This window comes from Microtus oregoni, unplaced genomic scaffold (genome assembly GCF_018167655.1).
Source record: "Microtus oregoni isolate MIOR12 unplaced genomic scaffold, Mior012 000067F_001, whole genome shotgun sequence".
Lineage (NCBI taxonomy): Eukaryota > Metazoa > Chordata > Mammalia > Rodentia > Cricetidae > Microtus > Microtus oregoni.
In genome coordinates, this window is record NW_024543954.1 from 1,235,317 (window position 1) to 1,302,977 (window position 67,661).

Here is a 67,661-nt window from a genome sequence, read left to right on the forward strand (position 1 = left end):
TCTCTCTGGATAGTAACCTTGTATGGGAAAGCAGTCAGTGGTTAGCTGCCAATCCTCCTAGACACACCCAAATGTACGTCTTGAACTCGTCATAGTGAAAGAAATGGTGTGCTACACTTTCGTTTTCTTTTGGAACCTTGAGCAAAGGAGTTCTGATGCCTCAACTGGGGCATGGCCCCAAGGCCCTCTAAATGGAAGTAGTGGTCAAAGACAGTTTACAATCTCCTTGGGAACATAAGTTATCTTCCCCGAGAGTTTAGAGTGAGTGGGGGGAGAGCCCAATTAGCGATGACGACCGCAGTCACCTACGGAGGCTTTTAGTTGGCCCCTTGAGAGCAACCAAGCACCTATCATGGTGCTCTTTGTGGGCTCTTCGGTGTAGGTAGAAGCGTTGTGGGTGGGTCTCCGGCTCCAACCTCCCTGCTGACAAAGGAACACAGAGTCCCAAGCATGGCGCTTTGCGCCGTTTCCTGTAGCCTTGAGGAAAACCAGAACCAGTGATGATCTGCAGCCCCATAAACTAGAGAAAGAACATCTGCATGACAGCCCAGTTTCACTGAAAAAAAAAAAAACAAACCTCCTTTTTTCAAGTCTTAGTATGTTGTTAGAATGTTACAGCAAAGTCTGCGAACGACTCCCCGCCCAAAATGGCCAAACGGAAGCTGGTTTCTCTTGCCTATGTGTCGAAACCCCATTCGCTAACGCGCAGCTCCCAATTCCGGTGTCCAGTCACCAACGCGTTCTGCGTAAGTTTAGGGCTGGCCTCGTACACAAGCGCAAAGCGTCATTGCATCTATGATCCTGGCGTCTGATAGAGTGTCGACACCACCCAATGGCTGGGACTCTATGGTTACTCGCTGGAAGATAGGCCGCCTATATAAGGCATGTGCAGGCGTGGGAGCCTCTCTTTTCCTCCGGCGCGGTGAGTGAGTTGTCTGGTTAGTGTGTTCTCGGTTCTTTCCGCGTTCGTTTTTGGGACTCTTAGATTTATTTTTGGGTCTCTCTTCTTATTTTGGCCATTTCATTACAGCTACCGACGGTCCTATTGTCATCATGGGTCGCCGCCCCGCCCGGTGGTGAGTGCTAAATCTATATATTATTTTTCTACTGTAAATACGGGGAAATGGTTACATTTCTTCCCAAAGACATTTCTTTGGGGTGGACCCTCCGCCACTCAGCGACCCTGAACTAAAAACTGACCCCAGGGGTTCTTTTAATAGTTTACTGGGAGCTTTGTCTTTTCAAGCTTGTGCGAGGGTTGACTCAAGACTAGTTTAAAAACGCTTGTGTAGAACTATAAGCATGTGCGTATGCATCCAATCTTCTGTCTCTCGAGTAAACCTTATACAGATTCCCATGCCCTTTTGGTGACTTCTGTATCCATCTTTGTTATTTCTCGGCCTTGTGCATTGTGGTTTTAACCGGACACCAAGGCCCGGCCAAGAGGTTGTAGGCGCCACCTAGCCGCGTGCCTGCAGAGGGCGCCATATTCTCTTCACGTGGTTGAGGCGGGTTTTATGTCACATGCTCAGAAGACTTAAGAAATTGTGCTTTCTCACCCCATTCTGATTAGGGGGGGATACTGGTGCTTAGTTTCTGTCTTATGTGGCAGGTTGTTTAATATTACCTTAGAGTCGGTTTCTGGTAATGGAGACTGAATTCACAGTTGGTCTTGTCCCATTCTCCCTATTAAGCCTTGCCGTATTTAGTTGCTACATCTAATCACACTTGACTTAATCCTGCAGTTACCGGTATTGTAAGAACAAGCCGTACCCAAAGTCTCGCTTCTGCCGAGGTGTCCCTGGTAAGTACTTACAAACTTGGAAGTTGGATCTGTGGTGCTGTCTTATTTCTTACTCCGTGGGCACTTAATACCACGTGTTTTCAGATGCTAAAATCCGCATCTTTGACTTGGGACGGAAGAAGGCAAAAGTTGACGAATTCCCACTTTGTGGCCACATGGTGTCAGATGAATATGAACAACTCTCTTCCGAAGGTGAGATCCCTTTTCTTGATCGACTTTTCCTGTGTAGACATTAATCTGAGATTTTCTGCGTGGTTTATTCTACTAACGACTTCCATCCCCAGTCCTGCCTCTACACTATCCTATTTTTAAGTGCTGTATTTGTCCCCACTCAGCTCTGGAGGCTGCCCGTATTTGTGCCAACAAATACATGGTAAAGAGTTGTGGCAAGGATGGCTTTCATATTCGAGTGAGGCTTCACCCCTTTCATGTCATCCGAATCAACAAGATGTTGTCCTGTGCTGGGGCTGACAGGTAAGGTTTGCACCCTTTCTCATGATCCGGCCTTAATGTTGGCTTTGTTTCAGCAGTCAAGGTAGATGGGCTGGAAAGATGGCTTGGTTCTGGCTAGGGGCACTTGATTCATGTAGAAGACTCGTGTTCCAAATGACTATTTGGGGAATTTTTTTTTGCAACTAATTAAGCCGACCAGGTCCCTTTCCCCTTGGGGCCCTGGTGTGCAATGGTTGCAAACAGCAGCCTCCTTGGTAGTGTACGCAGCCTGTTACCTGTATGGGTTGCCCTAAGGGACCTTGGAGACAATTTTCTGGCACTTATTCAAGTTTGATCTCAATGCTGTCTCCAATGTAGGCTCCAGACAGGCATGCGTGGTGCCTTTGGGAAGCCCCAGGGCACAGTGGCCAGGGTTCACATTGGCCAGGTCATCATGTCCATCCGCACTAAGCTGCAGAATAAGGAACATGTGATTGAGGCTCTTCGTAGAGCCAAGTTTAAATTCCCTGGCCGCCAGAAGGTGGGTGATATTCACTTCTGCTTTTTATTTTATCAGTTCAGAGACTGATCCTTGTCACTGAGTAATTTTTTGTTTTCTATCTCCTAGATCCACATCTCAAAGAAATGGGGCTTTACTAAGTTTAATGCAGATGAATTTGAAGGCATGGTTGCTGAGAAGCGACTCATTCCTGATGGCTGTGGGGTCAAATATATTCCTAATCGTGGTCCCCTGGACAAGTGGCAAGCCCTACATTCCTGAGGGCTTTCATGGTGCTCTCCTGTACCCTACCAAATCACGTTCAGTAATAAATCTCACATCCAGTCTGCTTGTGTATTTGTATTGATTCTTAAGTCCATGGGGTTTGGTTAAACAGGGCAAGGTAGTGGACTGAACATACAGAGTTAAGATTGGTGACTTTATTTGTATATTTTGCTTGATATCCCTGACAGCCATGTAATAAGTATATGAATACAGAGTAAGTGAACCATACAATGGATATGTGGCCCAGAGACAAGGCTGGCCCATGTAGTTTAGCCATTTGAGAAACAGGATTAGTTATGTCTAAAAATTTTTGAAACAAGCCTAGAGTTAATAGTGCTATGAACAGTTCTTTATCTACTAGAGATTTTTTTTTGATATTTATTTATTATGTATACAATATTCAGTTTGTGTATATGCCTGCAGGCCAGAAGAGGGCACCAGACCTCATTACAGATGGTTGTGAGCCACCATGTGGTTGCTGAGAATTGAACTCAGGACCTTTGGAAGAGCAGTCAGTGCTCTTAACCGCTGAGCCATCTCTCCAGCCCCCTCTACCAGAGATTTTTGTATGAGTTCACGTCTGAGTTTTCTTTTTAGTGTGAGCTCTTTTTCGGTTTTTCGAGACGGTTTCTCTGTGGCTTTGGAGCCTGTCCTAGAACTAGCTCTTGTAGACCAGGCTGGCCTCAAACTCAGAGATCCACCTGCCTCCTGAGTGCTGGGATTAAAGGCAGCACCACGGCCCGGCTCATGAGCTCATCTTCTATAAGGTTTCTAGGATACTTAGTCTTCCTATCTGGCTCTTGATGTCAGTTGCATAAATCTTTTAGGCATAGTCTGAGTTCTTAGCCCATTCCTAGTCCTGGAACCTCCTTTGTGCACCTGACTACCTGAGTTAGAGTTGCATATAGTGACGAGTCCTATTTCAAAAAGGAATCAACCCCAGGGCATAGGATATACTAGGTAAAAACACTGCCAGCCCTTTTTTCCTCTTGAAATAGCAAGCAGCAGAAAGCCTACATAAAAACAGAAGGAAAAGCTGTATTTGAGGCCGTGCTTTAGCTCAGTCAGTGTCCTAGTCAAGTCAGTGGTCATCTGAAAGGAAGTGTCAAGCCACCTAGCCCAGCTGAGATGGCAAAAGTGACAGCAGCAGCAGAATAGCCCAACATGAAGGGTTGGATGCCCTGAGCTGCCTGGCTCAGCTCCACCTCCACAGGATAATGGTCACTGATTCTGAGAGCCTGGGGAGGGATAGCAAAATGGAGGTGTCAGTGCTTGACATTGAGGGGCTTTCCTGTCAACTTCCCTCCACAATTGTGCCCTTAGCCATTGTGCAACTTTTCTACCTCATCCTCAGTCAGCTGAAAGCTCCTGGGGAAGTTGAAGGGGGCTGCAGCCCTCAGCAGTGTCTGACATCCCTTCCCATGCATCACAATTCGGTCATAGGTACAGTTGGTGCTGGCTCTCACTGTAGTGTCCTCCCCATCAGAAATCACCCAGTGGAAGCCTGCTTTAGTCCGCAGTAGCAGGCTGTTGAGACGCTTTTTAGTCAGTGATGCACAGTCAGCATTGAAGTCTCCAAGCAGGATCACATCCTAAAGATAAAAACAAGCAGTTGGGTTTTGCCACAAGAAAGTCCCACCATCCCCTCTTCTGTGCAAGCTATCACCCCTACCTCATTTTGCCAGCGTTGGGAGACATCCAGAAACACATCATATAGGGCATTCAGCTCCTTCTCAACATCCTTGGGAGTAGTGTGGAGTGGAACCAGAACCACATTTGGAAGGACTGCAAAGCCCAGGAAACTAAGGCTGCCACAGCTGCCAGCCTTTCTCACACACATCCACTTCTGTTTCCCCTTAGGAACAAACCCACAGGAGAGCCAGCCACACCCACTCCTGTTTCCATGTACCAGGTCCACCTTTCTTTCCCTCTTACTTTTGCTAGGAAGAGTAAACTGGGCCACAAATGGTTCTCTGGCGAAAACATCATCTGTGTCATTGTACTGGTAAGAACTCAGGACCTGTGTCTTGTCAGACCTGGGAAAACCAAGGGGCAGGAAGTAGTGGCCCCACATCTTACGCAAAACAGCAAAGCTTGTCAAAGAGGAACACTCCTGGTTCCTTGTTCTGCCAGTTTCATGTGGGCACAACCTTTTTTTCTAGAACTTCTGGTTTTCGTTTTTCTTTTTTAAAAATATTTTTTTAAGGCAGGATCTATTATGTAGTCCCAGCTGTCCTGGAACTCTAGATTAGGCTAACCTTGAACTCACAGAGATCCCTCCGTCTCTGCCTCTGAGTGCTGGAATTAAAGGTGTGTGCCACCACTTCTAGCTTAGAGTTTTTCTTTTTATCACCGGGGATAAATGTGTACCCTGCCACCGAGTTATGCCTCCGGCTCCCTGGAACTGTTTTTTTTTTTTTTTTTTTTTTTTTGGGTTTTTCGAGACAGGGTTTCTCTGTGGCTTTGGAGCCTGTCCTGGAACTAGCTCTGTAGACCAGGCTGGTCTCGAACTCACAGAGATCCACCTGCCTCTGCCTCCCGAGTGCTGGGATTAAAGGCATGCGCCACCATCGCCCGGCTCCCTGGAACTGTTTTTAAGATTTATTTAATGTGTATGAGTGTTTTGCTTGCATGTATGTTTGTGCACCATGGGTCTGCAGAGGCCAGAAGAAGGTGTCCCATCCCCTGGAACTGAAGTTAATGATGGTTGTGTGCTGTTGTGTGAGTGTTGGGAATAAAACAATAGTCTTCTGAAGAGCAGCAAGTGCTCTTAAACCACTGAACCATCTCTCCAGCTCTACCTAGAACTTTCATGAGATTTTTTTTTGAGATCCATTTTCATTATTGCCCATTTAGTCTTGAAATCATGGACTCAAGCAAATAGGCTAGCTGGGTCTTCAGAACATCAGGACCAGATAGAATTGTCTTTATGAAGATAGAATTAAAACCCTGTACTCACCGGTAGATATACACATACTTCTCCTTGTATGTGCTACGCCCCAGTAGGGAGCTGTTTAGGAAGCTGTAACTCCTGGAACCCACAAATCTGCCAGAATAAGAACTCAGAGTTAGGGGCCCTTGAGGCTCTGGGTGGAACCCCGATTAGATTGGCAGGACCCTTCTTTTTTAATTTATTTTATTAGGTACAGGGTTCTGCCTGCATACATGTATACCTGCATGACAGACTAGGGCACCAGATTTCATTGTAGATGGTTGTGAGACACCATGTGGTTGCTGGGAACTGAACTCAGGACCTCTGGAAGAGCAGCCAGTGCTCTTAACCTCTGAGCTATGTCTCCAGTCAGACAAGACCCTTCTTTACCTATTAAGTTCTTGAAGCAGAAGGGAGACAGTTTTCTGGGAAGAATCCACCACCTCCTGAAGAACTGTGATATCACATCGGGCCAGGATCTGCAGGGAATGAGGGATACCAACCCAATTAAGAGGGGTTGACATATATAAAGACCAGAGTAGCAGAAGACAGAAGGACTAGGAGGAACCCAGAAAAACAAAGAGCATCATTCCATTATACCTTCCTCTTTAGAGGAAGAGATTGGTAATTAAATGATAGTTGAAAGGTACTTTTCACATGTGTACTCACATTTCCTGATGCCCCTTCCTTTTTAGTGCATGTCCCTGGTCAGGCAGAGCTAAGGGCCTTAGGGACACAGATTTCTGCAACAATGAACTTAACTTACCTGAACTAAGGTATCCATCACTGACTTCTTGGCCACCTTGGGCTGTGCCAGTCTCTGGGCATTGAAGGCACAGATACGAAAGGATTCAGCCCCACCAGCCAGAAGGATGAGCAGGAGAGACAAAACAAGGCCATGCATGGCCATATGTGGCATCAGGAGTCTTCCAAAGGAATCCAGGTTGTCCAGAGTGCATTGGCACTGTAGCTGATCTCAGCTAATTGGTACTCTTCCTGCTACTGGCCCTGAATGTTTCTTGCATCTCTTCCTGGGAAATGTTTCAACTTCTGTACACTAGGCTTGAACACCTGATAAGATATATGTGGTATTGCATAAAATTTTCTAGGCATGGTAGAGAAGCACTCTGTCATTTAGCATTTCTCCAGTCCTGAGACCCCGTCTTTCAAAAAACAAAAACAAGGCTAGGTGTGGTGGCATACTCCTATAATTCCAGCATCTGGGAAATGAAGGTAAGAAGATCACAAGTTTGAGGCCAGCTTGAGTTATATAATGATACCCTGCTTTAAAACACAAGCACAAGCCATGGGTAGTGGTGAAATGCCTTTAATTCCAGCACTCAGGAAGCAGAGGTAGGCATATCTCTGTGAGTTTGAGGCTAGCCTGGTCTATAGAGTGAGTTCCAGGATAGTCAGAGCTACACAGAGAAACCCTGTCTGAAAAAAAAAAAAAAGCAAACCATAAGCACAGCCATCATAAGCAAGGCCCACCTTCTGGATCTGAAGAAATTTATGGACAAGAAATTATCATTGGCCGGGGGAAGGGGAGTGGCATACCACATTTAATCCCAGCACTTGGAAGACAGACAGGCAGATCTCTGTGAGTTCGAAGCCATCCTGGTCTACAGAGCTAGTTCCAGGACAGCTAGGACTGTTACACAGAGAAACCCTGTCTCGAAAAACCAAATAAATAAAATGCAAAAGGGGGGGGGGCTGGAGAGATGGCTCAGCAGTTAAGAACACTGGCTGGCCAGGCACTGGTGGTACACACCTTTATTCCCAGCACTCGGGAGGCAGAGGCAGGTAGATCTCTGTGAGTTCGAGGCCAGCCTGGTTGACAAGAGCTAGTTCCAAGATAGGCTCCAAAGCTACAGAGAAACCCTGTCTCAAAACACCACACACAAAAAAGTACACTGGCTTCTCTTCTAGAGGTTCCAGGTTCGATTCTCAGCACCCACATGGCAGCTCACAACTGTCTGTAACTCCAGTTCCAGGGGATCTGACACCCTCACACCAATGCACATAAAATAAAGTTAAATAAATTAAAAAAAACAAAAAAGAATTATTGAAGCTAAATAGTGGCAGATATGTACAAGGAGTCAAGCCTTTTAAAGACTCAGTCCAGCAGCCTAAGACACAAGCACAGTGTACTGTTACCAGCCTAGATATGCAGAGTTTCTTCATCTTCTCTAGTTGAAATTGTGTACTTAGTAAGTATAACTTCTTTGCCAAAACTAAGGCCAGGAATTCAGAGGGTCAGCCACAACAACAAAGTTTATCTGTCTCTATGTTTGTCTTTAATCCTTTTTTTTGTTTGTTTGTTTTCAGACAGGGTTTCTATGTGTAACAGCCCTAGCGGTCCTGGAACTTGCTCAGTAGACCAGGCTGGCCTTGAACTCACAGAGATCCACCTGCCTCTCCCTCCTAAAAGCCTGCGCCACTACTACCTGGCCCCATCTTCCTTATTAAGGGTAGTTAACATTTCAGTCTATGCTCAGACACACTTTGTCCATCAGCATTGGGGTACATCCACTACTTGAATTATTTTATTTGTTTACTTTGTTTTTTTTTTTTTTGAGACAGGGTCTCTTTGTGTAGCCTTGCCTGTCCTGGAACTCACTTTGTAGACCAGACCTGCCTCTATCTACCTCCCAAGTGCTGGGATTAAAGTTGTGCACCATCTCTGACTGGCTCTTATTTAATTTTTTTTTTAATATTTATTTATTTAGTATACAATGTTCTGTCTGTATGCCTACAGACCAGAAGAGGGCGCCAGATCTCATTACAGATGGTTGTGAGCCACCATGTGGTTGCCGGGAATTGAACTCAGGACCTTTGGAAGAACAGGCAATGCTCTTAACCACTGAGCCATCTCTCCAGCCCATCTTATTTAATTTTTTTATATGTGGTACCGGGGATTGAAGATGGAGCCTTACCCAGGCTAAGGAAGTGCTCTACCATTGAGCTATATCTCTAACCTTGTAGTGTTTTGTTTCTTTTGTTTCTTTGCTTGTTTTGTTTTGTTTTTTTCGGGACAGGGTTTCTCTGTAGCTTTTTTTTTTTTTTTGGAGCCTGTCCTGGAGCTAGCTCTTGTAGACCAGGCTGGCCTCGAACTTACAGAGATCCACCTGCCTCTGCTTCCAGAGTGCTGGGATTAAAGATTAAAGGCATGCAACACCACCACCTGGGAGGTTTTTTTTTTTTTTGTGGCAAGCTGACTTCAAACTTCTGATTCTCCTGCCTCTACCTCCCCCACACTGGAATTACAGGTGTATACCACCAAGCTTGGCTTGGGCAGTGCTGGGGATAGAATCCAGGGCCTCATATGTTGGCTATGTAGGGAAAGCTATACTATGTTAAGTCTCATAACTAGCCAAACACTGTATTATATGATTATTATATGATCCTCCAGCTCAGCCCCCCCCCCTTTTTGTTTTTCAAGACAAGGTTTCTCGGCCGGGCCGTGGTGGCGCACGCCTTTAATCCCAGCACTCGGGAGGCAGAGGCAGGCGGATCTCTGTGAGTTCGAGACCAGCCTGGTCTACAAGAGCTAGTTCCAGGACAGGCTCCAAAACCACAGAGAAACCCTGTCTCGAAAAACAAAAAAAACAAAACAAACAAACAAACAAACAAAAAAAAGACAAGGTTTCTCTGTGTATCCCTAGGTATCCTGGAACTCACTCTGTAGACCAGGCTGGCTTTGAACTCACAGAGATCCACCTGCAGCTGCCTCCCAAGTGCTGGGATTAAAGGTATGCACCACCACCACCCAGGTCCAGCTCAGCCATTTTGAGTAAAGCAAGTACCTCAATTTCCTAACATAGAACTGCTGATTCATATGATAGTTTTATTTTTAATTTTGAAGGAACACCAAACTGCTCTCTATTGCTGTTGTGACATTTTATATACCCACTAACAGTGCATAAGGGTTTGATCTCATTCTTTTAACCTACTTCCTCAAAATGTCGAGAAGCAGCTGGGCAGTGGTGGTGCATGCCTTTAACACCAGCACTCAGGAGATAGAGGCAGGCAGATTTCTGAGTTCTAGGCCAACCCGGTCTACAGAATGAGTTCTAGGCAGCCAGGGGTACACAGAGAAACCCTGTCTCAAAATATAAACAAGCAAACAAACTGCTGCTGTGTACCATTTTTCACATAGGCCCACTTCCTAGCTAGGGCAGAGATAGTCTCAGATTCAAGAATGTCCAGTTTATCCTAGCCATATTAGAAAATCAAACATGAACCTCTTCAGGCATTTTTGCTTCTTCTTAACCTTTTTTCTTTTTAAAAAATACTTATTTGTATGTGTTTGTGTATGTATGCATGTATACATGTGTCTATGTGGAGTCTGGTTTTTTACTTATACCACGTGAGTTCCAGGGATCAAACTCAGGCTATCAACTTTAACAGCAAATGTTCTTTTTTTTTTTTTTGAGACAGGGTCTCTCTGTAGCTTTGGAGCCTGTCCTGGAACTAGCTCTCTAGACCATGCTGGCATCAAACTCAGAGAGATCCACCTGTCTCTGCCTCCTGAGTGCTGGGATTAAAGGCGTGCGCCACCACTGCTCAGCAACAGTAAATGTTCTTATCTGCTGAGCCATTATACTAGTCATCTCCCTTTTTCTATTTGTGACATGGTATGTGCTTTCCCTTTCCTCTTTTCTTTTTTTTTTTCCATTCTCTTGGTTCATATACAGGTCTCAATTTATAACCAAGGCTGACCTGTAATTCACTATGTTACAGTCCCAGGCTGGCTTCAACCTTACTGGGTGCTACTGATGCCCCTTTTTGAGCATGTATCTGGTTTATCTTTGTCTCAGGTTCACCTCTGCCTTACCATATCTTTTGGGCTCAATCCTTTACTGTACTGTCCATATCACATTCTGAAGCATGAGGCCCTCTGCTTCTGTCTGCTTGCTTTTCTCAGTCACCCTGTCACTTTCTCCTCTCTGTTAGTTTCATTCTGTCTGTCTTGTTCTCTCTTCCCGGTTCTGCCCATCTCAGTGTTTCTGTTAGTGTTTTCCTGCCTGGCCTTGATATTTGTTTCTCTCTGGCCATCTGCTCTGTCACTCATGCTTATTTTTGTCTCTTTGCACTGGTGCCTATTCTGGAATACATGTGAGTATTGGTGCAGCTTTGTACTGACCAAGCTACATCTGAAGACTGAGACCGCTAGGACTCTGGGAAAGAATCTCAAAGAATGACTGTACCTGGCCCCAGCCCAATGCCCATCCTAGTCTTCCAAGACCATCCTTAGTTCTGGATCAAAGTTCCCTTCCCCTCTTAAGCCCCTCCCCACGTCGTAGAGCAACCTCCTCCCTTTCCCTAGCCCTCAGGATTTTCATACCTCGGCAGACCAGCTTGGTCCCACGCCTGCCTCAGCCTTGAACCGATTTAACCGACAGAATCGCGGCGCCAGCCAGGTTACGGACTTGGGGTGGGGAGAAGAGGAAGCCTGCTTTCAGACCCACCCAAGAGCCGGCCCCCACACCCAACTCTCTAGTCCCAACAAGCAGGGCTGGTCTCCGCCTCTCCATCCAGGAGGCGGTGCCTGGGAGCTGGTCCTGACTGTCCTCCCCGCCCAAGATGGGTGGTGCCTGTTCTGAGCAGACAGCAGCCACTCGCGCTGTCCATTGTTGAGTAGTTACCTGAACCTAGGGACCAAGGTGAAGAGGTTTGCTCGCTCATTCTCTGGCCCCTTCCCCAAAGCGGGGAGTGAAGCAGTCTTCTTTCTCTCTAGGTACTTAGGCCTTCCTAAATTATATTTGTCAGAAAACCCAAAGCAATGGACCTTCTGCACAGGACAGACAGCGCGACTGGCTACTGAGTCCTTTCAGGTCCCCGTTGGATGACTATGGAGTCATAAAAAACGTCCCAAGGGAGGTCGGGCGGTGGTGGTGCATGCTTTTAATCTCAGAATTCTGGAGGAAGATGGATCTCTGTGAGTTCGAGGCTAGCCTGGTGTGAGTTCCAGGACAGGCTCCAAAGAAAGAGAAAACTGTCTCGAAAAACCAAAAACAAAAACACTGCTCATGGGCATGTTACTTTTGCTACCACATGAACGCTAGGCAAGTACTCTATCATGGAGATAACCACTCCCAACCTTCCACCCGCCAGCTCACTATCAATAAAACTGAATTTTAAAACAATACCAGGATGTGGTAGGTAGCATTTGCTTTTAGAATTTGGGGTTAGCCTGGTCTATATATTAAGTTCCAGACTAGCTAGGGATCACAGTAAATCCCTCTCTCTCTCTCTAAAAAAAAAATCCTCTTGTGATGCCCACAGAATTTGAGAGACAGAGGCAGGAGGATTGCTGTGACTTGAAAGCGAGCTCGAAATTAGTGTGGGCTGGGGCTGGAGAGATAGCTCAGAGGTTAAGAGCATTGCCTGCTCTTCCAAAGGTCCTGAGTTCAATTCCCAGCAACCACATGGTGGCTCACAACCATCTGTAATGGGGTCTGATGCCCTCTTCTGGCCTTCAGGCATACACATAGACAGAATATTGTATACATAATAAATAAATAAATAAATATTTAAAAAAAAAAGAAATTAGTGTGGGCTGCATGAGACTATACTGCTTTAAATGGAGGGGGCAGATAAAAGGGCATCTCTGAGGCTTCCTGGACGCCAACCTGGTGGAAAACGTGACCCCAGGCTCAATAACAGACCTGGTTTCGAAAGTAGTAAGGCACAGAATGATGGTCACAGACGCTCAATGCCCTTTTCTCGCCTCTGCAGATAATCCGATTCACACGGGGTGGGGGAGGGGGAGATAATAAGTAAAAGAGTTCCACCAGTTTAGGCCTTGAGTGGCTTCAGATAATGGTGCTGCGCAGCTCTTGTCAGTCACCTACAGACACTAGAATTAAGGCACCAAAGAGACGCTTAGCTTCTGGCGGTATCAAAATCCAGACTCTGACGGGGAAGAGGGCGGGGCGAGGATAGCATAGACCTGCCCCCGGCAGCCGTCAAGCGACCTAGGCCTGTTTTGCGACCACAAGCGTTCCCGGCTCGTTTTCCGGCAGGTCCGTGGAGTCTGAGGCCGCCAAGGCAAGCTCTGGTAGTATGTGTGGCTCCCCACAGCAATTCTGTCTCCTGGCCTGAGCAGCAGCACCTTTCTGTCCGGAGAGCGGTACTAGGGAGGCTCTGAGCTGCCTCACGAAGTTTAGTTTAGCCCTCTGCTAGTTTGTCGGAGGAGCTCCAGGCTGTGAAGTCAGGACCGGAGGAGATGCCCCTCCACGTGAAGTGGCCGTTCCCCGCGGTGCCCCGGCTCACCTGGACCATAGCCAGTAGCGTCGTCATGGGCCTGGTGGGCACCTACAGCTGCTTCTGGACCAGTGAGTGGGCAAAGGCCAAGGGAGAGTCACAGGCTCCTAACCTGGTCAGAGTTGGAATTTGGTTTGGGTACTGGGGATGTGGTAGGTTCTCTTTTAGCACAGTAAGAATTCTCGGGCAGGTAGAGATGAGCAAGAGCTTGAGACTGACTTCTCTTCCCAGAGTACATGAACCAACTCACCGTGCACAACAAAGAAGTGCTGTATGAGCTCATTGAGAACCGAGACCCTGCCACCCCCCTCATCACGGTCTCCAACCACCAATCCTGCATGGATGACCCTCATCTCTGGGGTACTGTACCAGTGTGCTTGGGTTCAAGTAGGCAAAACAGGAACAGGCAGAATAGATTCGCTTCTCACCAGGCTCTTTGGGAAACCATGGAATTGTTTGTGGGATATACTGCCAGTTGCTGGAAGTTTTGTGTTCCCCTTAGGATTGCTCCAGGGAATGTTATTTGGACAGGATATCAGAAATTTAAAAGGAATATGGAAGTAGTCATGTCACATAAAGGGCTTTCCTTTTTCTTAGGGATCCTGAAACTCCGCCACATCTGGAACCTGAAGTTGATGCGTTGGTGAGGAGCAATAGACCCCTTGAAGTGGCCCATCCATTTCTGCCCAGATTTGCCTGCCTTCTCTGCTCAGGAGGTGGCATCCAGCAGTCCAGAAAGGGCATGGGTGGGGCCCCACAGGCCCTTCTCTTGAGCTTCATTCTGCATGACAGTGATGGCAGGCATTGTACTGGGTGGGGAGAGTTGGGGACAAAGACTAGAAGTTTTGAAGGTAGGGATGACTGGGTCTATTGCTGCTCTAGGACCCCAGCAGCTGCAGACATCTGTTTCACCAAGGAGCTGCACTCCCATTTCTTCAGCTTGGGCAAATGTGTGCCTGTATGTCGAGGTGAGCTGCTCCTCTGGTAGGCATGTCCAGGCCTCCTTTGGGGGTAAGGAAGCTGGTGGTCAGTGTCTCTGTCTTAGAAGGACTCAGGGGAGCCATGGCATGACAGTATAGGTGACAGAGGGTAGGGAGAAGAATGACCTTTTAGATTCTCTGCTGCTGCCTGAGGATTGTCCAGAATTCTAGCATGAGAATTCAAGGAGCCAGGGGTGGGGGTGGGGTGGCACACACCTTTAATCCCAGCACTCAGGAGACAAAGGTAGGCAGATCTCTGTGAGCTCAAGGTCAGCCTGGTCTACAAGAGCTAGTTCCAGGACCAGCTCCATAGCTACAAAGAAACCCTGTCTCGAAAAACCAAGAAAGAGAATTTAAGGAAGCTTTATTTGCTGTCCCTTCTGTATCTATTACTCCTCTCAGGGAGAATAGTGTGGTGCTATCACTTTATGATGATGGTAGTGGGGTAATGTATAAAAGCCAGAGGGTTTGTTTCTGGGAAAACAAACAAATTGGTGGGGTGAGGAGCCTTGGATTGAATGATCACTCAGTACCTTTCACAACCCCCTAGAAGTTGGGGCCATCTTTTATGTTATTTTATTACTTAAAAAAATACCAATCCAAATTCCCACTCCCTCCCCTCCTCCTACTCCCTCCATACACACTCCCAACCCACCTTCTCCAACCCTAAGAGAGGGAAATGCACCCCGCCCTGTGGAAAGTCCAAGGTCCTCCCTACTACATCTAGGCTGAGCAAAGTTTACATCCAAAGAGAATAGGATCCCAAGAAGCCAGTACATGCAGTAGAGACAAATCCCAATGTCATTATCAGTGCCCTCTCAGTCTGCCAGTTGGGGCCATCTTGATCCCAATTTTTCAGATAGAGCTCAGAAGTCATGACCTTGGACAAATTTAGGATTCAAATCCACATTTCCTTTTTCTCTGGGGAAGCAGATTTGTTTTCAATGAAAGAATGAAAGAAAAAGTCTAAAAATGGGCAAATAAGCCTGTGGTAGAGGCACACACCTTAATCCCAGCACTTGGGAGGCAGAGGCAATTGGATCTCTGAGTTTGAGGCCAACCTGGTCTACAAAGCAAGTTCCAGTACAACAAAGGCTACAGAGAGAGTTTGTCTCGAAAAACAAAAAAATACCAAAATGTCTAAAGAGATTTTCTATTTCCTTCTTTTTTTAAAAGATTTATTTATTATGTATACAACATTCTGCCTGCATGTATGCCTGCACACCAGAAGAGAGCACCAGATTTCGTCATAGATGGTTGTGAGCCACCATGTGGTTGCTGGGAATTGAACTCAGGACCTCTGGAAGAACAGCCAGTGCTCTTAACCTTTGAGCCATCTCTCCAGCCCTATTTCCTTCTTTCTAAGTGTTCCAACAGAGACTACATTATCTTGCTGAATGACAGTGGCATTTTCTCCCAGGTCCTGCTCTGATAATGTCAGTATTCTGATAATTTACACCTGTCCCTGACTCTAAGCTCCTCTTCTGCAATCTCAGAAGTCTTGTATGTATGTGTCTTGTTTTCATTATTTTTCTTTTGTTTTCAGTTTGGGGGACAGAACACAGAGACTTGTGCATTCTAGGCATATACTGTACCTCTGAGTTATATTCCCAGTTCTCTTCATTCTTTTTGATCTTTACCTAGATTTCATTTCAGTTAAAAACAGGATCTGAGATGGGCATGATGGCATGTGTCTGTAATCCCACCCCATCACTCTGTAAGCAGGATCAGGGACATGAAGATTGCTGTGACTTTGAGGTCAGCCTGGTCTACACAGCAAGTTCCAGACTAACCAGGACTACAGGACTACGTGGTGACTTCTTATCTAAAAAAAAAAGCTAGGCGTGGTGGTGCACACCTTTAATCCCAGCACTCAGAGGTCAGAGGCAGGTGAATCTCTTGAGTTTGAGGCCATCCTGGTCTACAGAGCTAGTTCCAAAACAGCCAGGGCTGAGAAACCCTGTCTTAAACAAAAAAAACTAGGTATGGTGGCCTATACCTGTATTCCCTGTGTTTGGGAGGTGGAAGTAGGTGATTTACCATGAATTTGAGGCCAGCTTGGACTGAAGACAGAGACCCTGTCTCAAAAAAAGCCCATGTGCACACACAAGTGTGTGTGTGTGTGTGTGTACAACTGTGTGCCCACACATACAGAAAAATTGAGGGCTAGAGATGTGGCTCATTGGTACAATTTGTGCCTTTCTGGCTCAGAGCCCTTTGTTCTATTCCTAGAATTGTAAAATATATAAAAACAAAAGCTAGAAAATGAAACATTAATTTCAAGGACAGCAAAGATCTAATTACATGTGACTGAAACAGTTTGCGATACAGTTTCTGTGTTAAACCATTTTTCTCTAAGACTTTGTAGGTTGACCTTTAAGCACTGAAGATGTGATTTTACATAAGTAGAAATAGCATTTGCAAAAGCTCGAAAGTATAAGCCTGTTCCAAAGGCATATTACCCTTTTTACTTGCCCGTTGCAAGCTCAGAGGGTATATACCAGTGGGTTTTGCTAGAGGAACAAACACCTTTAGTTACTACCCTTGCTCTGTGTACCGCCATCCCAAATAGGAAACCTGTGTTTCTTTCTGTTCCCTGAAATCATTCCCACTTCTGGCCCCTGAGTGAGCTGCCAGATCAGGTCCCTATTGAGGTTGGACTGAGGCTCCTGAATCCCTAAGCACATTTTCCAAACAGCAGGCTTACAGAGAACAGTACTGACCTGAGATAGCTCCAGTGTTTCTCTGTCTCCTGCGAGACACCCTCCTCCATCCCATTTTATAAGATTAGGATATTTACCTATTTTGTCAGCCTCCTCCCTTCCGTTTCCTGGTTCTGTTCACCCTATGGTTATTCTTCCACTATGTGGAGAGTCTTACTATATCTAGGTGATTCAAGGTTGCTAGCCAGCAAAAGGCATTAGGTCTCTACATCTATAGTGTGACTGATAGCTGGGCTTCCTGGATGATCCAGGTTTGTGTCATTACCATTCCTCAATCTAGTGTGATCATCTCAGAATGTATCCAAGGTTTTACTAGCCTCAGGGCAGCTTGACTCCCATTTTCAGTTTGTTCCAATCTTTTTTTTTTTTTTTTTTTTATGAGCAGTGGTCTCACAGAAACCCAGCTGGCCTTGAAATACCAATAGGTCCTCCCTCACAAACTTCCCAGTCTCTTCTGTGTTTTCTGTTTACTGAAGTGTTACACCTTGGTCCAGAAACCACAAGGAAGGTCAAAGTGGTGGCTCCCAAAGAGCTGATTAGCTGCCAGCAAATGGGTGTGTGTTGGGGTATGGCAGATTCCAGCAGGGCAGGCTGTGGAGGAAGGAGGTGGAGTTGTCACGGTTATCATTTCAGTAAGAGATACTGTTTAGCCAGGTGTCTTGATGCACACCCATAATTCCAGCACCTGGAAAACTGAGGTAAAAGGATTGCCACAAATTTGAGCCAGCCTAGGTCGGGCAGTGGTGGCGCATGCCTTTAATCCCAGCACTTGGGAAGCAGAGGCAGGCGGATCTCTGTGAGTTCGAGACCAGCCTGGTCTACAAGAGCTAGTTCCAGGACAGGCTCCAAAACAGAGAAATTCTGTCTCGAAAAACCAAAAAAGAAAAAAAAGAAACAAAAAAAAATTGATTCAACCTGGGTTACATAGTAATATCTGTCTCAGAAAAGAAAAGGAAGGTGCTGTTTGCACATGACAGGCACTAAGAAGTTGAGAAGACATTGTTTTGTTTTGATATAGGATGTTATACTCTGTGGCCCATCCTGACCTCAAACTCACAGCAGCTCTCCTGATTCAGCCTACCAAGTGCTGGGATTATAGGCATGAGCCTCCATGCCCATCTTGAGAGGAGGATATAACCAAACCAAATATGTGAAGGCTCAGGGTAGTAGGGAGGAACAGACTCTGAAAATAGTTGTTGGCGGTGTCTATGGATGGTGCTGTAGGGGATGAACTTTTGCCTCCATCCTAATTAGGGTGGATCAGGAGTGGGCCCCTGATGTGTGAATCTAGTTCACTGAGGTTTAGAGAGCTTGATATCTTCCCCAGAGAATGGATCAAAGAGAACAGATCTTTCTCTGCAGGAGATGGTGTCTACCAGAAAGGGATGGACTTCATTTTGGAGAAGCTTAACCATGGGGACTGGGTACACATCTTTCCAGAAGGTCAGTTGGGTGCTTGGTCAGGGTCCTTCAGCATGCATGGTTTCAGATTCCAAGCCTTGTCTCTGTCTTCTCTCACTAGGGAAAGTAAACATGAGTTCTGAGTTTCTGCGCTTCAAGTGGGGTAAGTGTTGCTGTTCAAGTTGACACAGCCAAGTACCCCATCCAAAGATGGCCCTGTGAGTTCCTGCTTCATTCCCCTCTCTGGTGGATGTGTCAGGGACAGTGGGAATGGGACAGGTGGTGAGTCAAGGACTAGTCTTTTAATTGAGAAACAGTAGAAATGACACTGGCCAGAGATTGGCAGGGCAGCTTGGCCCAACTTGTGCCAATGCTTCTGCCTCTCTCCTAAGTAGGAATTGGACGGCTGATTGCTGAGTGTCATCTAAACCCCATCATCCTGCCACTATGGCATGTTGGTGAGCCAGGGACTGGGGGTAGGGAGGGGACTTCCTTAGATGTTTTAAAGGGGATTGTGGGTTGGATGGCTGAGAGAAGTACCTGGGGCTCTCTTCCTGGTACCCTGGTGCACTACTTCCCCCAATGGCTGGCTTTCTATCCATTGTGCTACAGGAATGAATGATGTCCTCCCTAATAGCCCACCCTACTTCCCCCGATTTGGACAGGTGGGTAGGCACTTCTGGCTCTTGTCTATTTGCCTGTTATCTACCCTGTGTCTCCTAGCCCATACTATAAAGGATTGGTTGAGAATTTGCTGAACATGAGCATGTAGTTGGGGAGGGAGGGACTTTTCTGGAAGTAAGGCCTTTAGAATAAGAATTGAAAATCAGGATGGGGTGGGATACAAGGTAGAGCAGGATAGGTCATCTCAGGATTAGGCTGTCCCTTGGATACCACCAAGCCCAGCTGCCTATTTTAAAGAGGGAGAGTGGCTTTCAAGAGCACCAAACCCATTAGGCAAGGCTTGGCTCTGACTTACCACATTGTTTGGGCTGGAATTATAGGCTCCTTGTCATCCTTGATGACCTACCTCCTTACAGAAAATCACCGTGCTGATTGGAAAGCCCTTCAGTGCACTCCCTGTGCTTGAGCGGCTCCGGGCAGAAAACAAGTCAGCTGTGAGTTATCACCCAAGGGTCCCCTTGACTTTCCCAGCCCCTCCGACTCCCGGGGTACCTTAGTCATGGTCCCTGAGGAGTGCAGGCCAGCACCATCCTTGCTCTCAGGTGGAGATGCGGAAAGCCCTCACTGACTTCATTCAAGAGGAATTCCAGCGGCTGAAGATGCAGGCGGAACAGCTCCACAACCACTTCCAGCCTGGAAGATAGGCTTTTCCTGCCCAGTCTGTGCCCTGAAGTCCTTAGTCGAGGGAGTACTGGAACCTCCAGGGTTTGGGAAGTAGTGGTGCAGGACCCTGTCCAAGCCTGCTTGACTCTGTACTGCCTTTGAGATTCTTCCCTGCACAAAACTGAGGCTGGAAGATGAACTGATGCTTTTAACTCAGATAGATTGGCATATAATCCCTGCTGGGTACTCTTTTTTGTTTGTTTTGAGACAGCGTGTCTCTGACTGTCCTGAAATTCTGTTTGTATACCAGGTTGGCCTCAGACCACAGAGATCCACCTGCCTCTGCCTCCCAAGTGTTGGGATTAAAGGTGTGCACCACCATTGCTTAGCCTGGATACTCTTTCTTATCCTTGAGCATCTGACTCCTCTTGGTCTCTTGGACTAAAAGAAGAGCCTTGGCTGTTCCTCACACTTGGCAGAGAAGGGAGGAAGACTCTTAGGCAGGGGCTAATATTGGAAGGGAGCAAAGCAGGCAGTTGAGCAACTAATAGGAGAATAGGTGTCCTGGCCATAAATGCAGAAAGAACCCAAATGGCCCCTTGGATGGGCTATCACCACTTGCCTACCTTTTGCCCAGGGGCTGCTTACAACATCCTCAGGGAAGGCTGTCATTCTTCCACCTGAGCTTCTCCCACAGCAAAGTTTATCCTTGGGTGGCCTCCAAACAAGAGCAAGTCTTGGCCCAGGATTCAATCCCAGCTAAACTTAACTAGATGTTTCTGTTAGAGGGCAGAAAAAGGGCCCCCAAGACCTGAACATGAACTCCTCGCATCAGGGCCTATATACTTCTCTAACCTTTTTGCCTTGACATCCCCTATGTCCTGAGATCTGGGTTTTCATGTTTTTAAAGTAATAAAATATTTGTGTTATGCCACTATACTTCTGTCTTCTGTGTAGGAATGCAGATGGGAAGTACCTTGCTGGACAAGAAAACAGGACCCTTGAGCCTGGATACAATGAGATCATTTAAGTAGATGGACATTGGGATCTCACTATGCACTGGCTACTCAAGACTTCCATTATCACCTGAAAATCCCATAAAAATATGGCAGTAGAGATTCATAATAGTGGCAAAATAAGACTAATAACTAGATCAAAACCTCAAGTGAAGTCAGACATGGTAGTATGCACCTGTGATCCCAGCACTCGGGAGGCTGAAACAGGAATTTTGCCAAGTGTTCAAGGTTGACCTGGGATACTGAGTGAGACACTAAAAAGAAAAAAAATTAAAGTCAAGTGTGGAAGGCAGGGGCAGGCAGATGTCTCTGAGCTACATAGTGAGACCCTGTCTCAAGAGGAAAATTAGATGTGAATGGTGGTGCACTCCTTTAATCTCAGCACTTGGAGTGTGTCTTAGGGTTCCTTTTTTAAAATTTTTCTTTTTTAAAAATTTATTTATTATGTATACAGTATTCTGTCTGCATGTATGCCTACGGGTGAGAAGAGGGTACCAGATCTCATTACAAATGGTTGTGAGCCACCATGTGGTTGCTGGAAATTGAACTCAGGACCTCTAAAAGAGCAGGGAGTTCTCTGAACCTCTGAGCCATCTCACCAGCCGTTAATTTTTTTTTTAATTTTATATACACTGGTGTTTTGTTATGGGTATTGGGTCCCCTGGAATTGGAATTACAGACAGTTGTGAACTGCCATGTGGGAATTGAACCCAGGTCTTCTGGAAGAGCAGTTTAGTGCTCTTAATCCCTGAGCCATTTCTCTAGTCCTGTCTTAGGGTTTCTGTTGCTTTGAAGAGACACCATGACCACAGCAACTTTGTTTCTCGAGCCAGGATTTCTATGTGTAGCTCTGGCTGTCCTGGAACTTACTTTGTAGACCAGGCTGGCCTCAAACTCAGAGATCCACCTGCCTCTGCCTTCTGAGTGCTGGGATTAAAGGCGTGCACCACACCTGGCCACAGTAGCTATTTTAAAGGAAAACATTTAATTGGGGTGGCTTACAGTTTCAGATGTCTATTCCATTATCACCATGGTGAGACATGGTGCTGGAGGAGAAGCTGAGAGTTCTACATCTTGATACACAGGCAACAGAAGGAATCTGTGCCCACACTGGGCATATCTTGAACATAGAAGACCTCAAAGCCTGCCCCCACTATGACATACCAAACTACTGCAGGGTAGATCTCTGAATTTGAAGCCAACCTGGACTACATAGTTCCAGGCCAACCAGGGCTACACAGTGAGACTTGTCTTGGGAAAGAGGAAGGGGGGGCAATTAAAATTTTAAAACATTTTTCAGAAGGGGGGAGCATCACTTTGTGGGGATACATAGAATACATGTAAAAGCCTACCATACTACTTAGGTCCAAGGGTAATATGATGGAGGAAGGTCATTGGCTAATAAAGGCACTGCCCTGGCCCATTTTATTGGTTAGAGGATAGGTGGGAGGAGAAAACAGGACAGAACACTGGGAGGAAGAGGAAGTGAGGTCAGAGACTCACAGCTCTCCTCTCGGGAGCAGACGCCTGAGAGAGACGCCATGCCCCGCTCCCGGCCTGAAGCTCCGACCCAGGATGGACTAGGCTAGAATCTTCCCAGTAAGACCGGTTCTCACAGATTATTAGAGATGGGTTGATCGGGATGTGAGAATTAGCCTGTAAGTGCTAGAGCTAAAGGGCCAAGCAGTGCTTAAAAGAATACAGTTTCCGTGTAATTATTTTGGGTAAAGCTAGCCGAGCAGGCGGCCGGGGTGCTTGAAATGCAGCCTCGCTTCCGCTCTTATTACTTCATATGGCGCCCCACGTGATGGACTAAACCCACTTAAAAAACCTGAGAAAGCTTAAAAATAAGGAAAAGAGAGTTTAACACAGATTTTTGCTGTTTGTTGGTGGCGTGCTGTAGAGAGATTTCCTGATTCGGCAACAGTAGCAGAAAAAACGCTGTGTCATTTTAAAGCGCGACTTCCTAGGGCTGTGCCGCCATTGCAATCTCTGTCTGGCTCCTGCTGGAGACAGAGCTTTTGAATAGAGCATTTGGAGTAAAGTGCTACGATTTGTTTGATGGCAACTAGACTCGCTGTGTTCTCGGGTCTGCTCTGCTTGCTAGAGGCAAGCAAGCACCTCATCTAAGAGAGGCTTCCTGACTCAGCTTTAGCTGCAAAGCCTGCAGCTCATTAAGAGGTCCTGCCACGAAACACTTAAACGGTGTTGATGAAAAGCTGAACACATGCTTTTCGGTTCGCAGCCATAGCAGGAAAAAAGCTGCGCCATTTAAAAATGCCAGCTTTCTGGGCTGTCCTGCCAGGACAATCTCTGACTCTTTTACGCAGGCGGTTTGTGCGGTTTGCAAGCACAGGCTGCTGAAGCTCGCTTGCTGGCTACAGCCAGTACCTCAGCCATGAGGCTGGAAAGCTAAGGAATGGGCTGGATCCAGCCAGCAAAGCCACGCCTTTAATCCTACTGATATTGCTTGGTAAATTAAAGACTCCTGTGGTCAGAAAAAGAGAGATATACAGTAAAGAGAGATTCAAAGACAAAGAAAAATTTTAAATGGTTTACAGTGTGTTAAAAATATATGCAGACTAAAAGTTGAAGTTCTTAAAGTAAAAAACAAAAAAAGGAAGCGAGTTGTTATGTGTGGTAGCACACGCCTTTAGTCCCAGTGCCTAGAAGGCAGAGACAAACAGATCTCTGTGAGTTCAAGGTGTAGCAGTGTACACCTTTAATCCCAAATGCCTGGGAGGCAGAGACAGGCGGATCTCTGAGAGTTCGAAGACAGCCTGGTTTACAGAGTTACTTCAGGTCAAAGATACAGAGAACCTGTCTCAAAAAGCAAAGAGTTAAAAGTAAAAATAAACAAAATAGAGGTTAAAACAAAGCTGTACAAAGATGGAAAATAGACAGAGAATTTTGATACTGTATGCTATTATGCTCTCTTTAAATTATTTAAATGCTGAGGAAGGAGCAACAGATGCTAAAAGATATTTATTTATAAATGCTGCTAAGCTAATCCAACATAGATATTTTGATGCCTTGAATTTGAAATTTGGATCTAAGGACATGATGCTTTGGAAAGGAGTTTCTTATTTTGTTTTCACAGAGGATGAGACCCTGTTCATTTCTTCTATTCCGATTTGGTATGATGGACCACGCCCTCGTGAAGGGTTGCAGTGAACATCTTCAGAAAATTTACTTCGCTCAACTGCCAACTGAGATGAAACTAGCAAACAGGTTATACCATGAAAGGCCTAATTAACGACGCCCCCATTCAGCTGGAAGCAGTTTGGAGAGAAAAACTGCGCCCATATTCCCAAATATGGTTTATAAACGTTCTTTTACATTTAAAGGGGGATATGATATAGGTATGAATAATGTGCATTAGTATAGATTTTGCTAGAGATTTATGGTCAATTCTGTTATATGTATATGTATTTCTGATATTGATTAAGGTGTTGTGATTGTGTAGTTCATTATTAAAATGTAATGTATAATTAGGAAATACAGGTTGTTGATGGATAATCATAAATAATAGTCAAGTTTGTAGTCATGTTAAGATTTTCTAGATGTGCGTAGATATATTTTAGATAGGCATTCTTCATGTCTTTAAAAGATTACAGAATATGGCATTTTAAATGTTTTAATAACTTAGGACTTTTCATAACAATGAGACACTCTGCTCCTGGCAGCACCAATCTACTTAAAGAGGAAGATGGGCATCGAAGAGGCACCTTATGGAGTTTGATAGCCATTTGGGCAAGAAACTGCTCTTGCCTGGACTATTGCATAAACTGGACACAGAACCCACAGAGAGAGGACTACTGAACTTGCCTAAGGTGAGATGATCTTTCAGGGTTCCTGATTCATGAAAGAGTCTGCAAGACATTCTGCAGGACACAACAGATAGTGACTGAACTGACTTTGAATTTTCCTGCTTTATGGAAATGTCTGCTGGATACCATGGGCCTGAAGGCTGAAGATGGATGCCCCAACGGTACAGAGCAACTTTGGGTGACTGTCCAGGCAGCGAGATGTCTCTGTCATTTCTAGAGTTTGAAAGTTGCTTTTTTCTTGTTTGCTTAGGTAGTAGTGTATCTTTCTGGAGTCTTTGATGGAGTTAAGAATAGTTAGTTATAGTTTTCCTTAGTTATGATAAAGATTATTGTAACTTTTACTTGATAACTGTTTTGTTATATGTAATTTTGCTATGTTAAAGCCTTTTTTTTGTTTAAACCGAAAAAGGGGAAATGATGGAGGAAGGTCATTGGCTAATAAAGGCACTGCCCTGGCCCATTTTATTGGTTAGAGGATAGGTGGGAGGAGAAAACAGGACAGAACACTGGGAGGAAGAGGAAGTGAGGTCAGAGACTCACAGCTCTCCTCTCGGGAGCAGACGCCTGAGAGAGACGCCATGCCCCGCTCCCGGCCTGAAGCTCCGACCCAGGATGGACTAGGCTAGAATCTTCCTAGTAAGACCGGTTCTCACAGATTATTAGAGATGGGTTGATCGGGATGTGAGAATTAGCCTGTAAGTGCTAGAGCTAAAGGGCCAAGCAGTGCTTAAAAGAATACAGTGTCCGTGTAATTATTTTGGGTAAAGCTAGCCGAGCAGGCGGCCGGGGTGCTTGAAATGCAGCCTCGCTTCCGCTCTTATTACTTCAGTAATATCCCCTTTTCATGTATTTTGTATCCCTTTGAGAAATGCTAGGTACATTGTTTTAAACTTAAATCCTATGTTACAGTTCCATTTGTTCAAACACATACCCCTCACTGGTGGTATGGTGGTGCAGGCCTATAATCCCAGCAATTAATTGTGAGGTGAAGTTCAAGGTCTTCAGCCATATAGTAAGTTCAGGGCCAGCCTAAACCCTTCTATCAAAAAAAAAAAAGACCCAGCAAGATGCCTGAGCAAGTAAAGGTATTCATTACTAAGCCTGTCAACCTGAGATAGATCTCCAGAATCCCCATAATTCAAAGAGAGAAGGAACTACTGAAAGTTGTTTCATCCAGTCTCTACATACATGCCATGACACTCATGCCCATGTGTACACACAGGTTGGGGGTGCAGAAGAAATTATTCAGCAGTTAAGAGTGCTTGTTGCTTTTGCTGAGGACCCAGGTTCTATTTATCCCTAGCATCCATATCAGGAGACTCAGCCACCTATAACTCCAGCTCCAGAGAACTCAGTGCCCTCTCTGGCCTCCATGGGCACCTACACACAAACATTCACATAAATGATAAAAATAAATCTTTTTTTTTTTCGAGACAGGGTTTCTCTGTGGTTTTGGAGAAAAATAAATCTTAAAACCTTAAAATACTGCCTCCTGTATGCTAGACAAGCAGTCTACCACTGAGCTACCTTACATGCTCCAAATATAAACTTTTTCACTATGATCTTACATTCACAACAAAATTAGTATTTTGAACTTCTACATACCATATATACCCTGCACATATAGTCTCTCCTACCACCAGAATTCTGTACTAGAGTATCTGACACATGGATGAACTCACATGACATATCTCTCTGATTCCATAGTTTACTTAAGTACAGTCTATAGGTTTTGACAAAAGTCTTAATAACATGCCCACTATTATTGTAGCTTTACTAACATGAATACTATATTCCTCTTACTCATATCCCCTCCCAACAAACCCCTGGCTACTGTTGGCCTTTTACTGGTCCACAATTTTGCTTTGGGTAGAATGCAGCAAATTTGGAATTATAGTTGGCAGTTCTATGAGATTGCTGTTTTTCACTTAGTGATAAGCATTTAAGTTTTCATAGTATTATAACTGCTTTCCTTTTACCACTGAATAATATTCCATTGTATGAATGTGCCAGTTTAGTCATTCACCTACTGAAGGACATTTTGAATACTTCAAAACTTTAGTAATTATGATTAAATATGCTCTAGATGTCTTTTTGTGCAGACTTTTTCATGAATATACACTTTTAACTCATTTAGGTAAGTATCAAGGAACATGCCTGCTGGATTATAAGGCAAGAATATGTTTAATTTTGTTAGATGACAACATCTAATCTTCCAGAGTAGCTATATTGTTTGTATTCCTAAGAGCAATGAATGGGTTTCTGAGCTTTCTGTTGCTGTGACAAAATACTTGAGAGAAATCAGCTTAAAGGAGGAAATATATTGGCTTCTGATTTCAGAGCTTTAATCATGGTCATTTGATCCTATCATTGTAGGCTTGTAAGAACATCATGATGGGGTGTGGGCAAAATGGGACAGAGCTGTGCACCCTTTGGGAAGCAAATAGATGGAGAGAGATGGGACAGAGGCAAAATAAAACAAAGTTTGTCATGATGGTACATACCTATTTTAGCCCTTATGAGGAAGAACTCAAGTTCAAGGCCAGACTAGGCCACAAAACAAAAAACTTTTGTAAATGGAGACCACTTGTTCATTTCCTGGCTGCACAGACCCATATAAGCACACAGAAACTATTAATTACAACATTGCTTGGCCAATAGCTTAGGCTTCTTATCAACTAACTCTTACATCTTAAATTAACCCATTTCTATTTTGTGTATCACCACAAGGCTGTAACTTACTTGGTAAAGTTCCAGCAGCAGCATCTTTCTCCTTCACCATTTCTTTGACTCTGCCTACTCTCTCTATATATCTCTTCTAGCCTGGCTATATTCTGCTCTGCCATAGGCCAAAGCAGCTTTATTCATTAACCAATAATAGCAACACATATACAGAAGGACTTCCCACATCATCTCCCCTTGTCTAAGTAAAAAGGAAAGTTTTAACTTTATCATAGCAAAATTACATATCCAAAACAGTTATCAAGCAAGAATTACAGTTACAGTATTTAGTCTATTTATATTTGGCAAATTAAGGAAAATACTCTATCATTTATCCTATCTTTGTGAGTCAAAAGTTTTATATCTAATTTATCCTTTATCATAGCTAAGGAAAACTATAACTGTCTTCAAAGACCCCAGAAGGATATAATATTACCTAACTAAACAGGAAGTACATTCTAAGCGACTTCCAAAACTTTAGAATTGACAAAGACATCTGGCTGTCTGGACAGTTGTTGCAACTTATAATAGTCCCACACTAGCCCAGAATGGAGTATATTTATATGATGGATTACATTGATAGATTTGCGTATGTTGAACCAGCCCTACATCTCTGGGATGAAGCCTACTTGATCATAATGGATAATATTTCTAATGTGTTCTTGGATTCGGTTTGCCAGTATTTTATTGAGAATTTTTGCATTGATGTTCATGAGTGAGATTGGCCTGTAATTCTCTTTCTTGGTTGAGTCTTTGTGTGGTTTTGGTATCAGAGTGACTGTAGCTTCATAAAAGGAATTTGGCAATGACTCTTCTGTTTCTATATTGTGAAATACATTAAGGAGTATAGGTATAAGCTCTTCTTGGAAGTTCTGGTAGAATTCCACATTGAAACCATCTGGTCCTGGGCTTTTTTTGGTAGGGAGGTTTTTGATGACAGCTTCTATTTCTTCGCGACTAACAGGTCTATTTAGATTGTTCACCTGCTCCTGGTTTAACTTTGGTATATGGTATTTATCTAAAAAAGTGTCCATTTCTTTTACATTTTCCAGTTTTGTGGCATACAGGCTTTTGTAGTAAGATCTAATGATTCTTTGAATTTCCTCTGTGTCTGTGGTTATGTCCCCCTTTTCATTTCTGATCTTATTAATTTGCATAGTCTCTCTCTGCCATTTGATTAGTTTGGATAGGGATTTATCAATTTTGTTGATTTTCTCTAGGAACCAGCTTTTTGTTTCATTGATTCTCTGGATTGTTTTCTGTGTTTCTATTTTGTTGATTTCAGCCCTCAGTTTAATTTTTTTCAGTCTTCTACTCCTAGGTGAGTCTGCTTCTTTTTTTTTTTTTAATTTATTTATTTATTAAGGATTTCTGCCTCGTCCCCACAACCGCTTCCCATTTCCCTCCCCCTCCCCCGATCAAGTCCCCCCCCCCCTCATCTGCTCGAAGAGCAATCAGGGTTCCCTGACCTGTGGGAAGCCCAAGGACTGCCCACCTCTATCCAGGTCTCGTAAGGTGAGCATTCAAACTGCCTAGGCTCCCACAAAGCCAGTACGTGCAGTAGGATCAAAAACCCACTGCAATTGTTCTTGAATTCTCAGTATTCCTCATTGTCCGCTATGTTCAGCTAGTCCGGATTTATCCCATGCTTTTTCAGACCTAGGCCAGCTGGCCTTGGTGAGATCCCAATAGAACATCCCCATTGTCTTAGTGTGTGGGTGCACCCCTCGTGGTCCTGAGTTCCTTGCTCGTGCTCCGTCTCCTTCTGCTCCTGATTTGGACCTTGAGATTTCTGTCCGGTGCTCCCGTGTGGGTCTCTGTCTCTGTCTCCTTTCATCGCCTGATGAAGGTTAATATTCCTGAGGATGCCTATGTGTTTGTCTTTGGATTCACCTTATTTAGCTTCTCTAGGAACATGAATTATAGGCTCAATGTCCTTTATTTATGGCTAGAAACCAAATATGAGTGAGTACATCCCATGTTCCTCTTTTTGGGTCTGGCTTACCTCACTCAGGATAGTGTTTTCTATTTCCATCCATTTGTATGCAAAATTCAAGAAGTCCTTGTTTTTTACTGCTGAGTAATACTCTAATATGTATATATTCCATACTTTCTTCATCCATTCTTCCGTTGAAGGGCATCTAGGTTGTTTCCAGGTTCTGGCTATTACAAACAATGCTGCCATGAACATAGTTGAGCATATACTTTTGTTGTATGATAGGGCCTCTCTTGGGTATATTCCCAAGAGTGGTATTGCTGGATCCAGGGGTAGGTTGATCCCGAATTTCCTGAGAAACCGAAACACTGCTTTCCAGAGTGGTTGCACAAGTTTGCATTCCCACCAGCAATGGGTGAGTGTACCCCTTTCTCCACAACCTCTCCAGCAAAGGCTATCATTGGTGTTTTTTATTTTAGCCATTCTGACAGGTGTAAGGTGGTATCTTAAAGTTGTCTTGATTTGCATTTCCCTGATCGCTAAGGAAGTTGAGCATGACCTTAAGTGTCTTTTGGCCATTTGAAGTTCTTCTGTTGAGAATTCTCTGTTCAGATCAGTGCCCCATTTTATAATTGGGTTGATTAGCCTTTTACGGTCTAGTTTCTTGAGTTCTTTATATATTTTGGAGATCAAACCTTTGTCAGTTGCAGGGTTGGTGAAGATCTTCTCCCAGTCAGTGGGTTGTCTTTTTGTCTTAGTGACAGTGTCCTTTGCTTTATTTACAGAAGCTTCTCAGCCTCAGGGAGTCCCATTTATTCAATGATGCCCTTAGTGTCTGTGCTGCTGGGGTTATACATAGGAAGTGGTCTCCTGTGCCCATGTGCTGTAGAGTACTTCCCACTTTCTCTTCTATCAGGTTCAGTGTGTTCGGACTGATATTGAGGTCTTTAATCCATTTGGATTTGAGTTTTGTGCATGGTGATAGATATGGATCTATTTTCATTCTTCTACAGATTGACATCCAGTTTTGCCAGCACCATTTGTTGAAGATGCTCTCTTTTTTCCATTGTATACTTTTAGCTCCTTTATCGAAGATCAGGTGTTCATAGGTTTGTGGGTTAATGTCAGGGTCTTCTATTCGATTCCATTGGTCGACTTCTCTGTTTTTATGCCAATACCAAGCTGTTTTCAATACTGTAGCTCTGTAATAGAGTTTGAAGTCAGGGATGGTAATGCCTCCAGACAAACCTTTATTGTATAAGATTGTTTTGGCTATCCTGGGTTTTTTGTTTTTCCATATAAAGTTGATTATTGTCTTCTCCAGATCTGTGAAGAATTTTGATGGGATTTTGATGGGGATTGCATTGAATCTATAGATTGCTTTTGGTAGAATTGCCATTTTTACTATGTTGGTCCTCCCAATCCAAGAGCAAGGGAGGTCTTTCCATTTTCTGGTGTCTTCTTCAATTTCTTTCTTCAAAGACTTATAGTTCTTGTCAAGTAGATCTTTCACTTCCTTGGTCAGGGTTACCCCAAGGTATTTTATGCTATTTGTGGCTATCGTGAAAGGTGATGCTTCTCTGATTTCCCTCTCTGCTTCCTTATCCTTGGTGTATAGGAAGGCAACTGATTTTTTGGAGTTGATCTTGTATCCTGCCACGTTACTAAAGCTGTTTATCAGCTGTAGGAGTTCTTTGGTAGAATTTTTGGGGTCGCTTATGTACACTATCATATCATCTGCAAATAACGAAAGCTTAACTTCTTCCTTTCCAATACGAATCCCCTTGATCTCCTTATGTTGTCTTATTGCTATTGCTAGAATTTCAAGCACTATATTGAAGAGGTATGGCGAGAGTGGACATCCTTGTCGTGTTCCTGATTTTAGTGGGATGGCTTTGAGTTTTTCTCCGTTTAATTTAATGTTAGCTGTTGGCTTGCTGTAAATAGCTTTTATTATATTTAGGTAGGACCCTTGTATCCCTATTCTCTCCAAGACCTTTATCATAAAGGGGTGTTGAATTTTGTCGAATGCTTTTTCCGCATCTAGTGAAATGATCATATGGTTTTTTTCTTTCAGTTTATTTATATGGTGGATTACATTGATAGATTTGCGTATGTTGAACCAGCCCTGCATCTCTGGGATGAAGCCTACTTGATCATAATGGATAATTTTTCTTATGTGTTCTTGGATTCGGTTTGCCAGTATTTTATTGAAGATTTTTGCGTCGATGTTCATGAGTGAGATCGGTCTGTAATTCTCTTTCTTGGTTGGGTCTTTTTGTGGTTTTGGTATCAGGGTAACTGTAGCTTCATAAAAGGAATTTGGCAATGACTCTTCTGATTCTATATTGTGAAATACCTTAAGGAGTATAGGTATTAATTCTTCTTGGAAGTTCTGGTAGAATTCTGCATTGAAACCATCTGGTCCTGGGCTTTTTTTCGAAGGGAGATTTTTGATAACCATTTCTAATTCTTCGCGAGTAACCGGTCTATTTAGATCATTCACCTGGTCTTGGTTTAGCTTTGGTATATGATACTTATTTAAAAAATGTCCATTTCTTTTGTATTTTCCAGTTTTGTGGCATACAGGCTTTTGTAGTAAGATCTAATGATTCTCTGAATTTCCTCTGTGTCTGTGGTTATGTCCCCCTTTTCATTTCTGATCTTATTTATTTGCGTGTTCTCTCTCTGTCGTTTAATTAGTTTGGATAGGGGTTTGTCGATCTTGTTGATTTTCTCCAAGAACCAGCTTTTTGTTTCATTGATTCTTTGGACTGTTTTCTGTGTTTCTATTTTGTTGATTTCAGCCCTCAGTTTTATTATTTCCAGTCTTCTACTTCTCCTGGGCGCGTCTGCTTCTTTTTTTTCTAGAGCTTTCAGGTGTGTTTTTAAGTCCCCAATGTATGCATTCTCCGTTTTCTTTAAGTGGGCACTTAGTGCTATGAACTTTCCTCTTAGCACTGCTTTCATTGTGTCCCATAGGTTTGAGTATGTTGTCCCTTTATTTTCATTAAATTCAAGGAAGACTTTAATTTCTTTCTTGATTTCTTCCTTGACCCAGGTGTGGTTCAGTAGTTGACTGTTCAGTTTCCATGAGTTTGTCGGTTTTTTGGGGGCAGCGTGGTTGTTGCCTTCTAACTTTAATCCATGATGATCTGATAAGACACAGGTGGACACTGATATTTTTTTGTATCTGTGGAGGTTTCCTTTGTTTCCGAGTATGTGGTCAATTTTTGAGAAGGTTCCATGAGCTGCAGAGAAGAAGGTATATTCTTTCCTATTTGGGTGGAATGTTCTATAGATGTCTGTTAAGTCCATTTGCTTCATTACCTCCAATAATTCTCTTAATTCTCTATTAGGTTTCTGTCTGATTGACCTGTCCCTTGGAGAGAGAGGTGTGTTGAAGTCTCCTACTACTAGTGTGTGTGGTTTGATGTCTGCCTTGAGTTCTAGTAATATTTCTTTTACATAAGTAGGTGCTTTTATATTGGGGGCGTATATATTCAGGATTGAGACGTCCTCCTGATGAATTGTTCCTGTTATGAGTATAAAGTGACCGTCTCGGTCTCTTCTGATTGATTTTAGTTTGAAGTCAGTTTTGTTAGAAATTAGTATGGCCACACCTGCTTTTTTCTTAGGACCATTTGCTTGAAACACCTTTTCCCAACCCTTTACTCTGAGTAGGTGCCTGTCTTTGTGGTTGAGATGTGTTTCTTGCAAACAGCAGAATGTTGGATCCTGTTTTCGTATCCAATCTTTTAGCCTGTGCCTTTTTATAGGTGAATTGAGCCCATTAATATTAAGTGATATTAATGACCAGTGGTTGTTTACTCCGGTTATTCTTATTGCTTTTGGTAGTAGAGATTGTGTGTCTCCTTTCTTTGAGATGTGCTCGTGAAGGGTCATTAGATGCCTGGGTTATTGTAGGCAGTGTTGGCAGTGTTGGATTCCTTGGGTTGCGATTTTCCTTCTATTACTTTCTGTAGGGCTGGATTTGTGGCTACGTATTGTTTAAATTTGTTCTTATCCTGGAATGTCTTGTTTTCTCCGTTGATAGTGAACGATAGCTTGGCTGGGTATAGTAGTTTGGGTTTGCATCCATGGTCTCTTAGCTTCTGCAGAACCTCTATCCAGGACCTTCTGGCTTTCATAGTTTCCATCGAGAAGTCAGGTGTAAGTCTGATCGGTTTACCTTTATAAGTTACTTGCCCTTTTTCTTTTGCAGCTCTTAATATTCTTTCTTTAACCTGTATATTTTGTGTTTTGATTATTATATGGCGAGGAGATGTTTTTCTTTGATCCAGTCTGTTTGGTGTTCTGTATGCTTCTTGAATATTTAAATGAATATCTTTCTTTAAGTTGGGAAAGTTTTCTTCCATAATTTTGTTGAAAATATTTTCTGAGCCTTTGAGCTGTGACTCTTCTCCTTCTTCTATTCCTATTATTCTTAGGTTTGGTTTTTTTATTGTGTCCCATAGTTCCTGAATGTTTTGTGTTGAGAATTTGTTGGCTTTGCTGTTTTCTTTGATCTGTTCGTTTATTTTCTCTATGGTGTCCTCAGCATCTGAGAGTCTTTCTTCTAGCTCTTGTATTCTATTGATTATGCTTGTTTCTGTAGACTCTGCTCGTTGGCCTAGATTTTCCATATCCAGCTGGTCCTCAGTTTGTATTTTCTTCTTTGCCTTCATTTCAGTTTTCAATTCTTGAACTGTTTCCATTACCTGTTTGATGGTTTTTTCTTGGTTTCCCAGGGTATCATGTACGTATTTACTCATTTCTTCAAACTTTTTGTTATACTTCTCATCCATTTCTATAAGGGCATTTTTTACATGTTGTTTAAGGGACTCTATTATCTTCATAAAGTCGATTTTTTCCACTTCTTCTGTGTTAGGTTGTTCAAATACTTCTGTTGTAAGATCATTGGGTTCTGATGTTTTCATGTTGTTTTTCGGATTATTGGGTGAGTTCTTGCCTTGGCGCCTGCCCATCTCCTCCTATTGATCCTATCCAATGGATCCTTTAGAAACCGGATCAGGTTTCCCTGCTGGCCAAGGACTCCGCTTACAAAATGCCCCACTCTCTTTCGTGGTTCCTGCTGCAGGCCAAGAACCCTCTCACCCCTCCGAAGGATCTTCAGGACAGGACCAGGCTCCCCTTGTGCCAGTGACCTGGCCAACCAAAGGCCTACCTCTTTGATTCAATTGTAGTAGGGCGATCTGCTCTCCTTATTGCACGCCTGTCCCAGCCGCTTGGGTCTGGCCGCCGCTCCACCGCGTCTGGCGCCGCCGCCGCTGCGCCTCTGTGCGTCTGGCGCCGCCGCCGCTGCGCCTCTGTGCGTCTCTGCTTCTTTTTTTTCTAGAGCTTTCAGGTGGGCTGTTAAGTCTCCAATGTGTGCTTTCTCTGTTTTCTTTTTTTTTTTTTTTTGGTTTTTCGAGACAGGGTTTCTCTGTGGTTTTTTGGAGCCTGTCCTGGAACTAGCTCTGTAGACCAGGCTGGAGCTGAAGGTGCCCCGGCTCCCTTACAGGGGACCCTGAGGCCTGCCCGGTAGGCAGGCACTCATTGCTCTGGGTGGGTAGCCTTAGTGTAGGAGCTTAAAACTGTTCTTGAGCACTGGTCCTAGCATACAGCAGGGCAGGGTTGGGGAGGGGTGCTGGGGGGGCTGGGTCATGCGAAAGAAAGATAGCCCTGCAGAAGGAGCTGGGGGAGGGGGGTTTGTACTCTCTTTCGGGACAATCCGCCCCTGGATAGCACACACTCACCCGTCCAGATGGAATTCCTCAGCAACTAAACAGGGCTGCCGGTAGCCCAATGATCCAGGGACAAAAGGATGAATGGAGCAAGGGTGGGGGGCGGTATCCAGAAGAGCACAGGAAGCCTGGCACAGGAGCTGAAGGTGCCTGGGCTCCCTTACAGGGGACCCTGAGGCCTGCCCGGTAGGCAGGCACTCATTGCTCTGGGTGGGTAGCCTTAGTGTAGGAGCTTAAAACTGTTCTTGAGCACTGGTCTGAGCATACAGCAGGGCAGGGTTGGGGAGGGGTGCTGGGGTCTGGGTGGTGCAAAAGAAAGACAGCCCTGCAGAAGGAGCTGGGGGAGGGGAGTTTGTGCTCTCTTCCGGGACAATCCGCCCCTGGATAGCACACACTCACCCGTCCAGATGGGATTCCTCAGCAACTAAACAGGGCCTCCAGGTAGCCCAATGATCCGGGGACAAAAGGATGAACGGAGCAGGGGGGGGGGGGCGGTATCCAGAAGAGCACAGGAGAGCCTGGCGCTGCACGAGCTGAAGGTCAACTCTTTATTTTTTTTTATTTATTTTTTTTTTTTTGGTTTTTCGAGACAGGGTTTCTCTGTGGTTTTGGAGCCTGTCCTGGAACTAGCTCTTGTAGACCAGGCTGGTCTCGAACTCATAGAGATCCGCCTGCGTCTGCCTCCCGAGTGCTGGGATTAAAGGCGTGCGCCACCACCGCCCGGCTCAACTCTTTATTTTTATATTTATTTATATTTATGTTTTTTGAGACAAGGTTTCTCTGTGTGGTCCTGGCTATCCTGGAACTCACTCTGTAGACTAAGCTAGTCTCAGACTCAGAGATCTGCCTGCCTCTGCCTCCAAGGTAATGGGATTACAAGCATACTCCACCACCTCCTGGCTACTCAGGCTGGCCTTGAACTCCGTATTTACCCAAAGCTGGGTTTGAACTTCCTATCCTCTTGTAAGTACTGGGGTCATAGGCAGGTACAACCATGTTCAGATAAGTTTATTACTTTTTGATTTATCGAGACAGGGTTTCTTTATGTAGCTCTGGCTGTCCTGGAACTAGGTCTGTTAGACCAGGTGATCTCAGATTCACAGAGATCTGCCTCCTGAGTGCTGGGATTCAAGGCACAACTGCAGACTAAGTAGCCTAATCATCTCTCTCTTCCCATTTTATATTCCCTCTAGTGTTGGGATGAAAGCTGTGAGGCACCACCACTTGGGTATATTTCTGCATTGATCTTGTGTACTTGAACTCAGAGATCCATCTGCTTCTGTTTCCCAAATCCTGGGATTAAAGGTGTGTGCCACCACTGCCTGACTTCTAGTGGCTTAGCTTTATTAAAACATAAATAAAATATCACTATATTTCCCCTTTTGTCTAAAATAAAAAAGAAGGCTATAACTAATGTAAGAAAAAACTATAGTTTTTACAGTAAGTACAATAACTATAAAATATATATAGGCAATAAGTACATTAACAATATCTAGTCCATTTGCATTTGACTTTTTTTTTTAGAGACAGAGTTTTTCTGTATAACAGCCCTAGCTGTCTTGGAACTCACTCTGTAGACCAGGCTGGCCTTGAACTCATAGAGAGCCACCTTACCTCTGACTCCTGAGTGCTGGGATTAAAGGCAAGAGCTACCACTGCCCAGCCCAACAAACATTCTTCTTATATTTTTTACTATGATATATGCCAAATAAATAGTGTATTAGTTCCCTAGAGTGCTGTAGCAAATTGTCACAAACTAGCTAACTTAAAAAAGAGTTCTAACCAGGCAGTGGTGGCACACACCTTTAATCCCAAAACTCAGGAGGCAGAGGCAGGCAGATCTCTATGAGTTCGAGGCCAACCTGGTCTATAAGAGCTAGTGCCAGGACAGGCTCCAAAGCTACACAGAGAAACGCTGCCTCGAAAAACCAAAAAACAACCAAACAAACAACAGAGTTCTGATAATTTTGTACACAAATAAGGGTGTTTGTGCAGCTGAGTTTTCTCTGAAGGCTCTAGGAGAGAATTGGTTCCTGTTTCTCCCGTTGTTCTGATAACTGCCAGAAATCCTTGGTTGTAGCTGCATCACTGCAGTCTGTTTGTTCACTTTTCCTTCTTCCTTGTCTGCATCTATGTTTTCCTCTTTTTTTTTTTTTTTTAGAGGCGGTGGGAAGCAGGAGGACCAGAAATTTTAAGTCATCATTACCCACATAGTGAGTTTGAGGCCACCTTGGACTATATGAGTCCATCACAAACAAAAAGTAAATAAATTTTCCTTTTTCTTTCTCTATCTCTCTTGACAGGGTTTTTCTGGTCTCTATGTAGCACTGGTTGTCCTGAACTCACTTTGTAGACCAAACTGGCCTTGAAATCTCAGATATCTGTCTGCCTCTGCTTCCTAAATGCTGGTACTAAAGGCATCTACCACCACCACCCAGCAAATTTCCCTCTTTTTATAATGACACCAATCATCAGACTGTGGCCCATCCTTCCATATTTTGACTTTAGCAGTCAGTATGAGTTTATTATAAACTGATTATATGTGCAAAGACCCTGTCTGTTTCCAGCCGGGCGGTGGTGGCACATGCCTTTAATCCCAGCACTCAGGAGCAGAGAGAGGCAGGGTATCTCTGTGAGCTCATGGCCATCCTGGTCTATGGAGTGAGTTCTAGGATAGCCAGGGACATAGAGAAACCTTGTCTTGAAAAGCAAATGAACAAAAATGTCCCTGTTTCCAAATTAAGACGCATTTACAGTGTCTTTGGGGGTTGGAGAACCATCTAGATTAATCACATATGTTTGGAGAGTTCAAGATTTGGTTATACTCTTCCTTTTTTATTTTTCTTTCTTTTTCTTTTTGTAGTACTGTGGGAATGAATTTAGTGTTTGTAAAGGTAATCAACAGACCAAGAAATAAAAATGGTTCAGAAATAAAGCATGTTTGGTGGCTCACAGTTGTAATCCTAGCACTTAAAAGGTTGAGGTTTGTATAGTGAATTTTGTTCATACTCCAACCCTGTGTCAAAAAACAGAACATAAAAGTCAGTTCGTTTGTGCCGGTGACTTCCATTTTGTGACTCTAGCTGTCAGTCCTTCTCAGTCATATCACAAAGAAGGATACTCCTCCCACAAGGAGTCTCCCCTGATTTATAGTGGGATCGCCCTTGCTCAAGTTGGCAAGTGTTGCTAAGTAAAAAGAAACAGTGTTCTCTGCTCTCACCGTATTGCCCGATTTTTAGTGGCAAATGATACTGACATTGTTACTTAATGTTGTCCTTCAGACCGGGTTACCGCCTGGGTTTTCCCTTCCTTTCTGAAGCTGCAACTGTTCTAATTCCTAGATCCTCCTCCAACCTGCCCATTTTAAGTGCTGGCTGTTGTTCTCTGATGGTACGGTGGACCCTCTTCTTATTCTAAGTGATTTCAGCTTTTCATCTGTACCAGACAAAGGGTCTATCTTTAGAAAAAAAAATCCAGTTTTGCGATTTTTAAGACGAAAACAGAAAAAAATATTAGAGAATGGGGCGCTATAGAACCACCCCGCCCAGCAGAGCCAGGTAGCAGGCAGTAGCGCTTGGTTCTGCCTCCTTTCTCACTTAGAGCGTGCGTGACTGGAGACACGTACAACCAACCAGTGAGAAGGAGTGGTCATGAGTGCCACGATCTTGGACCAATCACAGCAGAGTATGGGAGAAGGCCCCGCCCAGATAGATGGGGGTGGGGCTCGGGTGGAGGTGACGGTCATCTGATCTGCAGCGGCCTCGGAGGCCCAAGCACTGAAGGCTGAGGGTATGATGGCGGCAACAGTGGTGTCTCGGATGCGAATGGGAACACAGCGGCTCCCAGTCCTGTGGCTGCCTCTGTCGTTGGTGGCAGTAGCGGTGGTGGCGGCGGCGGCAGTAGCCACTGAGCAGCAGGTGCCACTGGTACTGTGGTCGAGTGACCGGTGAGCGGGTTGGGACAGGTCGGGTCGGGCTGGGCCCGGCCGAGTTGAGCCGGGCCAGGTGGGGTTCGTGAGGATGGTATTGTGTGCCGCAGGGGATGAGCCGCCCTCGCTGAACTCCAGAGCTGTCCTTGGCCGGGGCTTCGAGGCCCAGATGGAGTCTGTCTCTTATTCATGGGCTTGCTTCATGACGACCAGTGTTGAGCTCTCAGCCTCCCCCACCCACGTGAAGCCGGGCGCCCATGGGCTTAGGATCTCAAGCCACGCAATCACATCTGACAGTTTATCTTCTGTCCGTTTCTAGGGACCTGTGGACTCCTGTGGCCGACACACATGAGGGCCATATCACCAGCGATATGCAGCTTTCTACCTACTTAGACCCTGCCCTGGAACTGGGCCCCCGCAATGTACTGCTGTTCCTGCAGGACAAGGTGAGCCTGCCCCAGTCTATGTCTTTGTCACCGGGAGGCAGACCCCGCCCCACCCCCACTGCTGGTTCCCCAAGTGTGGTGACCTTGTCCCACAGGTAAGCAGGTGTGGCTAGATTTTCGTGAAGATTTGTAGAATATGCTTCAGTGGGAACAGGAGACCCATGAAAATGGCAAGGACTTGATTTAGGAAGCAAGGAGTCAAACATCAGATACCTATCTAGTACTCAGCATTATTTTCTGGTGTCTCAGCATGTGGGGGAATTATCACAGATAAGAAGATTCACTTTGGGGAAAGATCAGTGACTTGCCCAATAACTAATTGTTGGTAGAATTGTAATTTTTTTTTTTTATTTTTCGAGACAGGGTTTCTCTGTAGCTTTGGAGCCTGTCCTGGAACTAGCTCTGTAGACCAGGCTGGTCTCGAACTCACAGAGATCCGCCTGCCTCTGCCTCCCGAGTGCTGGGATTAAAGGCATGCGCCACCACCGCCCGGTTTAGAATTGTAATTTTTAACTGTTACAATTGTAATAGGAATAACTGGAGAATGACTCTTTATTTAGCTACATATACTGTGCTCAACTGATATCATTTTCTTGGTTTAACCACTAATGAAAGTAATGTTGAAGAGGTAAAATGAGTTGCTGAAGGTCCAGATTTGGAGATAGCATAATACAATGCTTCCAGCTTGGGGGTATCAGACCTATCCCCCAGTTTTGTGCTGAGCCAGCATTCTATTTTGCTTTCACTCCAGGTGTGTACACCCAGAGCAGGAGTATGGACTATGAGAATGTTCTAGTGCAGTATAAAGTTATTGTTCAGGAGGATGTCAAGTCTCTGCTTGTCCCTTCCTCTTTAGTGGCCTGGCTGGCTCATTTTGTTTGTGGCCTCCCTCTGTTGCTGTGTCTGCTGATAGTGGTGATTATGTTAGTCAATGGTCCTTTCAAAAGGTATTAAATAACAGGGAAGACTGGAACTCAGTCCTATCACTTGTTTTGGCCTTGGGGCATATGGAATAATCTTTGTAAACCACAGTTTCTAAGTGTAAAATGAAGATAACCATCTGCCACAGTCTCCCAATCTTAGGGTATTTCCTTCTTTTGCCAATGATAGAGTGCTTAGTATGTGTTAGGAAGTAGACACTCTTGTGAAGGCAAGTGGTTAAGAGCTAAATTGGAGCCTGGTGGCAGTGGTGCACGCACGCCTTTAATTCCATCACTTGGTAGGCAAAGGCTGGTAGCTCTCACTGAGTTCAAGGCCAGCCTGGTCTAAAGCTTAAAAAAATGAGCTAAATCGGACAATGTCAGTCCTTTAGTCTATAGAAGGAAGAAGGCTAAGGCAACACAATAAGGAAGGACACTGTTTTAGATAACAGTGTGGCCAGGCAGGGTCTCAGTAGGTAACATCTTGTTAGCAGGGGGGAGTCATGTGACTTGAGGAGGGACATTACTGTCAGGAAAGTAGCAGGTGTAAAGGCCCTAGGCAAGGGAGTGCTTGTGTGACCAGAGCCTAGTGAATGAAAGGGTCCCGGGTACGAGATGGTCTGCTAGGTTGCCTAGAGATGGAGCCACTAGAGGAAAGATTAGTGGCAGTTCTGAGTACAACAAAACCTTGCATGTGTAATACAGAGTATAGGAAAGTATAGAAGAAGACGAGGCTAGGAAAGGAGGCTAGGCTTATGTATACTAAACACAATGAGTTTAGGGAACCTGGTTAAGATTCCTTCTGGTCCTAACTGGAAAAAGTCAGAGGAAGCTAGCTGGTGGTTGAAGGGAGGAGGACTAAGATACTTACAAACTGTAGAGGGAGGGCATGAGATTGGAGTTACTGGGGTCCTGGGAGCTCAGAAGTCCCAGTTTCCTCCATTGTGTTTCATTATTTTCCTCTCTCCTAACTCCCACCAAAAATGGTGGGGCAAGCAAGGACTTCTTCCCCTTAAAAGGATCCTATCCAGACTAAACATGGAAGTTTTCCTTTACTCTGACTTCTACTTCCCTCTTAGGAGGCATGCAATAAATGTTCTTTGCTGTCTTCTTCCTCTTCCCCAGCTTCCCTTCCCAGTTCTTGCTGGCTGACTCTTTTTTTTTTTTTTTTTTTTTTTAAATATTTATTTATTTATTTATTTATTTTGTATACAATATTCTGTCTGTGTGTATATCTGCAGGCCAGAAGAGGGCACCAGACCCCATTACAGATGGTTGTGAGCCACCATGTGGTTGCTGGGAATTGAACTCAGGACCTTTGGAAGAGCAGGCAATGCTCTTAACCTCTGAGCCATCTCTCCAGCCCCCTGACTCTTGTTTTGTACTTTATCAACTGTCTGTAGATCTCCCAACCCTATGACTACCTTCAATGTCTTGTCACCCTGCCCTCAGAGTACTGGGGAGGAAAGAGTGAGCTTTCCACTCACCCCTACCACAAGTGCTGGTGGTTAACTGTCCTCCCTACACGCCAAATCTAACTTGTAATGTTTTTTTAGCCCTGAGAATTCTCGCCCCTGCATTCCTTGCCCAGCCTCCTAGGATATCTCTCTCTTCTGCTTCCCTTTTAGCTAAGCATTGAGGATTTCACAGCATACGGTGGTGTGTTTGGAAATAAGCAGGACAGTGCCTTTTCTAACCTGGAGGTAAGGGTCTGCTCACAGCCCCAGCTAAGAGGACAGATGATAATACATTCTGTACTCTCTCTCCCAGAGAGAGGACCAGAGGCTTTGAGGGTAGAGGGCCTGGGATCTGAGTGTCAGATGTGAGACATTTACTTTATAACCCGTTGCAAGATCTCTGTGGGGTGTGGCTTTCCAGGCAAGGTTTTTAGAGGTTATTAGGCCCATTGTTCTCTGGCTTACTTTGCCTTTCACCTCTCCCCTAACTTCAGAATGCCCTGGATTTGGCCCCCTCCTCACTGGTGCTTCCCGCTGTGGACTGGTATGCAATCAGCACTCTGACCACCTACCTTCAGGAGAAGCTTGGGGCTAGTCCCCTGCATGTGGATCTAGCTACCCTAAAGGAACTGAAGCTCAATGCCAGCCTCCCTGCCCTGCTGCTTATCCGTCTGCCCTACACAGCCAGGTACAGCCTGGGTGGCACAGCTTCCAGCCTTGCACTTCAAGAGATGGGTAAAATCCTAGGCTGTGAGCTTTGGGGAGAGTTGAGACAAATATTCCCTCACCATATGTTCACCTTCAGACTGTTCCAGAAAGTTCCTTGTATGCCCAGAAGAGACAGGAATAACTTCCTGTCAGGCTGTGACTTACAAGTATCCACCACTGAATTATGCCTATTGGACCTCCAGAAATGAGGCAGACATGGCCCTTACTTGTAGAAAAACCTTTTCACCCACTAAGGCCCTCTTTATAGAACTGTGGACAGGGGCTGTACCTGCAAAATGGGGAAAGAGAAATGGGATTCCAGGCAGGGGCACTGAAGCAAATAGAAGTACAGGGGCTAGCTGCTACTGCTGAGCTGGGCCTCTTCATGGCTGTCAGGGCAGCAGCTGAAGTGCACAGGCTTGGGGAGTGGGGCTAGCAGGGAAGGAGATGCTGGAAGGGCTGAGAGAAAGGTAGTGAGCCACATTGAACTGCTCCAGGCAAGCTTAAGTGAAGAGCAACCTGCAGGCCTCTTGCTTTCTTCTTATCCATAGCTCCGGTCTGATGGCGCCCAGGGAGGTCCTCACAGGCAATGGTGAGTGTGGTCCCAGAGGACTTATTTCCTCATCTTGCCTTTGGGCCAGGAAGATAGAATTGGTTTCTCTTTACTACAAGGGTGGCCCCATTTCTCAGAGCAGCTAACAGCTGAGTAGGGACATAGTGGCTGGCTTCTGTAGTCAGCTTCACCTGACAGAGGTGGCTTATGACCCCCTGTGTAAGAACCCTGGAACCTAGTTTCTGCACAGGTCTAATGATTCGATGGATTTAATAGACCATTAACGTTATACAAAGCAATTAGGAGGACTTGTCTTTGTTGTAAAGGACAGTCTATCTGCATGGAAAGGGAGTTGGGTAGATACGGAGTTGTCTATATCACTATATATTTTGTTTCACTTAAGGTTGGGCTTGGCATTATAGAGTCAATGATTAAGGCCACAGATGTCCCCAGAGAGACTGGCACAGTGGGTAGGAGGAGAAATACCTTGTTTTAGGGGTCTTCAGTAGAGACTAACAGCACTGATTTTCTCAAGGTCTAGAAGGTCTCTATAAAGCAGAGAGTGGGGAGTATTTAAGCATACTACCTGGTGACTTGGCTCTGTGTTCTCCTGTCACTCTTCAGATGAGGTCATTGGACAGGTACTGAGCACACTCAAGTCTGAAGAAGTCCCTTACACCGCGGCTCTTACTGCAGTCCGCCCTTCTAGAGTATGTACTATTCTAGCAGGGGCCCTGGGGCATGGGGTTGTGAGGTTATTGGTGAGTGTGCCTGGAGATGGAAGGGTATGTCGCAGGCGGGGCCTCCCAGGAGTCCTCAACTTAGGAGATTAGTGGACAAAGGATTGCTTCCTCTATCCACAGGGCCGTTTTTCCATCTCGTTTGTGAACCACTTGGGCAGTGTTCATGCACACTTGCTGCAAATGATCATAAGTTTAAGGAGATGGAATATCAGGGCTAGGGACTTTTAGATGGTGTACAGGGTACCCAGTGGGGAGGAAGATCATTACAGTAGATTAGGCTTTGTTTTTAGGACTGTTAAAAGAAAGGTTGTTGAATGTTTCTGCAGGTGGCCCGTGATGTACCCATGGTGACTGGGGGTCTAGGTCGCCAGCTGCTTCAGACTCAGGTGGCAGCACCTATGATCCATCCTCCTGTGAGTTACAATGACACTGTTCCAAGGATCCTGTTCTGGGCACAAAACTTCTCTGTGGCATACAAAGACGAGTGGAAAGACTTGACTTCCCTCACATTTGGTGTGGAGAATCTTAACTTGACTGGCTCCTTCTGGAACGACTCCTTTGCTGTGTAAGGGTACTAGGCAGGGAAGAAAGGACTGTTATCATACATGGCCTTCTTGCCACTGTGAGCACAGTACAGGGCAAGAATGTAGGATCAGGTGTACATGTGTTGAGGGTGAAGAAGGTCTTTCTGTGGTATGTTCACCAAGGAGTTGGTGAAAGTATCACAGGGTGATGTTGCTGGGAGGTTACTGGAGAGGGAGCCTCTCACAAGTTTTGCCTTCCCATGCTTTTTAGGCCTTGGTTGATGGGTTCTGGGTTATTATCATCACACAGTCCCTTGGGACCCTGGCCCTTCTTTGAGCTCAACCCCTGGGATTACATGTGGGCAAAAAGCAGACCAACTGCCAAAAACCAGTTCTAGGCCTCCTACCCCTGAAACTTCAGCAGGCAGCTAAATGCCCTTTGAGAAGGGGCTAAAAGGGGGGCTGGAGAGATGGCTCAGCGGTTAAGAGCACTGACTCTTCTTCCAGAGGTTCTGAGTTCAATTCCCAGCAACCACATGGTGGTTCACAGCCATCTGTAATGAGATCTGGTACCCTCTTCTGGGGTGCAGGGACACATGCAGGCAGAATACTGTATATGTAATAAATAAATAATCTTAAAAAAAAAGAGGGGGCTGGAGAGATGGCTCAGTGGTTAAGAGCATTGCCTGCTCTTCCAAAGGTCCTGAGTTCAATTCCCGGCAACCACATGGTGGCTCACAACCATCTGTAATGAGGTCTGGTGACTTCTTCTGGCCTGCAGACATACATGCAGACAGAATATTGTATACATAATAAATAAACATTTTTTAAAAAAAAGAGAAGGGGCTGAAAGAGGTCCAGGGGACTCAGGACAGCCAGATGAAGGAATTGTAAGCTGGAGATGTTGGACCTAGGTCCTGACCCTCCAACTGCTCCTGATTTGGTTTTGACTAGAGCCTTAGTTTTCCCATCTGCTAAATGGGGACACTGTATTGGCAGGTAATTGTAAGGATGAACCTAGGGCAGCTTAGGTTGGAACCAATTTGAGGAGGACCTTGCTTAAGGTCCTTCTAGGGTCTGACCGCATCTCTCTACCTTGTCCTGCAGGCTTTCACTGACCTATGAACCACTCTTTGGTGCAACAGTGACATTTAAGTAAGTTCTGGTGACTGAAGTGTGTTTGGGCTGGTATGTCCATTCTTTTCTGTTCATCTGACATCTCTGCTACTCTTACCTCCAGATTCATTCTGGCTAGTCGCTTTTACCCAGTGTCTGCCCGATACTGGTTTACCATGGAACGACTTGAAATCCACAGCAATGGTTCTGTTGCCCATTTCAATGTTTCCCAAGTCACAGGACCCAGCATCTATTCTTTCCACTGTGAGTATGTCAGCAGTCTGAGCAAGAAAGGCAATCTCCTTGTGACCAACGTGCCCTCACTCTGGCAGATGACTCTTCACGACTTCCAGGTATTGGAAGGGGGATGGGCTCCAAGCTGGTGGCAGTAGGGGGAGGGAGGAAGAGCTCAGAAAATCTCAGTATGGGGGGCTGGAGAGATGGCTCAGAGGTTAAGAGCACTGGCTGCTCCTCCAGAGGTCCTGGGTTCAATTCCCAGCAACCACATGGTGGCTCACAACCATCTGTACTGAGATCTTGCGCCCTCCTCTGGCCTGCAGGCATACATAAGAGGCAGAATATTGTATGCATAATAAATAAATGAATCTTTAAAAAAAAAAAGAAAATCTCAGTATGGCTTGAGGATATAGCTGAGAGCTCCATCCTTGTGCTATCTCTGAAGGTATAGACTGTTCACTGATTCTAGAACCCCAGCTCTTGCTGTCTGTAGGAACTTGTAATCCCTTCTGATCCATGTCTATTTGTCTCTTAGATCCAGGCCTTCAATGTGACGGGTGAGCAGTTCTCCTATGCTAGCGACTGTGCTGGCTTCTTCTCCCCAGGCATCTGGATGGGGCTGCTCACCACCCTCTTCATGCTTTTCATCTTCACCTATGGCCTGCACATGATACTCAGCCTCAAGACCATGGATCGCTTTGATGACCACAAGGGCCCCACCATCACTTTGACACAGATTGTGTGACTTGTGTCAGAAAGGAATTGAGGGAGTGTTGGTGTCTAGGTTGTCATCTTGGCACAGTGGATGGAAGGGTTTGTCCTCTTCCTATTATAGCATGAACCCTATACTACCCTCAGCCTGTTTTCCTTCCTCTTCAACCTGCTTAGGGACTTTCCTGGGGCTATCCCCCTTCTCTTCCAACGAAGTGTATATATATTCTTCATAGATATTAGGCAAATCTTCCAGGTTCCACCATCATGAGGGGAAGGGACATTAATTCTAGGGTTCCTTTTCCTCCTTTCCCCCTTATTTATTCTTGCCCCTTGTCTGCTATCCCTTGCTGTTTATAGTGCTTTTGTGTAATTAATGCTCACTCCCAAAGCTTTTTGAAGCTTCCAGCAACAGCAATGAACTTGAAGTTTCTTGAGTTTGAGAGGTGTGAAGACTACTTAACTGTCTGTCCAGCTTGGGTGTTGTTTTTGGGTGATGTGTTAAGAATGAGCGGTACACTGGGGTTTATTTCTATGGCCAGAGAAGGAAGAGACCTCTACGAAGACTGGTGAGCAGAGTGTGCTCACTGGGTTTCTGACTTGTTCCTATTAGGATTGCCTGTCAAGACGCGGGGATGGGGCTGCTCTGTTGTTTCCTTCCTAATAAAATAAAGACGTGTTGCCATGTGTTGGGCTTTGGCTTCGTGTCATTTCTGACAGTAGATTTGTTCTTGACCGAGGGGAAGAAGTTCCCAGGTGTGTGGTCCTGTCAGGAGGGAGGTGAGACTGGAAAGGTGGGATAATCTTCAGCAAGCTGATACTCTAACGAGTTAGGGTAGAGGCTTGTTATTTCTCCTGAATCCTGACGACGGTAGCTCTCTCAATGAGATACTGGCAGCAGCAAAAACACACCAGAGGGCCTTGCTGTTACTCCCAGGGGAGCGGGACGGGAGCGCGCGCGGCTCCCGCGCACGGATCCTTTACGGGCGCAGCACCTGCAGCGGGTCCGCCCCGCCCCGTATTTCTCTGGGCTCGTGAAGATCGTCGTCGTACCCGGAGTCGTGCTGGTGCTGGGTCTCAGGCCCCGGAAGCCCTTCCAGAAAACAAGCGGGGGAAACAGTGATTTCGGTAGGGCGTGGCAGGGCCCAAAGAGGGAGAGGGACTCTTTGACGTGGCGGAAGGATAGGGAAACGACTGATAGCCGCCATCTTTGGTTCAGTGCGGCGGCAAAGGCAGCGGCTGCTGTGGTGAAGGAGGAGGAGGAGCCGAGCGGGCGCTGGTACCAAGGCCTGATCATGGATGAGGAATACGATGTGATTGTGCTGGGGACAGGTCTTACCGTAAGTGCCAATTCCGGCGCTCATAGCCATGCATCCTGCCTTTCCCATCCCCCGTGGTGATGCAGAGCTCTGGCCACCCGACTCATTCTGCCATCATTGCGGTCCTGCCTCCTGTCCTGCCAAAGTCAGCCCCGCGCCCACCCCTCTACCTCACCCTATGATGTCGGCTCTATTGCGCTGTCATGTTCTCAAGTCCCCGTAGAGGGCCCCCTTTCAGCCTGTACCCCCGCACCCTAGGCCTTAAACCCGGACCCCTCTCCTTTTCCTTATTTGTGTCACTGAGATGGAAAACTCCCCCCTCCCCCTACTGGACCGGTTGCACCCAGCTCCCACCCATCGCCCGCACTCATCACTTGCTTAGCATCCTTGATTAGCATCCCTCACCATTTTGTGGTGATCACACTAGGGCATGGAGTATGAAGGTTTGGGTATGGGGGGCTTTCCAAGGGTGGGCTCTCATCCGGCCTTTCTGCCTTTTGGGAGGGGATGGGGAAACCCAAGGAATGTTCTAGAAGCAACAGCAATGGGGGATAGTTAGCACATTCCCTCTACCCCAACCCGGTTTTCCATGGAGATCTCAGGCTGAATATATCCTCGGCCTTTGACCTTGGGCTAGTGACAGTGACAGTGACGGTGAGGGTGGGGTGTTTGTCTTCCCTGCTTCCTCTAAATCTTGTTGGTTTGCATCTTGAATCTGGACCGGTAGATAGGGCCAGAAGGGTCAGGGGCTACCGTCCTTTGACGGGGGAGCAGCTCAGGGTGGGGTCTGGGATTTCAAGGTCTGGCCTTCCCTTTCTTAGACCCTTTGAACTGGTTCTTCTCCAGATTCCTTGTCTTTTTGTGGGCTCAGAGCAGGTGGATACTTTCTTGGCTTGTTGGTGCTAGAAGACTGTCCTTGGGTCTGGTGGAAGCTCTGCCTCCCTAAGTCTACTTTAATGCTCTAGTAGTTCACCGTTTTGCCCAGCAGGGTTATAAAGGAGACATCACATGAAACCATCTTCCGTCTCCCCAGTGTTAGGCGTTACAAGAGCCAGGGCTTTACATTGTGAGATTTGTGGCAGGTTTGTGGCAGGCACAAATCAGGGATGCAGGTCAGAAGGCAAATGGGCGTATAGCTGTAAATGCCACCCCCTTCCCTAGGAATGCATACTGTCTGGCATCATGTCTGTGAATGGTAAGAAGGTGCTACACATGGACCGGAACCCCTACTATGGGGGTGAGAGCTCTTCCATCACACCCCTGGAGGAGGTAAGGCTTCTTGGACCTAGGCTTAGACCCAGATCCCTTGTTAGTTTCTCACATAGGTGCATGGGGTGAAGTAATTTCCAGGTGCTGGGCAGGAGAGTGGGAGAGGGATGGGTGGTCCTTGACATTTTTTTTCTTCCTATCCTACTTTCAGCTATATAAGCGCTTTCAGTTGCTGGAAGGGCCCCCTGAGTCAATGGGCCGTGGCCGAGACTGGAATGTTGACTTGATCCCAAAATTCCTCATGGCCAATGGTGAGGGAGATTAAGAAGATGATGTATATGGTTGATTGGGGGGGTAGTGGTGATTGGGAAGACCAGAGGGGAGGGTTAAGCTCCAGAATAAGGTTAGTCAGACAACTGAGAGCTTTTGAAGGAAGCCCCACTGATGTCCCTTCTTCTCTCTGGACACAGGTCAGCTAGTAAAGATGCTACTGTATACAGAAGTGACTCGTTATCTGGACTTCAAGGTGGTAGAGGGAAGCTTTGTATACAAGGGAGGCAAGATCTACAAAGTACCATCCACTGAGACTGAGGCCTTGGCTTCTAGTGAGTATGAGTCTCCTTAACCAGAGGATAAGGGGATAGGAGGAGGCAGACTATTCTCAAGATCGGCAAAATATTTGCCTAAGCCTAATCTTAGCTCCACATAGTACCGGATGCCCCTTGCTTTATAGTACCTTTATTGGACAGTACTATCTGTCCTGGCAAATTGCCAGAAAGGAAGCTCATAGAGGAGGATTTCTTTTTGGCAAAGGGCCTACCTGATCCCCATAACATCCCCAAGTGGAGCTGGGAGGGCCTTTTCCTACAAACAGAAAAACTGAGGCTGAGAAGGGTGGGGCAGGGTTACATGACTGAGTTCTGATGGGAGCCAGGATACCAACTTTCTTGGCCTGTTCTGGTGGAAAGAGGAGTTTTATGTCCCAGTAATACAAAGGGTCTTCTCAATACCCTTCCTTCAGATCTGATGGGCATGTTTGAAAAACGACGCTTCCGAAAATTCTTGGTGTTTGTGGCAAACTTTGATGAGAATGACCCCAAAACCTTTGAGGGTGTCGACCCCCAGACTACCAGCATGCGCGATGTCTACCGGAAGTTTGATCTGGGCCAAGATGTCATTGATTTCACTGGCCACGCCTTGGCGCTCTACCGCACTGATGAGTGAGGGGAAAGCTGGCTGGTGGCAGGAGCCCCCTTGTCTGGCTTGCACCTTACCTTCCCCATACCTGCCTATTGTATCCACTGCCCACCCTGCATATCCTTTTACAAGCTCACCTGTTACATTTCCATCCCTCTCTTCCATTTGACCCATACCTTTGCCAGATCACAAAGGGTGGTGGGAAGGCTGGGTGTTGTTGTCTTTGAAGGTGATCAGGGATGCTGCTGTCACAGCATCTTCTCTTGTTCCCCAGCTACCTAGATCAGCCCTGTCTTGAGACTATTAACCGCATCAAGTTGTACAGTGAGTCCTTGGCCCGGTATGGCAAGAGCCCATATTTGTACCCACTCTATGGCTTGGGTGAGCTGCCCCAGGGCTTTGCAAGGTGAGGATGTGTTTTTTTCCTCCCAGCTGGCATTAATGGGTAATAATAAGGCCAATAAGCCAGGTGGTAGTGCAAGCCTCCCAATATTTGGGAGGCAGAGGCAGGTGAATCTCTGTGAGTTCTAGGATAGCCAGGGCTGCTACACAGAGAAACCCTGTCTTGAAACACCAAAATAAAATGAAATAAATAAGAGACTAAGGTCAAGAATGGAAATTATCTCCTTGAGCATTTTTGTGACATCTCCTACCTTCCCATCTAATCTTCATGTACATTGTTCCATCCCTGGGTAATGAGGGCACAGCCCTAGTACATTAAAGTGCAGAGTAAAGTCTGGAGAGTTGGCTCACCAGATAAGAGCACTTGTTTTGTTTTGTTTTTTTTTTTTTTTTGGTTTTTCGAGACAGGGTTTCTCTGTAGCTTTAGAACTTGTACTGGAACTCACTCTGTAGAACAGGCTAACCTCAAACTTCACAGAGATCTGCCTGTCTCTCCTCCCAAGTGCTGGGATTAAAGGCATGTGCCACCACCACTCAGCAAAAGCACTTATTTTCACAGAGGGCCCAGGTTCAATTCCAACACCCACATGGTAGCTCACAACTGTTCATAACTCCAGTTTTAGGGAATTCAACACCCTCATCTGACTTCCTCAGGCACCAAGAATTCATGTGGTATACAGACACGAGCAAATAAAATACATACACATAAAATAGTGACTATAAAAAATATTTAAATAGTAAATGAAATACAAAGTAAATGAGATGATCACTATTAACATAGTTTCCCCAGCTCCTGGTAGCACGAGTACTAATTCTAGGACCCCAGAACCTTGAGGTTCAGCTTTCTTGCAAGCTGGCTCTTTTCCAGAGAGTCCTTTATTCTGAATTTCTGGGCTCTTTCTTTGGGGAGCTACTCCTTTATGCTATGCTCACTGGCCCTTTGCAAAATAGAATATTCTGGATGGAAGCTCCAGAGAGGAAGGAGTATGCCAAGATGGGCCCCAAGTTCATAGGAAGGATACCTGAAATAGTTGGAGTTAACTATTGCCTACCTGGGCAGTTTTCTCTATCTCACTGGTAGGGCGGGAATAGTACAGTAGATTTGGTCCCCATTCTTCTGAGAAGACTTCCCCATCATTTTCCTTACTACAGATTGAGTGCCATCTATGGGGGAACATATATGCTGAACAAACCTGTGGATGACATCATCATGGAGAATGGCAAGGTGGTGGGTGTGAAATCTGAGGGAGAGGTAATTTTGCCTTGTGCATTTGTTACTGTGGCTCAGTTAAGGTTTAGTCTTTTTTAGGGCTATGTTCATAGGGAGCCTTATTGCTGATAAGTTTGCTGTTGCTTAACCCTGAGAGCCTTATAGCTAGGAACTGGGAGATCAATAAAAGTCTACATAGCTATTCCTGTTGACAGAAAGTATCCTTCAAATTGCTAGGTAAGGTGGTACGTGCCTGTAATTCCAGTTCTAGGGAGGCAGAGGCAGATGGATTTAAATCAAGACGTAATCTTCAGAAGTCACATTCTGTGTCTGTTGTCCTGAAAGCATTCTTTTGGAAAGGGTATCATGTATCCCAGGCTGGCTTCAAATAGTCTATATAGCTGAAGATGAACTCTTAATCCTTGCACTTCCACCTTCTTCATGCTGGGATTACAGGTGTGTTTCAACATACCTGGTTTATGCAGTGCTCAAAATCTAACCTAAGGCTTTATGTGTGATAGGCAAGCATTCTACCAACTGAGACATATGCCCCTGCCCAAGAAAGCATCCTTTAGCCTGGTATGGTGGCTCAGGGAGGAAGATCCTGAGTTTCAGACCAGTTTGGGCCAAATAGACTCAAACAAAAACCCTATCAACAGCAAAAAAAGTGTTTGTGATCATTGTGTTTCAGCAATAGGGTCACCACCTAGCCCTGCATGTGAGGGCTCACCTCTCTGAGCTTCAAGAAAGGGGCTATGTGCATAGGAGGGGTGGTGATGACAACTCAGCTGCCTGGCTTGACTTTTGACTTGGCTTACTACACAGAGCAAGGGGTAAAGTCATCTGGTGCCTTTACAGGTGGCCCGCTGCAAGCAGCTGATCTGTGACCCTAGCTACATCCCAGACCGTGTACGGAAGGCTGGCCAGGTTATTCGCATCATCTGTATCCTCAGCCACCCCATCAAGAACACCAATGATGCTAATTCCTGTCAAATTATCATCCCTCAGAACCAGGTCAACAGGAAGTCAGGTAGGCCAAGCCATGAGGGACTGCCTTCTGTTGCTATGCCTCTATTCTCACAGGGAAGTCTTGTGGATTTGTGTGACATTTTGTTATGGAATATACCTGGGATTGGATGGCCTTCTCTTTATGAGAGCGACAGTTTAAATGCTGTCTGCATGTTGGGCTGGGGAGGGGCAGGTGGGCCAGATTCCTGTCCATTTCCTAAGAACTACCTTTTTGTGTGGTCATTTCCCCTGGCATATGTTAACTGAGTGTTTCTTGTGGTCAGACATCTATGTGTGCATGATCTCCTATGCGCACAACGTGGCAGCACAGGGCAAATACATAGCCATTGCCAGCACCACCGTGGAGACTGCAGAACCGGAAAAGGAAGTTGAGCCTGCATTGGAGCTGTTGGAACCCATTGACCAGAAGTGAGGGGCTGAGCCAAACTGGGCAGGCTGGGTTGAAGACCAGGAATGGACAAGGCCTATTGTGAAACTTTAATCTCCCTCTGTCTTCCATTTCCCCTTCAGGTTTGTGGCTATAAGTGATTTGTATGAACCCATTGACGATGGTTCTGAGAGTCAGGTAAGAAACCTGTCTCAGTCAGCCCTGCCTCTTGATGCACACCCAAGATCCTCTGTCTGACTTCTCTGAGCCCTGGGTCTTTGCTTATTTACAGGTGTTTTGTTCCTGCTCCTATGATGCCACCACACACTTTGAGACCACCTGCAATGACATCAAAGATATCTACAAACGCATGGCTGGGTCTGCCTTTGATTTTGAGAACATGAAGCGCAAACAGAATGATGTCTTTGGAGAGGCTGATCAGTGATTGCTGACTCCCCTCATCCAGCCCCTACTACCCTCTCCCTAACCTGTATGTCCTTCTCTGGGGCAGGGAAGATGGTATGGCTGGGCACATCCCTGTTTCCAGCATCTTCTGCTTCCCCCACCACATTCCGATTACCCACCTCATTGATTTGATTCACCAACCAAATCCTTAAGCTTAGCGATAGTTTGGGAGATGGGGGTTGGATAGTATCCTCTTTCTTGGCCTATCCTTGTTCTAGGAAAAGAGGATTCCTCTGTGTGTGTATGTATGTATGTATGTGTGTGTGTACATGTACACCCTAATTCTGCTGTTTAGGAAGGAGTAGAGGAAAAACTGACTCTGCCCCCACTGTTCTTACTCCCTATGTAGTGGCCTTTGTCTTCTCCCCCAACTCTTATGTGTTGGAGAGAAGGGACCCCTCCCAGCACAAAATTGCATTCCTTCTCCCCCTTATAATTTATTCTAATTTATTAACTATAGCCTACCTGTCTGTCCCTCAGCCATTCTGTGCAGCCTGGGGCTGTAGAGTGAGCTGCACTGGCCTCTCCCAGCCCTGGCAAAGTCTGGGTTGGGTGAAGGTTTAGGTGTGGCCTCCTCTGGGGGTTGATCTATTTTTAATTTCTTGTCTTTGTGTTGTGTTCTCTGATAAAAAGCAAATGTGAGCAAAGCAGAAGGAGGTGGGAAAGTGGATCCAAACCCCAGTATGCCCTGCCCCATGTCTTTTCCCTTAGTGGTGGGAAACCCTTATCTTGCAAAGTGAATGTGTCCCCTTCTTCAATCTCTAGTGTATTTCACAGAAAACAGAAACCTCCCAATAAAACTGTTGAAACCTGAATCTGGATCTTTAGGTTCTTTGCTCAAAGTTTGTTGGGTTGTTTTGCAGGAATACAGCAGTTTAGCTTCTGGAATTAGAACTGTATCCTCAAGGGTGAAGTAGGTCAATCAGCAACTGGTGTTGTGTCATCTTTGCACTTGTGGCTTTGTTTTTATCTTTTTGATATTTTGAGACATGGTTTCTCTGTGTAAGAGCTCTGGCTGTCCAGGAACTCACTATGTAAACCAGGTTGGCCTTGAACTCTGCCTACCTCTGCCTTCTAAGTGCTGGGATTAAAGGTGTGCGCCACCACTGCCCAGCTGCAGTAGTGGTTTCTAAGTCATAGAGAAGGCATCTAGGTGTGGAGACTTTGGGTTCAAGGCTATTCTAGGCTGAGGCAGGGAAGCACTCAATGGATAAAGGCACTTTCCAGGCAACCTCTTTGGAGCCCAGCTCCATAATATGACCTCTGCACATGTTCCATGATTTATGCATACACACACACACACACACACACACACATATATATATATGAATATATATATATATGTGTGTATATATATTTGTATATATATATATATACACAAATTTAACATTTTATGTGTATGGGTGTTTTCCTTAGACAAATGTGCACCACTTGCATGTCTGCTGTCTGCAAAGGCCGGTAGAGGGAGTTGGATCTCCAAGAACTGGAGTTACAATCTCTTGTGAGCTGCTATGTGGTTGCTGGGAATTGAACCTGGGTCCTCTGGAAGTACCTCTCTAGTACCCATCACTGCCTGAGCCATCTCTTCAGTCTCACACTCAAATTTTCAAGCAGGGATTAGGAGCCAGCTTCAGTCCTAGGGAAGCAAAGGGACCTATACTTAGCCTTGGATGATAACAACAACAACAAAAAAAATCCAAGCCACTGGCCGGGCGGTGGTGGCGTATGCCTTTAATCCCAGCACTCGGGAGGCAGAGGCAGGCGGATCTCTGTGAGTTCGAGACCAGCCTGGTCTACAAGTACTAGTTCCAGGACAGGCTCCAAAACCACAGAGAAAAACCCTGTCTCGAAAAAAACCAAAAAAAAAAAAAAAATCCAAGCCACCAAGAGGTAGTGGTTCATGCCTTTAATGCCAGCATTTCGGAGGCAGGGCAGGCAGAGGTCTGTGAATTTGAGGCCAGTCTGGTCTATAAAGTAAGTTCCAGGACCGCTAAGGTTACACAGAGAAATTTTGTCTCAGTAAAAAAAAATCCAAGCCGCCAAATAAGTGTCAGTCTGTGACAAAGTAGGGGAAATAGCTTCAAAGTTATGAGGACACCTGACCATGAGACATAGCTCAAGAGCTCTAAGAACCAACTCAGGGGAGCATTGTGCTCAGTCTTGGGGCCAACAGGAGACTTTAAGGGGACTGTAGGTATAGCTTAAGACAGCAGTTAACTTTTTTTTTTTTTTTTAGAAAAAGATCTTCAAATTTATTTATTGTGTGTGCAGCTGAATCTGATTGGGTTCGACAGCAGTTAACTTTGAGGGCGTGCAAGAAACTAGGGGACACAGCTCTGTCACAATAGAGCGAGGAGAACTTGTAGTTTATCAAAACACGGTGAGGGAAGGAGCCCAGCCTCCTGTGGGGCGGGGCGGTGTGATCACGTGCCAGAGTCACGGGGGTGGGGGGGGTGGGGGGGCGTAAGGCAGGACCAGCGTCCGTACGTTCCCTGGTTGGTGACGTCATAGTCAGCTGACTAAACCGCCATCGCCAGGACTCCTTCAGGCAGAACTCTCCACCGCCGCTCGTCGCCGCCGCCGCCGCCGCAGCAGCAGCCGCCACTGCCGCCACAGCCATAGCCATAGCCATAGTCACTATGGCTCAGTATAAGGGCGCCGCAAGCGAGGCGGGCCGCGCCATGCACCTGATGAAGAAAAGGGAGAAACAGCGCGAGCAAATGGAGCAGATGAAGCAGAGGATCGCAGAGGTGTGGGCCAGGCCGGGGCGCCTCAGAGCATGCGCTTCGTGCGGGCCCCCTGGCGGTCTCATGCTGCTTGACTCTGGGAGACCCCTAGGCGGGCTAGGAGAGCCTAGAGGGCGGGCCCCGCACCGGGGGCGGGACTTGGTTCTGCATCTCTGACTGGTATTGGAAGCCAGCTGAGACAGTGTATTCTGTAAAGTGGGCTCAGTGTTGGGCCTTGTCAGAGATTGAGACCACTAGCTTGTGAAAACTTTAGCAGGAGGGATCCACAGTGGTGGCACTGATGTTGGGTGAGACTTGAGCACAGTTTCCTAGTTCATGTTCCCAGGCTTCCGATACATACATTTCCTGTGGAGAGGCACAGGAGTATGCCCCTGAAGCTCATTCCAGAGCCTTTAGCATCCCAGAGTACTAGTGCGTCCCTCAGGGCTTCTTCAGTCAGTGGCCACTGGATTCAGGGGCGTGGTACCAAGGAGACCTTGGCTTAATCCTTTGGGCAAGACTCCTGACAGAAGCAGGGCCTTAGCTCTCCAGGTGAGAACAGGCCCTATCTAGGGAAGTGAGAAGCCAAACCCAAGAACCAGCCATCAGATGGAGGTATCATCAACCCTCAGTCATGCTTGGATTGACACGTAGTTCTCTAGTTCTGACCTCATTGCCTCAATGGCAGCTGGAAGTATACTTCTGCTGGCCATTCATTTGGAAATCCTGGTCAGAGAGGGACCTAAATGGTACCTATTAAGATAGGACTGGACTGAAGAACAGTGACCTGGATGACTGCTGACAGCATCCTAGGCCAAAAAGAAGGAAAATTCTCACAGGGATCCCTCATTTTCTTGTTTATTCTTTCCTGAAATCCCATGGTTTGGGTCTCAGGATCTTCAACTTAAAGACTGGGTAAGAAAAAAGGCCAAAGGTGAGTATGGTGGTGGCTGTAGGGTACTGAGGGAGTGCTGATGCCCAGCTGGAGACCTGAAGAGGCCAGAGCAGCTTAGAGATGACAAGGAAAGGATGACCTTTGGCTACTTTAGCATTCCTAGCTTCATGGACCCTTCCACCTAGAAAAGGAAGGGTGTATGTCTGTGTTTTCTAAGATTATATCATAGTGTGTCTGGGACCCATAGCCACTCTTTCACTTCCACAGTGGAGTGGTGGATGGCCTTCACTGATGTGTCCCTCCCCTACAGGAGAATATAATGAAATCCAACATTGATAAGAAGTTTTCTGCCCACTATGACGCTGTGGAAGCAGAGCTCAAGTCCAGTACCGTGGGTAAGCAAGACACTTGTACCACCTTCTTCCAGAGCCAGGAGCTACTCCTTCACTGGCCCTGGATGACCAGCCTTTCCTCCCCTATCTCCTTGCCTCACAGGTCTCGTGACCCTGAATGACATGAAGGCCAAACAGGAGGCACTGGTGAAGGAGAGAGAGAAACAGCTGGCAAAAAAGGAACAGTCAAAGGAGTTACAGCTGTGGGTCCCCCATCCTCTCTAAGCAGTCCTCCCTTTATAGTACAGCTAGTGCTTGGGAATTCCTGGGGTGGGTCAGGCTGTTCCCATCCCCATTCCACAGGGAGACCCCATTTTCTGCTTTGGGAGCAGTTGTGGTATCTATTGAGCTCCACACTGGTTCTCACTTTCCAGGTTTATCTTTCTTTCTGTTCCTCTGTAAAGGTGGTGAGTCCTTTCTGAGCCCTTTCTTTTTACTGGGTGCCTGAACAGCCTGCATTGTCCCCATTCCTCTCTGTCCCATGACCCCTGTGTCCTTTATGCTTGGTGTGTCATAATCAGAGCCATGTCCTTGAACTTGAAGTAAACTAGGGCAAATAGAATCCCTCTGGGGTGCTGGGGAGATCCAGCCTGTGCTAAGTGGACCCCTTGCTAGGCACACAGTGGCTCTGGGTCAGAGAAGGGGCCTCAGGGCAGGAACATGAGGCATGATGGCCATCCATGCCTTGGTAGGAAGCTAGAGAAGCTGCGAGAGAAGGAGCGCAAGAAGGAGGCCAAGCGGAAGATCTCTAGCCTGTCCTTCACCTTGGAGGAAGAAGAGGAGGGAGGTGAAGAGGAGGAAGAGGTGGCCATGTATGAGGAGGAACTGGAGAGGGAAGGTGAGGGCACTGCCAGCCAGAGCTCTGTCCTGGCATTTGGGCTAACATTTGGGCCGGCAAAGGAAGAAGCACACTCATTTTTTAGCCCTGGTCACCTACTGGGCTTGTGGTCCCCAGTTTCACACAGGGTAAGAGAAATCAGAACTGAGGCAGCACCATGGTTTTAAAGCTAAAATACAGAGGTACTGGCAGCAGGAGACTGAGTCAGAGCTAGGCCAGTAGTCCCTGTACGGGAGCCACCAGTGTGGGAAGTTACCAGAGGACTAGTGCCTGGTCTAAAAGGATCCAGAAGCTGTCCTTTGGGGCACACAGGATAAACTGAGGGGAGAAGATAGCCTGCTAAAACTTTCTGAAAGAATGGGAATGTTTGTGACTACACTGCCAGGTATTGTGAGGGTTTTTTTTTTGTTTGTTTGATTTGGTATGGTTTTGTTTTTCCAAAATAGAGTTTATCTGTGTAATAGTCCTGGCTGTCTGGACCTCACTTTGTAGACAAGACTGGCCTTGAACTCACACCAATCCACCTGCCTATGCCTCCCTGAGTACTGGCATTAAAGTGTGTGCCATGCCTGGCCACTGTCAGGTATTGTAACTGCTCACCACAGGTGGCCAGTGGGCACTGGTAGTGATTGATGAATTTGATCTTATACCTTCTGAAATCCAGTGCCTCTAATGTACAGCCCTATGTATGTATATCTGTTCTGTGCCTCGCCAGGCTACACGGTCAGTAGGGACTCCGGACACTCAGGAATGCTGCTTTCCTTAGAACCCAGGGGAAATCACTAGATCCATGTGAGAGAAAGAGTCACATGGGGAATAGTTGTGTCGGGTATGAAGGATGAGTATTTTATTAGTTGCAGAGATGGGAGGAGGCAGGACGAGTAGATAATGAAGTGAAACAGTTGGACCGAAATAACAGGGCAAAGGACGCATTTGAGGACTTGGAATAAGTTAGGTAATAGCTGTTATCTTAGTCATGTAGGTCCCCCTTCCTGAGGTTGTTTCCTGCCGCTGTAATTTTTTTTAAATTTCTTTTATTGAGATTTTCCTCAATGCTAAGATTCTAAGTGTGTACCACCACACTGGGCCCTTCCACTTTAGTAGTACATTTAACCCAACTGTATCTGAAATAATACCATTAGATAGCTTGTTGAGTTAGATATACATTCAGTAGTGCTCAGGGCTTTAGGTGGCAAGTAGTGCTTGATTTATTTTGAGACAGGGTCTTATGTAGCTCAGTCTGACCTTGATAGTCATCTTGTGTCTACCTTAGGAGCAATTCTAGATTGCACAGGCTAGTGGAAAGGTTCTCAAACTCACTGTGTATTAGTGGGATCTTTTTCTTTCAGATAGTCTTACTGTATATCCTAGGCTGGCCTCTAAATTTCAGTGCTGTTGCCTCAGGCTTCCAAGTGCTAGGATTACAGGTGTGTGCCACTACCCTGAGTTCACTGGGACTTTTGAAAAGCACTGGTGGTGAGTTTTCCCTTGCTTGCCATCATTTTGAGGTCTTAGCAATAGGAACTAGACACCCAGCTCCCTGACATCTATGATTATTTCTTTTAGTTTATGCTTGTTATTTATTTAGGTTAGTAGTTCTGTTTTTCTCTTTATTTTTATTTTATTTATTTTAGTGTTTTTGGAAACAAGGCTTTTCTGTGTAATAGCCCTAGCAGTTATAGAACTTGCTTTGTAGACCAGGCTGGCTTCAAACTCCCAAAGATCTGCCTTCTTTTGCCTCCCGAATGCTGAGATTAAAGGTGTGTGCCACCATCATATGAATGATTATTTTTAAGACAAGGTATAACTGTAGTTGTGGTATGTCTGGCACTCACTGTGTACACCAAGCTGGGCTTAAACCCTGATCCACATGCCTCTCCTCTTGAGAGTACTGGGATTAAAGGTGTGTTCCATCAAGGCTGGCTAAGTCAGTAGTTCTTAAAACATGTTCCAGTTGCCTGAGAGACCTTACAGACAGACAGGTCCACGGAGATCAAAACCATTTTTAGTACAGGCATGGTGCCACATGCCTTTAATCCCAGCACTCAGGAGACAGAGGTAGGTAGATCTCTGAGTTTGAGCCCATTCTGGTCTACATAAGAGAGTTTCAGGTCACTCAGGGTTACATAAATGTCTAAAAACAAAACCACAGAATCGTTTTCTGAAAAATGGTAAGATGTTTGTCTCATTGCTCTAGAGATTACCACAAAGAAAAGGAAACTGGGGAAGAACCCAGATGTAGACACGAGCTTCTTGCCTGACCGGGACAGGGAGGTAAAAACTGCCTGGCTCTGGTTGACTTTGGTATTGATCATGAAGTTGACCTTGGTGGAGACTGTTGCTCAGGGAGCAGCCCTTAACCTCATCCTTTGTCCATTTCCTCTCAGGAGGAGGAAAATCGGCTTCGAGAAGAGCTGCGTCAGGAATGGGAAGCCAAGCAGGAGAAAATCAAGAGTAAGTACTATATAGCTAGATACAGTTGCTTAGGCCTGTTATCTCAGCATTCAAGAGCTTAAGGCAAGAGGATCTGAAGTTTAAGGTCATCCTTAGCTACATGGCTAGTTTGAAGCCAGTCTTGGCTACATGAGACCCAATCTCGAAAAGTCAAAACCAAAACAGACACAAAAACAATAAGTTCTAGTAGAGTTGAACATGTGTGATCCAGAGTTGGGGCAGTGAAAAAACAGGACTAAAACTCAAGAAGTTCTCTTGCAAATATTCACCTTGGCTATGTAGCCCCAGGGAACTCTGGGCACTTGGGTCTCTAGACCAAGAGGCAACTCTTCTTTGTAGGTGAAGAGATTGAAATCACCTTTAGTTACTGGGATGGCTCTGGACACCGGCGCACAGTTAAGGTAGGCAATGGAAGGGCTCCTTTGTCTTGAGTTCAATAGAAAGCAACTGACAGTCTTGGCTTGGGAAACCTCTGTGGATAGCAGGGTGGATCTTTGTCTTCTTGGAGGTATTTCTTTGGGTCGTTGTCTTTCCTTCCCAACTCACTGGTATACCTGCTTCTGCAGATGAAAAAGGGCAACACCATGCAGCAGTTCCTGCAGAAAGCACTCGAGATCTTACGCAAAGACTTCAGTGAGCTCAGGTGAGCAAGCTACTATGTACTGTGTGTGCCTGTGTTATGCACCTGAAGAGCCTGCCTCCCCAGCCAGAGTATCAGACAACCATGCTGACTGCTCCACTGCTGGGAAGATGTTGTGCTGAGCACTGTGCTCCTCAAAGAGGAGAGTTGTGCCCTTTTTTCTTAACTTCCTGCTGTAGAGAGCTCAGGTGAGAGAGCCCTACCTTGGTGATATGGTCCAGAAGTGGAAGACACTGGGACTGCTATCCCAGGCTCACTAAACTACACAGCTTCCCTTAAGCATTAAGGCTTAAAGTATTGTGCCAACTCATTGACTTTCAGGTATTCATCCCCTCCAATCTCTCTCAGGTCAGCAGGGGTGGAGCAGCTCATGTATATCAAGGAGGACCTAATCATCCCCCACGTGAGTCTCTTCAACCCTGAGTCATGCACACTGTTTCATAGGAGAGTCACTATACTGTTGTGCACTCTTCCAGGGCTAGGAGGCACAGTGGTGCCTGCTCCCACCCTGCAGGTAGGAGTGTGGGGAGTGGGTGATAGAGACCTAGATGGATCATCAAGCTTGCCTTTCCCACCCTCTGCTCCTAGCATCACAGCTTCTACGATTTCATCGTCACCAAAGCACGAGGAAAGAGTGGTGAGTGATTCTAGCTTAACTTGTTCTAATATGTTGGGAAAGGCAGTAGTATGGCCTTGGGATTACTGCTTCTCCCCTCCAGGGCCACTCTTCAACTTCGATGTTCATGATGATGTACGACTGCTCAGTGATGCCACTGTGGAGAAGGATGAGGTATGATAGTGCCAGGGTACTGGGCAGGCAAAGACACCCTGAGCCTGACATTGGGGTTATCCTTGGGGAGAAGTCACAGGAAGGCAAGGTCAGGTAGGATGGCCCTGAATCACAGCCTTCATTCCCCAGTCACATGCAGGCAAAGTGGTGCTGAGGAGCTGGTATGAGAAGAACAAGCACATCTTTCCTGCCAGTCGCTGGGAGCCCTATGACCCAGAGAAGAAATGGGACAAGTACACGGTGAGGAGGCAGGGAAGGCAGGGAGGAAGGTTAGGTCCTGGGAAGCCACTTCTTGGTGTCCCACTGCTGGTTCTGGGCAGTTCAAAGTCAGGGGATGGGAGTCATCTCAGCTTTTAGTGATCTGCAACCATCCTGCCAGGAAACCAGAGATAACTAATCTGACATGGTAGAACATACCTGTAATCTCTACACAGGGGAGATTGAGGCAAGAGGAGCACCAAGTTACCAGATACTCTAGGCTACATAGTAAGACCATTATAACACACAAAGAGAGAGAAAGAAAGAGGAGGAGGAGAATCAAAAGTGTTATGCTAGCCTGCCCCTATTTATTTCCTGGCTTCCATTCCTTGTTTCATGTGTCCCCATTTTTTCACACCAGATCCGGTGAGCATCCAGAAGTGGGCATGACCTTCACTTTCCCCAGAGTGTCCCTCATGTCTTCAGGGCTCCAGGTGCCTAGATTCCCTGGGATCATGCCAGAGCACTCTGGGAGGATGTTAGTTGCTATTCTCTGGCCCTAATATTGTCATTACTGTTTTTCTCTTTTACAATAAAAAAGTTCACATTGGAGCTGGAGTGCCTACATTATAAGAACCTGTGCTTTATTTTTAGAGAGAGAGAGAGAAAGTGAGTGTGTGTGTGTGTGTGTGTGTGCGCGCGCGCGCGTGCATGTGTGCGTGCATGCATGCATGCATGTATGCATGTGTTCATGCATGTGTATGCATGCCAGAAGGCAACCCTGGGTGTCATTCTGTTCCCATCTTTCTTTTTTATTTTTATTTATTTATTTATTTTTGAAGATAGCATCTCTCACTGGCTTGGAACTTGCCAAGTACACTAGGCTAGAAGGTTGGTGAGCCCCAGGGAGCTACCTGTCTATCTCTCCAGGGTTGAAATTGCACATGTATACCATCAGTGTTGGGCTTTTAAAAAATATAGATTCTGTGGATTAAACTCATAATCTTATGTTTACAAGGCAAACACTTTACCAGCTGAGCTATCTCTCCAGCCCTAAAATATTTTTGTTGAGATAACATGTAATATTTTTGTCATTTTACCATGTGTGTGGTTCACACCTATAATCCTAGCACTGGGGAAGTAGAAGCAGAGGAATAATGAGTTTTGAGATTAGCCTGGGTTGTACAGCAAGTTCCAGGCCAGCCTGAGCTACAGAGTAAGATCCTGTGTCAGTCTCTTTTACAGATCATACCAAAAGATCCTTCTTTTTACCCATTCATTTTATTTATTTCTTTAGACAGATTCTCTCTACATAGCCATAGCTATCCTAAGAACTCACTATGCAGACCAGGCTGGCGTCAAAGTCAGAGATCCGTCTGTCTCTTCCTCTCAAGTGCTGAGATTAAAAGCATGTGCAACCATATCACCCATTTTAAACCATATAATTGAGTGAATAAATTAGTTTATTCACAATGCATGAAACCATTCCCTCCATATACTTCAAAATCATTTATTTGTATCACTCCAAAGACTTCCTGGGTTTTTAGCAGTCATTCCTCATATCTCCAGGCCTAGACCTTGACAACCTTTAAGCTTTCTGTAGACAGGCCTCTTTGGACCTTTCCTTTCCTGGAAACAGAAAGGGATATCATGGGAACAAATCTGAAAGGAAAAGGGGGGCTTTCTAAGGGAAGGCCCAGCTGTTGTCTTTGAATGTAGGGACATATCCTCAGGCTTGGCAAGGACTCTGGAGTAAAAAGGGAGTACTTCCTTAAACCTTCCCAGGTCCTTGTGTCCTCTTAGCTGCTATGGGTGCTTCGAAGTCACTGTTCACTTGCCACATCTGTGCCTACTCTGCTCAGTCTGCATGGGAACTGGTCACTATTACAGCAGTGGGGCAGGATCCATCTGGGGATGGGCAGTGCTACAACTTGCAGTACCAGTGGCTCTGCCATCTCAATGGCCAGCTCTCTCAGTTTCTCTGGGGTAAGCTGAGACATAGTAAGTGGTCTGATGTGGAGGCTGAGATTCCCTTTGATTGGGGCCAGATGTTTGTCTGCACCATGGAGAGCACCTTGCCTCTCTGGCAAGCATGATGGCAGTTTGTAGTGAACTTTGCTATGATTGACTCTGTTACTATAGTAGAGAATTTGAGATCACATTGAGGAGGGAAGAGAGTAGAGCAGGTCAGGATATCTTGGGAGCACATTGTAGTGGGTAGTTAGACCAGACCTCATCTACTCTTGATGTATGCTGCTGGGAGCCACTCTGAATTTGAATTGTCTAGTCCTCTGTGACAACCCCAGTCTGCCTTTTGGAAAGTCATCAGAAAAGGTACTGTGGAGAAAAAGAGTTTGCTCTCAGTTATCTCATCCACATATTAGTGCTTCAAATCCCCTTCTTAGCTTTCAAGCTCCCTGAACTCTACATTCATATGGATAAAGCCTAAGGGACTCTGAGCCTGATACCTAGATAGGAGCTATCTCTAGTTTTGCATCTTCTGGAAAGGGAAATCCTTGAAGTTCAATCCTGAGTCTTCATGGGGGAAAGATCTATATTGTTGGTTGTTTTTATTCTTGACTCTTTTGGGGACCTGCCACCCAGCTCCCAAATAAATACACATGGAGTCTTATTACTTATAAATACCCAGCCTTAGCTTGGCTTATTTCTAGCCAGCTTTCCTCAAATTAAATTATTCCAGCTACCTTTTGCCTCTGGGCTTTTTCCTTTTCTTACTTCTGTAGTATGACTTACTTTCACTCTTCCTAAGCCGGCAGGCTGTGTGACTGGGTGGCTGGCCCCTAGAGTTCTACTCTCCTGGTTCTCTTGTACCTTGATATCTCTTGCTTCCCTCTCTGCCTACCAGCCCCGCCTATCCCTCTCCTGCCTAGCTATTGGCTGTTCAGCTCTTTATTAGACCAATCAGGTGTTTTAGATAAGCACAGTAACACAGCTTTACAAAAGCAACAGATCTGTTTTCTGGAAACAACCCCAAGTGCCTGGGGAGTCCTTAGGGTCAATACTGAGAGGACAAGGTCTGGTGTGGAAAGAGAGGCCAGTTTTTTGTTTGTTTTTTATTTTTTTGGGACAGTCTTTTTGTGTAGCCCTGGCTCTCCTGGAACTCCCTATGTAGACCAGACTGGCCTCAAACTCATAGAGATCCACCTGTCTTTGCCTACTGGGTGCTGAGTTTAAAGACATATCAACATGCCTGGCTAGAGAGGCCACATTCTTTTTCTTTTGTATAAAACTGTATTTTATACTTTGGCACAGTGTTGTGGGAAACAAACACTAGAATTTATTTATTTTGGCAGACTTCCAATTTTATTATTACATAATTTTACATGTCTATTTTAGTCCTGAACATGGAGTTTTGAATTCTTTTTTTCATTTTTTCTTGATATTTATTGAGCTCTACATTTTTCTCTGCTTCCCTCCTTGCCTCTCCCCCGCCCTTCAACCCTCCCCAAAGGTCCCCATGCTCCCAATTTACTCAGGAGATCTTGTCTTTTTCTACTTTCTACTATCTGTGTAGATTAGATCTATGTAAGTCTCTCTTAGTGTCTGCATTGTTGTTTAAGTTCTCTGGGATTGTGGTTTGTAGGCTGGTTTTCTTTGCCTTATGTTTAAAAACCACCTATGAGTGAGTACATGTGATAATTGTCTTTCTGTGTCTGGATTACCTCACTCAAAATAATGTTTTCTAGCTCTATCTATTTTCCTGCAAAATTCAAGCTGTTGTCATTTTTTTCTGCTGTGTAGTACTCCATTGTGTAAATGTACCACATTTTCCTCATCCATTCTTTGGTCGAGTGGCATTTAGGCTGTTTCCATTAGGTTCTGGCTATGACAAACAAAGCTGCTATGAACATAATTGAACACATGTCCTTGTGGCACGATTGAGCATCCTTTGGATATATGCCCAAAAGTGGTATTACTGGGTCTTGAGGAAGGTGGTTTGCTAATTTTCTGAGAAATTGTGACACTGACATCCAAAGGGGTCGTACCAGCTTGCATTCCCACCAGCAATGCAGAAGTGTTCCCTTTTCCCCACAACCTCTCCAGTATAAGTTGTCATCAATGTTTTTGATCTCGGCCATTCTTACAGGTGTAAGATGGAATCTCAGAGTTGTTTTCATTTGCATTTCTCTGATGACTAAGAATGTTGAGCATTTCCTTAAAGTGTCTTTCAGCCATTTTAGATTCCTCTGTTGAGAGTTCTCTGTTTAGGTCTGTACTCCATTTTTTTATTGGATTATGTGATCTTTTGGTGTCCACTTTCTTGAGTTTTTTGTGTATCTTGGAGATCAGACCTCTGTCTGATAAGGGGTTAGTGAAGATCTTTCCTCATTCTGTAAGCTGTTGTTTTGACTTGTTGACCATGTCCTTTGCTTTACAGAAGCTTTTTAGTTTCAGGAGGTCCCATTTATTAATTGTTTCTCTCAGTGTCTGTGCTGCTGGGGTTCTATTTAGGAAGTGGTTCTCTGTGCCAATGTATTCAAGTGTACTTCCCACTTTCTTTTCTATGAGGTTCAGTGTGGCTGGCTTTATGTTGAGGTCTTTGATCCATTTGGACCTGAGTTTTGTGCATGGTGATAGATATGGGTCTATTTTCATTTTTCTACATGTTGATATCCAGTTATGCCAGCACCACTTGTTAAATATGCTTTCTTTTTTTCATTTTATTTTTGCTTCCTTGTCAAAAATCAGGTGTTCAAAGATGTGTGGATTGATATCTGGGTCTTCTATTTGGTTCCATTGGTCCTCCTGTCTGTTCTTATGCCAATACCAGGCTGTTTTCAGTACTGTAGCTCTGCAGTAGAGTTTGAAGTCAGGGATTGTGATGCTTCCAGAAGTTCTTTTATTGTACAGGATTGTTTTGGCTAGCCTGGGTTTTTTGCTTTTCCATATGAAGTTGAGTACTGTTCTTTCGAGGTCTTTGAAGAATTTTGCTGGGATTTTGATGGGCATTGCGTTGAATCGTTTTAGAAATAGTTAGAGCCGGGCCGTGGTGGCGCATGCCTTTAATCCCAGCACTGGGGAGGCAGAGGCAGGCGGATCTCTGTGAGTTCGAGACCAGCCTGGTCTACAAGAGCTAGTTCCAGGACAGGCTCCAAAACCACAGAGAAACCCTGTCTCGAAAAACCAAAAAAAAAAAAAAAGAAAAAAAAAAGAAATAGTTAGAAATGTGTCTTTCTATTCTAAAACAGTGGGGCTGTGGAGATGGCTCAGTGGTTAAGAGCTCTGCCTGCTCTTCCAAAGGTCCTGAGTTCAATTCCCAGCAACCACATGGTGGCTCACAACCATCTGTAATGAGATTTGGTG

The 67,661-nt window shown here is 45.5% G+C and overlaps 6 protein-coding genes and 1 non-coding gene across 8 annotated transcripts; 6 read left to right on the forward strand and 1 right to left on the reverse strand.

The window, feature by feature from the left end:
• Positions 1-888: 888 nt before the first annotated feature.
• On the forward strand, positions 889-3,082 carry LOC121440295 (60S ribosomal protein L10). Its single transcript, XM_041641081.1, has 7 exons — positions 889-938; positions 1,031-1,076; positions 1,746-1,804; positions 1,889-1,996; positions 2,140-2,278; positions 2,615-2,777; positions 2,865-3,082. Exons 2-7 carry the CDS (start codon positions 1,054-1,056, stop codon positions 3,015-3,017), a joined length of 645 nt encoding a protein of 214 aa, XP_041497015.1. The 5' UTR covers positions 889-938; positions 1,031-1,053; the 3' UTR covers positions 3,018-3,082.
• Positions 2,434-2,568, forward strand: LOC121440318. Its single transcript, XR_005973348.1, has one exon. It is a non-coding gene; the product is annotated as a small nucleolar RNA SNORA70 (small nucleolar RNA).
• Positions 3,083-3,166: 84 nt separating the features above from the next.
• LOC121440301 (deoxyribonuclease-1-like 1) lies at positions 3,167-7,014 on the reverse strand. Its single transcript, XM_041641102.1, is given in 8 exon segments — positions 3,167-4,179; positions 4,181-4,258; positions 4,364-4,612; positions 4,693-4,805; positions 4,956-5,056; positions 5,980-6,066; positions 6,343-6,431; positions 6,719-7,014. Coding segments are annotated over 8 exon segments (915 nt in total). The 5' UTR covers positions 6,872-7,014; the 3' UTR covers positions 3,167-4,134.
• A 4,621-nt stretch (positions 7,015-11,635) lies between these two features.
• Positions 11,636-20,971, forward strand: LOC121440277 (tafazzin). The gene is made up of 11 exons (XM_041641054.1): positions 11,636-11,692; positions 12,981-13,292; positions 13,453-13,581; positions 13,819-13,864; positions 14,104-14,189; positions 18,287-18,367; positions 18,447-18,488; positions 18,721-18,783; positions 18,938-18,990; positions 19,366-19,443; positions 19,552-20,971. Exons 2-11 carry the CDS (start codon positions 13,184-13,186, stop codon positions 19,651-19,653), a joined length of 789 nt encoding a protein of 262 aa, XP_041496988.1. The 5' UTR covers positions 11,636-11,692; positions 12,981-13,183; the 3' UTR covers positions 19,654-20,971.
• A 17,612-nt stretch (positions 20,972-38,583) lies between these two features.
• LOC121440273 (V-type proton ATPase subunit S1) lies at positions 38,584-46,892 on the forward strand. The gene is made up of 10 exons (XM_041641050.1): positions 38,584-38,808; positions 39,110-39,236; positions 41,785-41,859; positions 42,108-42,301; positions 42,873-42,913; positions 43,499-43,584; positions 43,944-44,182; positions 45,249-45,296; positions 45,382-45,610; positions 46,030-46,892. Exons 1-10 carry the CDS (start codon positions 38,654-38,656, stop codon positions 46,237-46,239), a joined length of 1,404 nt encoding a protein of 467 aa, XP_041496984.1. The 5' UTR covers positions 38,584-38,653; the 3' UTR covers positions 46,240-46,892.
• Positions 46,893-47,207: 315 nt separating this feature from the next.
• On the forward strand, positions 47,208-54,218 carry LOC121440274 (rab GDP dissociation inhibitor alpha). 2 transcript variants are annotated; one of them, XM_041641052.1, is made up of 12 exons: positions 47,208-47,333; positions 47,425-47,545; positions 48,686-48,793; positions 48,945-49,044; positions 49,204-49,338; positions 49,755-49,953; positions 50,205-50,336; positions 51,485-51,584; positions 52,401-52,572; positions 52,835-52,979; positions 53,082-53,136; positions 53,231-54,218. In XM_041641052.1, the coding sequence occupies exons 2-12, from the start codon at positions 47,501-47,503 to the stop codon at positions 53,381-53,383; spliced, it is 1,344 nt and encodes a 447-aa protein (XP_041496986.1). In that variant the 5' UTR covers positions 47,208-47,333; positions 47,425-47,500; the 3' UTR covers positions 53,384-54,218. The 2 variants fall into 2 exon arrangements, with proteins under 2 accessions (XP_041496986.1, XP_041496985.1); XM_041641051.1 differs by having other exon boundaries at positions 47,275-47,545.
• A 1,715-nt stretch (positions 54,219-55,933) lies between these two features.
• Positions 55,934-62,956, forward strand: LOC121440275 (protein FAM50A). The gene is made up of 13 exons (XM_041641053.1): positions 55,934-56,153; positions 57,335-57,419; positions 57,520-57,619; positions 58,109-58,254; positions 60,452-60,528; positions 60,642-60,708; positions 61,048-61,109; positions 61,275-61,351; positions 61,697-61,751; positions 61,937-61,985; positions 62,068-62,138; positions 62,268-62,378; positions 62,758-62,956. The coding sequence occupies exons 1-13, from the start codon at positions 56,043-56,045 to the stop codon at positions 62,764-62,766; spliced, it is 1,020 nt and encodes a 339-aa protein (XP_041496987.1). The 5' UTR covers positions 55,934-56,042; the 3' UTR covers positions 62,767-62,956.
• Positions 62,957-67,661: the final 4,705 nt, after the last annotated feature.

What these genes read in the sequence shown, in the direction of transcription:
- LOC121440273 (XM_041641050.1), top strand. Translation starts at nt 38,654, where the DNA reads ATGATGGCGGCAACAGTGGTGTCTCGGATGCGAATGGGAACACAGCGG. An exon ending in TGCTGTTCCTGCAGGACAAG is followed by an intron (nt 39,237 to 41,784) that starts GTGAGCCTGCCC and finishes CTTCCCTTTTAG; the next exon opens with CTAAGCATTGAGGATTTCAC. An exon ending in CGTCTGCCCTACACAGCCAG is followed by an intron (nt 42,302 to 42,872) that starts GTACAGCCTGGG and finishes TCTTATCCATAG; the next exon opens with CTCCGGTCTGATGGCGCCCA.
- LOC121440274 (XM_041641052.1), top strand. Translation starts at nt 47,501, where the DNA reads ATGGATGAGGAATACGATGTGATTGTGCTGGGGACAGGTCTTACC. An exon ending in GACTGAGGCCTTGGCTTCTA is followed by an intron (nt 49,339 to 49,754) that starts GTGAGTATGAGT and finishes CCCTTCCTTCAG; the next exon opens with ATCTGATGGGCATGTTTGAA. An exon ending in ACGATGGTTCTGAGAGTCAG is followed by an intron (nt 53,137 to 53,230) that starts GTAAGAAACCTG and finishes GCTTATTTACAG; the next exon opens with GTGTTTTGTTCCTGCTCCTA.
- LOC121440277 (XM_041641054.1), top strand. Translation starts at nt 13,184, where the DNA reads ATGCCCCTCCACGTGAAGTGGCCGTTCCCCGCGGTGCCCCGGCTCACC. An exon ending in GGATGACCCTCATCTCTGGG is followed by an intron (nt 13,582 to 13,818) that starts GTACTGTACCAG and finishes CCTTTTTCTTAG; the next exon opens with GGATCCTGAAACTCCGCCAC. An exon ending in CCTGCCACTATGGCATGTTG is followed by an intron (nt 18,784 to 18,937) that starts GTGAGCCAGGGA and finishes ATTGTGCTACAG; the next exon opens with GAATGAATGATGTCCTCCCT.
- LOC121440295 (XM_041641081.1), top strand. Translation starts at nt 1,054, where the DNA reads ATGGGTCGCCGCCCCGCCCGGTG. An exon ending in GGTCGCCGCCCCGCCCGGTG is followed by an intron (nt 1,077 to 1,745) that starts GTGAGTGCTAAA and finishes TTAATCCTGCAG; the next exon opens with TTACCGGTATTGTAAGAACA. An exon ending in TCCTGTGCTGGGGCTGACAG is followed by an intron (nt 2,279 to 2,614) that starts GTAAGGTTTGCA and finishes TCTCCAATGTAG; the next exon opens with GCTCCAGACAGGCATGCGTG.
- LOC121440275 (XM_041641053.1), top strand. Translation starts at nt 56,043, where the DNA reads ATGGCTCAGTATAAGGGCGCCGCAAGCGAGGCGGGCCGCGCCATGCAC. An exon ending in GCTCAAGTCCAGTACCGTGG is followed by an intron (nt 57,420 to 57,519) that starts GTAAGCAAGACA and finishes CTTGCCTCACAG; the next exon opens with GTCTCGTGACCCTGAATGAC. An exon ending in TGCCTGACCGGGACAGGGAG is followed by an intron (nt 60,529 to 60,641) that starts GTAAAAACTGCC and finishes ATTTCCTCTCAG; the next exon opens with GAGGAGGAAAATCGGCTTCG.